This window comes from Arachis ipaensis, chromosome B7 (genome assembly GCF_059453495.1).
Source record: "Arachis ipaensis isolate K30076 ecotype BB chromosome B7, ASM5945349v1, whole genome shotgun sequence".
NCBI classification, from domain to species: domain Eukaryota; kingdom Viridiplantae; phylum Streptophyta; class Magnoliopsida; order Fabales; family Fabaceae; genus Arachis; species Arachis ipaensis.
In genome coordinates, this window is record NC_142442.1 from 13517231 (window position 1) to 13589319 (window position 72089).

Consider the following 72089-nt stretch of genomic DNA (forward strand, 5'->3'; position numbering starts at 1 on the left):
AATTTAATCATTCTTAACAGATTATTTTCTAAAAATAAGGAACTCAAATTAAATTATAAATTATTCGTAATAGAATTTATTTAAATTAAATTATATAATTTTTTTTATCTTTCAATTATCAAAATTATAATTTTAATTATACCAAATATCCAATAAAATTATATAAAAATTTTAATTAATTTAAACTCCAATTATCCAAAATTTAATTATCCAAAATCTTGGGATGTTATTACAGGAACCATTTCTGGCCTTGGTTAAAGAAGTGGCAGAAGCACGGCAAAATAGAGGCGGATGCACGGCAAAACAGAGGGTGACCAGCGAAGGATAATGAAACAAAAAAATATTTGTTATAAATTTATTTTAAATAAAAGAAGGAGGGTGACCAGCGAAGCAGCGACGACGATTTTGCCTTCTGCAATGAGACGGTGATCTTGAGTGTAAGAGATGGAGTGGTGGAGACAATGAGAGTGGACGAGAGCGGCGAATAGCAGAATAAAGAGTGAAAGTGAGGATTAGAATTAGGATTTTTACTTTTTACATTTGTTTTTATTTTTAAATTTTAACTATTTTTATTTATGTTTAACAATTAATTCTTTTAATTAAAAAATTAATTTTTATTCAACATTTAAGACTTGATTATTAATAAAAATTATATATTAATTTATAAAAAATATAAAATAATATATACCATTTTTAAAAATTAATCATTTAATCTTGAATTTTTTATAAAAATTAATTAATTAATAATACAAATAATATTTTAAAAAATTAAATTTTTAAAATAAAATAAAATTATCTTATAGATTTTAGCATTTTAAAATAATTTTTTTAGTGACAAAAATTCTTGTATTTTGTGACCAACAAATAACTTGTTACAAGGAATATTGAATTTTGTAATAAATTAATTTTTATTACAAAATAATTAGAGTTTTTGAAACAAATAGAGATTTTGTTACAAAATATTTTGAACTTTTGTAACAACTTCATCTTTTATTACAAAATATTATAAAATTTTGCAACAAAACACTGGTTTGTTACAAAAGCCAATATAATTTGTAACAAAAAAATCAAGTCGTTACAAAATAATAAGATATTTTGTAACAAATTATATTGTTGTTACAAAATATTATTATTATGTAACAATCACTAATTTTTGTTACAAATGTTTCATTTTCTTGTAGTGAACTTTATAGTTGCTACACTTGGATCACGTCTTTTTCACTTCATCCGATTCATCAACTGTTTCAAATTCCTCTTCAATCATTTTAAAATAGACTTTTTGCAACAATCTATCTGCAACTATAAGCAAAGACACATACACAACCATAAGCAAATAAATATCTATCTAAAAACAAAAAAACAAACATCTAATAATAATTATAAAAACAAAGAAACATCCACAATCATATAGAAAGAAACATCTACTTTTAAAAATAAAAAACACAATTATTACTCAACCTATAATAATCTAGCTGTCTAAATCTAGTAAATGTTTATAAAAGCAGCCCAATGCATATAGTGCCATTTCTTATCCAAATTTGGTAATAACTCTCTCCAAAATAAATATAAGGTTCTCATTCTCAACCTCATCCATGAGTTTGAAAATTTATGTAAAAAATTCAATTCAGCCCTATTTGTTTAATAAGATAAATTAATATTGAAGACAAAAATTTCCAAAAGAATTTAATAGCAGAAACATCCCAGAGATTATAAAAAAATATAGAAACCAAATAAGCATTAGCAATAGTTATGAAATTAAAGGTTAAATGTATTCAATAAATTCAGACTTTGTAAGTACTAGCAATAAAAATCAAGTAAGTACTATCAATAATAGAAAGTTTAAATGTATTCAGTAAATCCAGTCTTTGTAGATTATAACATTCTATTTTCATTGCTTCTAAAAGCAAAACAAAGTAACTAGTCTTAACACACCTTCAGAGTTCCCAAAAGCTGTCCCAACATTCTTTTATTTCTATTAACCAAGCTTAGATCTTCTTTCTTCGGCATAGCCTTGATACATGTTCTGTATTAGGAATCTCAGAAGCCTTACATGAAAAACAAATAATAAAGCGTTAGATTTATAACCTTAAACCAAACACTCATGGAAGAAGACAACACATTTGTAATTATCACCTTCAAAATTCTTTGATTTTCAACTCTCCAGCATCCACCTTCATTCACAATTCATAATAATTAGTCAAATTTAGAAGAGTGAATATCCTAAATTGAATCCTGATTATTAAAGCCTAATAAAGAAGGCATAGAGAATGCTAAGCAGAAAAGAAATAAGTTGTACCAAAAAAGAGTAACACAAGCGATATTACCTTGTCTACGGAGCCCTTGTAATCGGCAAGGAAGGAGGGGGCCGGTGCGAGCATGGATAGCTCGAGCGTGATAGAACTGCAAAAAGCAGAGGATGCGAGCGATGGGATGAGAGTCGCGAGTGACGAGGATGCGTCGGGCGAGCAGCGTGGGTGCGAGTGGTGCAGATTAGACGGCAGTGCAACGGAAGAGTGGCGATGATGTGAGAGTGCTGCATGGACGATTCATGATGGGATGCGAGGAGGGGGAAGCAACAGTATGATGGTGGTTGTCTTTTCTGCGCAAACAGCAAATGAGGTGGTGGAGAAGGATGCAAGAACGACCGACGATGGCGCACGAGGACGGTGCAGCGGCAACACGACGAAACCACGGTAGTGTGAGGCATTGGGGAGAGGGATTAAGATTTGTGATTTTGTGTGGTGAATGGTGAATGGAAGTAAAAATAAATTAGGATAAATTTTGATTCAAAAATACTATTAATATTAATTAATCAAATTTTAAATTTAAAAAATAATTTGAAATTAATAATTATTAATTGAAATTATTTAAAAAATTAACTAATTTATATTGTCTACCTATATTTTTTTTATAGAATATAATAATGAATAAAATAATCTTACTTAGTAACTAACAAAAATTTAACTAATAACAAATTAACAATTATTTTTAAATTGTATTTTATATTAGTTAATTATTATTAATTATTAATTATAGTAGTTTAAAATTGATTGATCAAAAATCATTTACCTTTACTTTTCTTACGCATATTATAAACATTCGAAAAATACCACATAGCTTTCACAAGTATACAACACAATTCATATTCATTTAAATTAACAGATAAACCCTCAAACCCACAAAGAAAAGAATAAAAGAAGACACAGATTTAAGCGATCGATTTGGAGTTTTGCAATATGAAAGCATACTTTATTATTTGTGTTAAAATTTTTATTGTAATGGTAGTCCAATTTGTTAATATAAAAATTAATTTAGATGGTGTTGTAATTATTCATTAATTATATTACGAAAATGTTTGGTAACAAAAAAAAATTAGCTAAAAACAGCTATAACTTGTCTTATCTAGTATTCATTAATTGTTGCGACAATTAATAAATGTTAAATAAGACAAATTCTGACTGATTTTTTTTGTTTCCCTAGCATTACTTATTATATTAATAGTTGATCTATTTTTTATGAAAAGAATACAAAATTTGAATTCTCAATTCTGATAAAAAACAACAAAAAACACATTTTAATTTTATCCAATTATGTGATTTAAGAATTGAAAATTTTAAATTAAATAAAAAAATTTATTAACAATAGCTGAAAGTACGTAAATTATTAATTTTATAAAATATCTAACAATTAATTACCAAGTCAAATAAAGAATGAATAAAATATTTGGTCGAATAGGATTGTCTAAATTACGCATTGCCACCCCTAAACGTAAGAATCAGAAATCAATATCGCACTTGGTGGGCGTAAAGAAGGTGAAAGCATTGGTGCCATTGACGAATGGAACCTTGAGATCACACTTCACTTTGGGCCTGTAAGTGCGAGTAATAACATCACCAAGCCTAAACCTCATCCTGAAGTAGAGCTTCACGTAGATATCAAAAGACCTACTGTTCTTGTCATCGCTGATCTGTGAGTAGCGGCTATAATCAAGAAAAGTGTTCTGTTCTCCGGAGAAAACACCGGTCATGGCGTTGGTTTGCTTCTTGTATTGCCTAAAGGAGTTCATGAAAGTGATGACGTCGGAAGTGGCGAATTGCGTGTCCATGAAGAAGGCTTCGGCTAAAACCTTGTCGTAGTAGATGCTGAGCTTCTTGTTTGGGTTGTGGGCGGTGAAGTTGAGCACCATGTTGTAGCGGAGTTGGGTGGTGTTGCTGTTGTAATCGAATTTCGTTATCTCTGCTTCGTTGACGTAGAACTTGAATATGCGAGGTTGAACCACCAGGTAGAATATCACTCCTGCTATCACCACCAGCACGATGAGCGCAAGAAGAATCTTCCAGAAGACGCTGAATAGGCAGCAGAAGCAGCTTCTTCTGCTTCGGTCAGGGCGGTAGCGCCGTGGCGGCTCAGCCGGTGGAATGGCTGGTCCGTAGTAGGCTCCGTTCAAGTTTGGTTGCTTATTATCAGCCATGCTTAATTAATTAAGAGATAGAAATAGATGTGATTATTGAATTGTTGTGATGATGATGAGGGAGATAGATGAGAAATGATGAGTTTATATATACAATAGAATTGTAGAAGAAGGCACTAACGCGGTTGTGGAATTGACCGGGTGCATCTTTGGATACATGTAGCATTGTTGAATTCATTGAGTTTCTCTCTCTTTTCTATATCTTCCGAAATCGCCACGAACCAACTGAAGAAAATTCCACGCGAGCTGAATGAATTCAATAAGTTTCTCTTCAAAATTATTAAAACAAATCGATTTTTTTGGACTGTTTCATACATGTTCATGTAAAAATAACGATAGTAGTTAGCTTTACCTGAATTTCTCCTGTGGGAATTATATGGAGACGCGCCAAATTTTGGTACAAAAGTTAGAAGTTGTTGTAATATATTATTTATATAACACTTATTGACGTTAAAAATATTTTTTTATAAATATTTTTTATTTTAAAATATAATTATTTGTTTAGTCATATTAAAAATAAAAATAATATTTTTATAATATATTAAAATTAAATTTTATAATTTATTATCTAATAATTAAAATAAAATATTTTTATAGGAAAATAATTATAAAATTTTTGTTGAAATATTCATCTTATTATACTATTTCTTTTTTAAGGAGGATGGGAGACTCGAATTGTTGTTTTGGTGCAGCTCGCAGTTTAACACATGTTGGCATGGTGCCCAATCGAAGAAGGAAGTAAGCAGAGGCGACTAGCGTCGATATGATCCTAATTATTATTTAAGCTTGAATGCACATTTAGACCTTCAAGTCTAGAGACTCGCTGCGTACCCAAATTCCAAATATTTATTTCGTTTTTTAGTTACTTGGTTGATTACATGTACTATCACTAAGCAAATTTAGTCTTTTATTTTTTGGAGCACAAAATAGGAGTAATTAGTTCTTACTGTAGTATTACAATGCTCATATACTTTGTACTTCATGATATTGTATTACAAGGATTCATTCAAAATATTTAAAGAATCTTTTTAAGAAAATTAGTAATATTAGGGTGACGTGTTGCTTAAGGTGAGTTATAACTCCACTTAATAAATTATTTGAGGTGTGTTATAAATCGACTGTTTTAATTATGATGAATTAATATTGGATTTTAATGGTAGGTTTATTCATAACTTACAACAATAATTTTATAGATTTGGTATACATACATGTCTTTTTAGCATATAAGCTATGAAGCACGGATTCTTCTATGGTGCCAGCGTATCGTGTCAGACACGAATCCGACACCAACACTCGACGGATACTTCAAACGAGCGTATCGGTGGCGTGTCTTCTTACGGTGCAAAATTTTGGTGAAACTGTCACGAATCCGAACGAGTCCGACCCAATTTTGTGATTTTATGGCCCAATTAACCGATTTTTTTAATTTTTAAATATTTTAAAATCAAAACAAATCAAAATTTAAATTTAAAAATAAAATAATTAATAGAAGCAGAGTTGATGACAACAGTCCAAATCTGAGTGAGGTTTCGTATTTATCTTTAGATGAACCAAACATAGAAGCTGTGGTATTTGTGGATGATGGACTTGGAGGAAAAGAAATTGATACATTTTCTGTTAGCGAGATGATAAGAGTAGATTAAAATTTTTTATTTTTTTTAATAATTGCATAATTTTTAGTCTTTTTTATGCAACTATATTTCCTCTTATATTTACAATATGATATTTTATTAATTTGATATATTATTTAAATTTTAATTCACAACGTATCCTAAACGTGTCGTATCCAATTTTTTATAAAAAGAACGTGTCGGCGTATCCGTGTCGTGTCGTATCCGTATCGCGTGTCGTATCGGTGCTTCCTAGCATATAAGTCTATACAAGTTGGCTCAAATTCAACAAAAATAACCCTCAATTTAGAGAGCGTGTAAACACGCGCTTCCTTAACATATTGAATAGCACAAAATGAGAAACAGATCTTTTCCAATGTTTATATCCCGCGTTCTTCCTACTTCTTCGTTTTCTCCTTCTTCTTTGCATTTCTCCTCCTTTTTCTTCGCGTTTCTTCTTCTTCTTCTTCTCATCATCATGCTTTTTATTGTTGTTGTTGTTGCATTTTTTCTCCTCCTCTTTCTATTGATTTTGCAACATTATGTATTTTTTTTATTTAATTTTTTCTCCCAAGAAAAATTATAAGAAAACGAAATAAGAAAATGAAGAAGAAAAAGCAGCAGAAGATAAGGAGGAGGAAGAGGAAGAGTTTTGAATTATGCAGAACTTATCAGAATAAAAATACACCAAAATTTTTTAACAATACACAAAAATTTTTTAGTTTTTACACCGAAATCTTGCTACAAATACAAATAAATATTTTCTTTAGTGCTGCATTTTTTTTTCTTATTTCTTTCTTTATTTTAGTTGAATGAATGTAGGTTCATCCTCTTCCAAGTAATATTGTAGCATTATGTGTTTCTTCATATTCTTTGTTTGATTTTTTTTTATTCTTATTAAGAGAGGAAAACAAGAAGAAACTTGGGAAAATAAAATAAGAAGAAAAAGGTGAATAAAAAAAAGAAGATGATGATGATGGTGAAAAACAAGAAGAAGCAGCAGTAAAAGATGGGGAGGAGAAAGAGGAAGAGTTTTGAATTATGCAGAATTTATCAGAATAGAAATGCACCAAAAAAATTTTATAGTACACCGAAAGATTTTCAAAATACACCGAAATATGTTCAAAAATACACCGAAAGGAGAATGGAACAGATTCATCACAATAATAATTTAGATTCAGAACTCTTACATCGAAATTTTGCTACAAATGCACAAAAATATTTCTTTTAATGCATTTTTTTCTTTTTTTTTTTTTCTTTTAGTTGAATGAATGTAATTAAGTTCATCCTTTTCAAGTAATTTTGCAGCATTATATGTTTCAAGTAAAATAAGAAGAAACTTGAGAAGGTAAAATAAGAAAGAAAAGATAAAGAAGAAGAAGAAGAAGAAGAAGATGATGATGATGATGATGATAATGATAATGAAAAAGAAGTAGCAGTAGGAGATGAGATGGAGGAGGAAGATGAAGAGTTTTGAATTATGCAGAATTTATCAGAATAAAAATACACGGAAAAATTTTCACAGTACACCGAAATATTTTCAAAAATACACGAAACGAAAATGGAACAGATTCCTCACAATAATAATTTAGATTCAGAACTCCTACACCGAAATTTTGCTACAAATGCACAAAAATATTTCTTTTAATGCATTTTTTCTTCTTTTTTTCCTTATTTCTTTCTTTCTTTTAGTTGAATGAATGTGGATTCATCATCTTTTAAGTAATTTTGTAGCATTATGTGTTTCTTCTTCTTTGTTTGATTTTTGTTAAGAGAATAAAATAAGAAAAAACTTGAGAATATAAAATAAGAAGAAAAAGATGAATAAAAAAAAAGATGATGATGATGGTGGTGAAGAAGAAGAAGAAGCAACAGTAGAAGATGAGGAGGAGGAAGAGAAAGAGTTTTGAATTATGCAGAACATATCAGAATAAAAATACACCAAAAAACTTCTACAATACACTGAAAGGTTTCCAAAATACACCGAAAGTTTTCTAAAATACACTGAAACGAGAATGAAACTGATTCATCACAATAATAATTCAAATTCATAACTCCAACACCGAATTTCTTTTATTGATTGCGACACACAAACTCAGTTTAAAAATAACACACAAAAATGACTGAATTATCAACAAAACACATCCAAATCAATTTTGGATCAATCAACGTCATCAATATGACAAAAATTTTACGATAACGATAATAATAACGACGACAACGATAGCGACAATACGTATAAGTAGAAGATGACGATGACTATAACGATGATGATCATAATGATGAAGATGATGGAAGAGAAGGAGGAAAACAAATGAGAATGAAGATGATAGAGGAGAAGGAGGAAAAAGAAGGAGAAGAAAAAATTCCAATGAAAAGACGAGGAGGAGGAGGAGGAGGAGGAGGAGGAGGAGGAGGAGGAGGAGGAGGAGGAGGAGGAGGAGGAGGAGATGATGGTGTTGGTGACGGCGATAACGAAGTGTCAGGGGTGGCAAAGAAAAAGAAGAAGAAGCGCGTGAGGTAAATTAGATTAGAGAAACTTGTATAAATTTATATGTCAAAATAATTTGTATGTGGAGAATATTTGTAATCTTATTAAATAATCATTTTTGTCATCTTAATAACTAAAATTCATAACATCAATGTTATTTTTGATCTCTATATAAGTGATAAGTCATGGTACATTAGTACTTTATCTCTCGGCAAAGAGTAAGTTCAAAGTTTTGAATTATATATAATATGAGTTTAGCTTAAAGCACATGTAATTAAATTAGGTTGGTGTATTAATTAGTTTATTAATTCGCTTAAATAAGTATTAAGAATGGTTGAATACGGTTATATTAGTGAAAAAAAATCAAAATTTATTTTATTACTTAAAATATTTATTATTTAATTAATACTTTTTATTATTAAACATTTTTAAACTGTGAAGTGGTACCATAAAAAGATAAAAAAAAAAAAAAGCTTATTAGAACACATGTTAAATCATTATTAATGGTTAAAAGTTGTCAAAATTTTATTTTAATAAATATACAATAAATATATTTTTTAAAAATATTTTTGTTATGTAATATATTTTTGTTAGGTTATTAATAAGGATCTAGCTAACAATAAGTCAATAAGCATTTTTGAAATGCACTCTATATTAATTAATTGTCATTAATTAGTGATTATTTAAATTTTATTTTTTAAAAATATAAAATTAATGATTATTAATTGCAGTTGTTTAAAATTGGTTGTTTAGGAGTTGTTTATTTATACTTTTTCTTAATAGAAATTATTCTGTCCAATCTGCTTTCTTTATTTTATAAACCACACATATATATAATTGATATTCTTACCCAACAGTAAAATTTCTTAAAATATCAAGACTAATTATAAACTAAACAACAAAAATTTACCTAAATTATATACAAATTTTTTATACTAATTATAAAAAATTTACCTAAATTATATATCAAGACTTTAGAGTAGATTTTGAGCATTCTTGGCTTAGAAAGAGTAATTAGGCAATCTTGAGTCATGAATACTCAAAATCTACTCTAAAGCCCAACCAAGCATTTTGTCAAACACTTGGAAGGCATAAAAGGAAAGCATAGTAAATTGCAAGGAATGTAAATCTACACTACTCAATTGCAAGGAATTAAACAACAATAAAGCAAATCAATAATAAAAGAACATGAATCATAAATTGCATTAAAGGAAAATAGAAGAAGAAAGAGTGCATCAACAACAAAGTAAGCAATTACAAGAATGAAATACAAAATTAGAGAGAGGAAGAGTAGAGGAACAAGAAATTGTAAAGGAAAAGTAAATCAAAACATGAATTAAACCTAGACCTAAGAAATTCTAATCCTAATTCTAGAGAGAAGATGAAGCTTCTCTCTCTAGAAACTAAACTACATGATGCTAAAACTTCAAACAATTGCTCCCCCCTTTGCCCAAGCTTGAATTCTGCATGAAATAACATTAGAAATGAATTGGGTTGGGCCCAAAGTGCTTCAGAAATCGTTGGGGGCGATTCCACTTTAGTGGGCCACGAGCAGCATCGGCGCGCACACGTACATGGCGCGTGCGCGCCCCTATATGCGAAGCAACATATGACAAATTTTATATTATTTCGAAGCCCCGGATGTTAGCTTTCCAACGCAAATGGAACCGCCTCATTTGAACCTCTATAGCTCAAGTTATGGTCGATTGAGTGCGAAGAGGTCAGGCTTGACAGCTTTACGGTTCCTTCATTTTTTCATGAGTTCTCCCACTTTGCATGCTTTTTCTTCATTCCTTCCATCCAATACTTCCCTTATGAACCTGAAATCACTCAACAAACACATCAAGGCATCGAATGGAATTAAAGTGAATTAAAATCACCAATTTTAGGGCCTAAAAAGCATGTTTTTACACTTAAGCACAAATCAAGGGAGAATTGCAAAACCATGCTATTTCATTGAATAAATGTGGGAAAAAGTGATAAAATTCCCTAAAATAAGCACAAGATAAACCACAAAATTGGAGTTTATCATGTTGCATGCCACTTAAAAGGCCAAAGTTGAAGTCCTTGGAGTTGGCTATTGCTGGGCGTTTAGGGCGCCACTTTCTGGCGTGTGGAATGCCACTTTTTGTACCTGGGAGTGGAGCTAGCGTGTGACATACCAATGGTTCTTGGGAGGTGCACTTTGGCGAAGAAACAGGGTCGCAGGCATGTGGCACGCTAAGGTTGGGCTCTGTTTTTATGTGCTAGAAGATGAGGATCGTTTGTGGTTTAAACTGAACGTCTACTATAGATTATTATATATTATTGGAAAGCTTTGAATGTTAGCTTTCTAATGCCACTGAAACCACTTCATTTGGATCCCTATAGTTCAAGTTATTCTTGTTGGAGTATAATGAGGTCAGGGTTGCAAATTCTCTTTGAACTTCCCTGGGCTTGTTTTCAACTCTTGCTTCCCTGGAAGGTTGTTTCCTCTTGCATGCCACCTTCCTTGCTTCTCCTAAAGGCTTATTTGATTGTCCATCTCTTTCTTTGTTCTTGCCTAAAATCTTTGAACAATTTTCTAAATATATCCCAAGAAACATTGATTAAAGCACAAAAATCTCAATTAAAATAAGAAAATCACTAACTTTGTTAAAAAAATCCAAGAAACATTGATTAAAAACATGAAAATCTTAATAAAAATAAGAGATCACTAATTTTATTCAAAGAAATAATAACTAAAAATAACTAAAGATGCTCATGCATCAATTTGACTAAGCTTTCTGTTATTAATAATATATATAGGGTATGTGATTATTTTCTTTAAGTAATCATTCTTTAATTCATGGTGAAAACTCAAATGCAGTGTCTTTATGTGAAGTTTATATTTAAAAACTGTTAGATAATTTGATTAAATCATCATCCAACGATTTTTAAATATCTTTACATGAATACAACTATTTGGACTCTTTATCTTAGGTTGTGTTTGTTTGTTAAGACATGAACACAAATACATAGACATGGTGGTATATGTCAACCGTTTGTTTGGTGAGACACGAATTTTTATGGACACGGTGGTACATAAATACACATAAAATACATGTATTTTGTGTTCTTCCTTAAAACTAAGACTCTGAGACACAATGGATATGACACAAAATTTGACCTGTTTACTCTTTCACTCTTTGTTCTCCCTCCTCCTTTTTTCCTTTTCCCTCTTCTCTCTTCTACCGATGATCTTCTCTCTTGCTTCCTCCACTGCCGTTGCTACCATCCCCGCGCCCTCTTCTCTTCGTCTTCCCTATTTCACTCTCCAGATTCTCTTTTCTCTTCATCTAGATTTGCACTCCCACATCTGCAGATCAAATTAACCAATATCCAAAAACACACAGAGAGAGAGAGAGAGAGAGAGATGCACCGAAGGTGATCACAGAGCCATCAACGAGCCATTGAGATATCAGGCGTTGAGCATTGCTTAACGTTCCCAATTAATGCCGCCTCAACTCCGCTTCGCCTCTCCACCTCCATTAGGATGCTCCCCTTTCTTTTCACCTTTCTTTTTTCTCTTTTGTTTATGTTTGGTTCAATTAATTTCTTTTAAATAAAAATTATTGAGTTAATTATTGATAAAAATTTTTTGTTGAGTTTCTGGTAGTAATTTAGGTTAATGTTAAAATTTTCGTAATAATAAATGGTAGAAAATAATGGTGATTATAATACTGATAAAGTATATTAAAAAAATAAAATTGATATTTATTTTATATATGTATATTTTATATGTTATCATTAAATACATTAAAAAATTTATATACTTTTGTGTTTATATATATATATATATATATATATATATAAAAGACACTAACCAAACAACCTTAATTCATATATGGACAACTTGTAAACATGAAAAGCAAGAAAGAAAAAAGATCGGGGAGGGTAGGGGAATTTTTCTCCTAGCCAGGTAATAAGAATAAACTATTTTAATACAATCGCAATAATGAAGTTAGCTTAATTGAATTAAATGGTACTTAGCTTATTACTCATATACTATTATATATCTTTGTTTAACCTAATTTTGTCGGTGATCTTTTGTCAATAAATCATATGCAGGTAACACTAATTCAATTTGTAGTTTATCCTAACTTCAAAATTGAAATCTTATGGTTCTTAATCTTTAAGTTTTTTATTTTTTATTTTTTAAAAAAGTACTATAAACTAAGGTATTTAAACAAAACAAAATGTATTAAATTTAATTTTAAAAGCTTAATTAAATTTGTTTGGCTTCAGCTAATTAAGACATACATACACTCAATTTCTTACCTTAGAAAGTGTGATATATCATTTAAAAAAAATGGCATAGATTACTTGTTACCTGTGCTAAAATCTTATAATTTTTTATGCTAGTGAGATAAGAATAATAAAAAGTAAATTATAAATTTCTTAGTTATAAAAAATTAGTTATTATATTATAAATTTTTTAAAATAAACTATTAAATAAATATACATAGATAATTTATTTGATTTTATTTATTTATTTATTTATTATTATTATTATTATTATTATTATTATTATTATTCATAAAATGCGATGATGTTGCTTCATTTGTCTCCACATCCTTGATCCAACCTTGTGGTCTTGTGGATCACGTTATTATCGTGCAGCCTTTAATCCTCCATCTTTTATGTTAGTTTTTTGTGTTCTCATCTCATCTCATCTCATCATGCATACTCATTTAGAAAAAAAGAAAAAAAAAACACACACACACACACACTGTTTCTATGTACCAAGGGGGCATATAGTTGGTGGAACTAAACTGTGTATGTGAATAAGACATTTGGAAAATCGAATCACATTAACGTCAAAGAAAATGTGCAATGTGATATAGAAGTTACAAGATAGGTTTGATAGAAATTACCATCCTAATTCAACTTTCGGATTCAGAAATTTTAAGGCAATAGGTTCAAGATCTGCTTACAAACATTCGAACACAAGTACCAAATTAGTTTACCAAAACCTCCAAAAAGGACCCAACTCAATTTTTTGGCCGCTCAAGTTTTTCACTATTAATTCATTTATTATGTGCAGTGAAAATATTACTGTATAAAAAACTCATTCATATATTTGATCAAAGAAGATATTCTCAAAGATGTTATGCATGCGTCTATTCATCTCATATCAGCATGGTCAATGTCAAACAAAAATTCAATTAATTATCCACACATGACACAAACTTATAAATTTGGACAAAAACAAGTCTATAATAGGGTGTTTTTTTTTAAATAAATAAAATAATATTTTAATTACTAAAATAAATAATTTATAACATTTATACTGAAATGCGTCGCTTCTCTTATCTCGTTTACAATATAAATGAGATAAGATAACACGAGATAAGGTCAAATAGAAATATAATTTATATATCATTTACAGTATAAACGAAATACATATTATCATATTTCGTTAAAATTGTAAACGAAATAGGTGAATAATTATAATGTTTATACCGTAAACAAGATACGTGAAGACAAATTTTCAACAACTATAAAAGAAGGTAGAATCATTTGTATTCTCCACGAATATTTTAGTACTTCTTTTCTATCTATTTTTTCTGAAAATAAACCAAAATATCTAATAATAGTAGATACTTAGTTGTAAGTATATATCTGAATTGCCGTATAAAAAATAATAGGGATAATAGTGTGTTTAAATACGTGTTATCTCCTTTACACTGTAAACGAGATAGAGAAACAAGCATTTTTGTAAAAACGTTACAACTTATTTATTTCAGTAATTAAAACATTTTTTTATTTAAAAAATCCCTATAATAGTGTTTGCCTAGAAATAAAACTAATAACCAATCATCAGTAAATATAAATAAAATATTTAAAAATATTCCAGTTATGGACCAAAATTGGCGGTAGCATAAACACAATGTGCAGCCACCCTAGGGAATATATCCTTCAAAATTGTAATAAAAGCAACCGACATTAAAAAATTTTAAAAAATATCAAGTTTGCCTTTAACATGATGAATTATATTTTGCTATTCTAATGGAAAATAATACTGTTATATAATACTAAAGCTGCAAAGCCACCCACTGATTTAAGATGATTGCAACTCCTAATTTTTGTTCTCTCCAAAAAACAAACCTGCGATGGAAAACAAGCATTTCAAGGCTTCAAAATCTAAATTAAATATCTAAATAAATAAAAGATAGAGATTCAAGATTGTACAAAGCTAAACCAACACATACATTCCTTAAAAGTTTTGAAAGGAAAAATAAATAACCTATTTAGTCCAGAATTTAATGCTGATAAAAACTACACAAACCAGGCAGTATTTACTACTTAGTAATATTACTAAACCAACAAATTATGCCATGGATGTTTAAATTCTAGCTTCTGTTTTGTGTACCTGTTCTCTGAAGTGAAGATATCATTTTCAGATGGTAAAGCGCCACCGGATTAATAAAATAAAAATGATTACCATCTTAAAATTTATTGATCCAATGGTAAAACCCCGTTATATTACCTTGTCAACTGGAATCTAAAGTGAGATCCTCACTCACTAAAGAGGATCCAAACTGCTGTGACACTATTGTCATATCAGATATTTATTCAATTAACCAACAATTAATCAACACAACTTAACAAAAAGATGAATAAATAAAACAGCATTAAAACTTAAAACAAACTACTAATAACAATCTAAAGATTGTACCAGATCCATATAGAATTAAATTAGTCCTCCTCCATTGGAACCTCTGGAATGTCAAAACGATCTTCTTCAATGGGCTTGATAATCACAGATACTGGCGAAGGTACTGGGTATGTCAAGGAAACGGCCGGAGGTACAAAAGGTCAAACAATCATAATTAGGTGGTTCCATAATATTTAGAGCTAGACATGTTACGTTTAAAACACAATCCCTTATTTCTCAAGATTGAAAATTGCTTTAAAATTGTCCATGCATTAGCCAGAGCATTTAGAATCTCTTTAACAAAAGGATATAGATTGACATGAGATCTTCGTCCTTTTCACCTCGGTTTCGGCTGTGGTCCAGCTCTTTAATAATTTCAGGTGTAACCTGTAGCAAGGGAAAGTAAATTATGACCAGAAACTTAAAACACAAGCAAAGCAGCCCAGACAGGGATACGGAACTCACTAATCTATGATTTTGCTTTTCAAGTAGAATCCTTAAGTTATCCTTGTCTTCCTTTAGCAGCTCATTTTTGTACCTGAAAGAGACATCAATCGAGAACACTCGATTAGAAAGCCTGCTGGAAAATTGATGATAATTCCTACCTGGGACAAGGTAGATTATTAAGGCATAGACAACAAATTGATGAACATCAAGACTCTAAGAACATTTAATAACACACAAATCTTTTTTAAAACATTAACCAAGTGGGAAGAAACATTTATATCAAATGATTAAGGGAAATGGCAAATCACTGACCTCTGCACAAATGCAAGAAGTGTCTGGTGCCATATAACAGGCATTAGTCTAGTGTCGTCGAGAAATCTCATAAAGTGAGCCACTACTGCATCAACCACCCGATACGGCAAAGCATATTTCTTCTCCAGTAAAATCTTTATGAAATAGCTGCAACGATTACCAGAATTAATTGCCATGACATATTAAGGAAGAAAAGCTATTTTGATCAGATGCTTTATAGTGCTATATCATCTAAGACATGAACAAAGCACATTAATTAAATCAGAATGCATTAAGGCTGTCCAACATCTTTTGAATCCAATGTTTTGGGAGAAGACCATTGGTTTACCAGGCCCTATTATTGGGAATCCAATTAATCCAACTCAATCCATAGAGGTCCCAAAGGGGGTGGTCCTGGCTCTCCCAACAAGAACTTCTCTCATTTCCAATAGTCGAACCTCCTAGTTATAACCCCAAGCTTTAATGTTACATGGAACATTTTCTAATGAACTATATTATTTATTAATTAATTATTAAAGATTAACTTTATTTCATTTTTTTTATAACAATTCACAGTTGATGTTATTGTCGTTATGTATGCATCTTTATGAACATTATATGGGCATAGGGGGAAAGAGTGAAAGGAAAACCTTTGGAAATATATGCATACACATCTAAACAAATTATCCTCTATTTGAGATAGAACTAGGCATCTAGTATCTATAAGGCATATGGTCTTCAGAGGACTTTCACTCAAACGTGTTGAGAGACTGGAAAGCTACAATCCACCGATGTAATGTTTTTCATGGTATTTTTTTATTTGGGAGGATCTCTTTTCCTCCATTTCTTTCTATTTGCTCTTCTATATCTTAATGAAATTTTTTGTTATCAAAATAAATAAATGGTTACAAGATTAAATACCTCGTGGTGCCACAATATTCCATCCTTGCCAGCCTCAATAGCGCAGCACTGTAAATAGATTGAGAGTTTTCAGTGAGTCTTGCATTGCAAACAAATCAATTTATATTTATTCTACATTAACATTTATGCACCAGGTATCCACCATTAACAGTAAATTTTCAAACTTTGACTAGCAGCAAATGCAAGGCTATCCTGCCACTATAATATTGTATAACAAGATCGATTTTCTTTTGTTGTTATTGCTCAAAGCTGACATCAAACTGTCTTACAATAATAATATTTATTTCAATCCACGTGATGGTTTAAATTTGGGCAATGTCCACAATGCATCTTGCTAAACAAGGTGCATCATGCTTTGAAGAGCACATATATACAAACCAATTATTTGAACATTATAAACTTCTCCCGAAAGCTACTGATTTTTGAACAATGGCCAACACCCATAAAAAGCACCACCACTCTTTTATTAGATGCCTCTAAAAATCTAGACATCCATCAAGTGATCAACAACATTGAATATCAAAGAGAACATAACTAATTACACTATCCTTTCACCAATAATGATATGTTTCTCCAACTAAAGTCCAAGAAACCAACTCAAAAAAACCACTATACAACACATTTTAGTGAACTGTAAGATACCAAGCACTAATGATGCTGCCAAATATTATAATTTCACAAGGCATAATTGACAAAGTTCACATACCTAGAATGGAATGAAGGAATAGAAACCTTTGACATGGCACTTCCGATAATGATCGCTTCCCTATTCTCGCATCTGCAAGACTGACGGTGAAAAATATTGTCAGATTTTCACAAGAAAAATGAATTAACATGTTGAGTTATAGATTGTATTGTAAACTAGTTTGTGTAAACTAGCATTATAAATCTTATTTGGCTTCAATAGCTAAATTCCAAATTATGATCACTAACAAACGTACATGTTTTTGTTCATTACATAGAACTTAAACCCAAACTAATCCAGAATATAAATTGCTCTTTCAAACTTCTTGAAATTTAGAAATCAAATAGTCTTCAATATGCCAAAAGCTTAAAGAATACTACTATAGATTCAAATCAATTTTGCATTGCATATCAAATACTATCTGATAAAATATAAACAAATGATTTACAAACACAAAAGGTCAAAGCAATGTAAAGTATAAATAATTACATACCTCACAGAGTGGAAACAAAATTCCCTTAAAGAATGCACCAGGTTTATATAATGCCTTTTTGAGAGTTTCGTATACACTAAAATGCAGCTTTTTACTTTTCCTTATGTCCTCTCTCACTCTTGGAAGCAAGACAAGCTTGTAGAACCGTTCTGCCTTTTTCGTATTTAAATTAGAAGCAAAAATCCTAGTTACTTGATACAAAGCATGTGGTGACCAATTCTCAGGTTCGGTCAAATACAATATCTCTTCCCATTGTGCCATGGAAGGGACGGGTTTGATTGCCTTGGGTAATTTACCTGTGGTATATTTACTAAGTATTGTCCCTACTCTGCAGAGAGAAAATAGAAAATCAGTTGGGCATAATATCAAGCACATAGCAAGGTGCTAACAATCTCAACAAAAAGGAAGTTGTCCATCTGAACTCTATATGAACATAGAAAATTGAATTGGATTCGCAATTACCCCTTGTATAAGTCAATTACGAACTGGTCCAATTTAGGCACCGATTGATGTTCTAGACAAAGAACAATATCATAAATAACAAGAAAGAATAAAAAGTCAAACCTCAAAAGAAAAGGAAACAGCAAAAGTCGAAAAGGAAAAGTGGATGAATTTTAATGATACCCAAAGAAACAGAACCAGCCTTTTCTTTTATTCTTTCAACAATGAGATCCGCAAGTGTTTTCTGCCGATCCTGCCGGTTCGACAAGAAAGCCTCTATTATTCTCTCGTCCTCCTCATTAATATTCTCCTGATTTTCAATATTATGAACAAGGAATAATCAAACACACTAATATAAATAAGCATATAATAATTTGCACTTTAAGATGCAGGGGATTCAAAGGTGCTACAAATGAGAAATTTGCATCAATGAGAGTGTTCACTCACTTCATATCCATCAAACTGGCTTTGAGTCTCATCAAATCCAGGAAATTCATCGATATTGCCATCCTCGTCTTCTATGTCGATGGGCAGCTCTTTAATTTCATGGAAGGAACTGTTGACATTCTCCTCTTCCTCCTTCTGCTGAATCAAAGCTTCCTTCATGATCCTGGAGGTGATGTTCGAATCAATCAACTTGGCTTCCTTCTGGTGCTGTTTGGGAGCTTTGGTGCGCTTTTTCCGCTTCACAGACTCAGTGCCATCAGGAGCAAACTGCTCCGGATTGAGAATCCTTTCCTTCCTCTTCCCCATTGATGAAGCGTCTTCTTACTGAAAACCGTCTCTATTGGTGTTTCTTTCTGCAAGAATCAATGGAAAAAAAAAAGGGTTATAAAACTTGACTCAAGTGATTAAGAATGTTGAGGCATATCAGCATATGGTCATTAGTTCAACCGGTAGACGATATCATAATTAAAAATGCATTAAAACCCAAACTAATTGTCGCTAACACAATTTTTTTTTCCGATGAAAAAGCAATGTGCATGCATAAGGCAACAAAAATAAATTTGTAACAAACAGCAATGATATGGAAAACCGTAATTGCATTTACATAATCATTATATGCTCTTTTTTTTAACCAATAATAATAATATTGACTTTTCAAATTAGGAATTTGCTAGGTAGACAAAGGCTTTTGTGAACCATGTGAATAATCGGCTCTAAAATTAGTTCAATAAAGTAAAAATACACTACACTCTTAAATTACCCATCTAAATTTTAATATTAGAATAACTATCCGCACACCTAATCAATTGAACATCTGATATATTTTCATTGTGACGCTATACTTTTCCTTCAAATTAAAACCAAGGTTTCTTACCAAATAAAAAAAGGTTTACCTGCTCCGCTGCTGGCAATGAAGGGCGACGGATTGGTGGTCGCGGCAGCAACTCTCACAGACGGCAGGAGCGCTGCAGCAGTGTGGTCAGGGGAGCTTTGTGGTTTTTTAACAAGAAAAGTTTTACGTGTTTGTAGGGGAAGATAGAGAGGGATAATGTTAGGGGTTTGGAGGGTTTTAAAGTGTTTTCAATTTTCAATACCAGACCGTGTAAAAGAGAAAAGAAGAGCAGCTCAGCCGCTGAGACCAAAAGTCTTTTTTCATTAGCAGCTCAGCCGTTGATATCCTTTTTATTTTTGAGCGTGATAAATTTTTAATAACAAAAATATTAAAAAAATAAAAAAATATTTTTTTAAAAAATTATAATTTATATTTTATATTTTTTTAAAAGATTTTTTTATCTTAAAAAATATATTTTTTATATAATAAATTAATAAAAAATTATTTTTATCTTATTTTATTTAAATATAATTGATAAATAAAAATATTTTTTTATATAAAATATCTAAATATAAAATTATTTTTATTTTTATAAAAACTTTTTTAAAAAAATTATTAAAAAATTATCTTTTTTAAAAATAGCGCCAAACAAATCCTAAATACATTTACTAGAATTTTTTGGTTTTTTTTCCTACGCTTGTTTTTATATACGTTTTTAACTTTTTATTAAAAAGTAATTTACAAAAAATAATCAAATAATTTATTTTTGAGAAAAAAATAAATAAATTTTTTATTTTTGAATTCAAAAATACATACGTGTTTTACTAATTAAAAATACAAAAACATCTCTAACATTCTAAAATATAAGATATTTAAGTCTTTTCATTTAAAATTTTTTTAATTTTCTCCTAACTAATAAAAGTGAGTTGTCAATTTTTCATGAATTCTTTTTTCCTCCTAAATAAAAGTACTATTCTCTCTTCTAAATTTATTTTAGAAAAATATCTTTAATATAATTATATTAATTAGCATTTAATGAATAATACATTATTATACTAATTTAATATATTATTTTTAAATTTTTTAATATGAAGTTTCTTTCTTTTTTTTATTTTTAAATTATTTTTATTTCTATTTTTATTTACTCTCAATATAACTAAAAAAAAAAATAATTAAGTTAAAAAAACTGTAAATAATAAATATTATTTTTAATATGACAATTATTTTAATCAATTATATAAAATTATTGTAAATAAATAATAAAATAAGTAATAATATCTATTTAAAGTTTTTTTTCTTTTAACAATATTATTTATTAAAAGTTTACACATCCAATAATATTTTTAGTTGTGTTTAAATTTTGATAATAAGTTTAACTTACTTATTTTATATAATAAATACATTAGAAATTATATCATTTTTATAGAATACAAAATTTTTACTCTATATTATTTGACAATCATTTATTTATTTAGTATTATATATTTTTTCTCTTTTTTAACTATTTAGATAATATATATATTAAGTAAGTATCTTCATTGAATTAATCATAAAGGTTAATAAAACATAATGACATAATTTTCACCTAATTGTAACAAGTATCTCCATTAAAAATATTGCATAATTATTGTCATGTACAATTAGTGTGTATATATATATATATACTAAATAATAATGATGTCTTACAATTATTTATCATTTAGAATTCATAATTCAGATATAGTTTCTCCTTCTGTTTTTTATTTTCCATACCTAATGGCTACTAGCTATGATTCTATCAATAATATTACCTATGATAGATTATGTGATGAAAAAATTTAGAAAATAAAGGCAAAAATTATAAAGTTAGGAAAAGTTCCATCCAAATTTGACAAGAGAAAGACGTCTTACATAAAAATGGTTCTAATGGATGATAAGGTTAGTTGATTATTTTTCATGATTCTTTCAAATGATGCTAGGTACAGTTTATAAATATTTTTAATAGCTTTATAAGTGCTAATAGCTTTTATATTTAATTTGTTTTACAGTGTGATAAAATTCATTGTTCAATCAAGAGTTATTTGGTAAAGATGTTTGAGAATAAATTGATCGAGGAGATGGTCTATGTCTTCTCAAATTTTGTGATTGAGGAATCAAGTGGAATTTATCTTTCAACTACACACGTGTGTAGAATAACTTTTAAGAAAGAATTATGTAATACGGTTGATGATCCTAAAATTTCTGACAATCATTTCAATTTTTTTGCTCATGCTGATATATTGAAACAAATAAATGAACAGTCTAACTTATTTAGTACGTAGTTAATTTGTATTAACCTATACAAAATTATTTTTTTTTATTTAAATTGTTGCTAAGAAATTATATAATAGCATCACTTTATTGATGGCATAAATTTTAATATTTAATTTATGCAAATGTTTAAAATTTTATTGTGATTTTTTTAAAGGTATATCCTTTTATTAATATATTGTTAGTTTTATTATTTAGTATATAAATAAACTGATAAAATCTCTTTAATTTATAAGTAATTTATTAAATTATTTATTTGTTTGTCTTTAATTTGATACTTTTAATTTATTTTTTTTCAATTATATCTTATTGGACTCTTGATCGAAAAAAAAGTTTATATCATTGTCAAAATCAGGGAGAAGTGGTCATTATATTGTGGTTTATATTCATGATTTGCAGTATGTAAAATTTTAATATTTCACAACAAGATTTTATTTTGTAACAATTATCTATTCATATGCAAAATCTTTTATCTTTTTTATGATATATTACTACTTATTTTTCTTAATTCCCGCTTTTATTTAGAAGTGAAGAAAAAATAAGGTACACACTGGATTAATTTGTAATCCAATTACTCAATTATCTATGTGATTACCAAGCAATCAAATACATATTTATTCTCCAATTTGTAAAATTTAACAAATGCATTGGTAAGCATATTGATTTAATATTTTATTTAATATATTTGTTATGTTATATCTGTAATCACAGTATATCTATTTTTACGTATATATCTTTTGAAAAAATATTCTTAGTATTAGCACATAGTGTATTAAATAAATATTTTAAAATTAACTGTAACATACAATAAAAATAAAAATTAAACTAAATAGATATTATAAATACAAACACAAGGACAACCCATTTAACCCAACTCCAAACACAATTATAACAAAGAACTTCTTAACCCACTCATTTAATTACCACACCTACTTTCATAAATCTACCTAATAATTCTCTTTTTCCTTTGACTAGGATCATGAAATTCATCATAATTGGGGTCTAACTGCTACATGTTATAACCAAATCCACCAACAACCCTAAACCCAAATAGGTGAACAAATCTAGCGGCCACTCAACAACATAAAGAACAAACCCCTCGCGCTGTCACATGCTCGCTATTAGAATAGATTAATAAAAACGATTAATAACTACATTAAGGTTGATAGACTTAACACCAGATTAAGAAAAAAATGAACAACGTATGACATGTTGTTTTTTTATTAATCAAATGATTATAATTCAAATTAATTTTAATAAAACAACTTAAAATTATAATTTTAATTTTATCACGTACATGACACAGGTTATTATACTTGTATATACAAAAAAATTAGTCCTGCAAAAAAATTTAAATGTCTCATGTTTTAAAAAATAAAAGACATTTTTATATTTTCAATTAATTGAAAACTTATTTGTCTTCGAGATAAAAGGCGAGGATCTATTTATCATTTACTCTATCTATTTTTACTTTTTATTAACTCTTTTAACGGAGAGAAAATAAAAAGTCTAAAGTACTCGCATTCTTATTATATTACAGCTTTTAATTTTGTTATTGGGAGTAAGATGGTGTTTTCTGCTATTATTGCCGGTGTTTGTATTATCTGTAGGTGTGGACGGTGACGGAAGATAAAATTGAGGGTCTAATTTATTAAAATATTATTAGAGTTGTTAGTAGTTAGGAGTTAAGTCAGTAATAACTAGTAATTAGTAAATGGATATTTATGAAGTTAGTTAAAAATATCTTTATAAATAAATAACATGACTCTTGTATCATATAAAAAACAACTTCAATACAACAACTTCATATAATATTATCTTCTTATTCTACTCTTCTTTAAAAAATTTAACACAATTTCTGATAAATCTGAGAGTCAGTTTTCCACCATAACAGAATGTCCGATTTGAGGCTTTTGGAGACCATCGCACAACCAGCTTGGTAGAAAAAAGATCGAATAGTGATTAAACTTAAGCCAAATCTGAGCCTCAGATTTAAGGCTTCTACCAATTAGATGGACAGTAGTGAATAAAATGGTAATCAAACGGTAAGGAAGTGGTTCGCAAATCTAACTCTCAGATTGGTGGTCATACTCGATGTGTCGAATATACACCCGGAAGAAGGGTTGAGGGCCACATACCACGCTCCTCTCTTTCTTCTCTCTTTGTTCATCTCTAAAACTTATTTCACATATGTTTTGTCGATTTTTAGCAAATCGATGGTGGTTCGATATCTAGTGGTCTGGGAGCGAAACCTACTCCTCTGTGCGAGTACCAGTTTTCTAGAAGTGCATCAAAAGCGTCTTCGATTAGACCAAATTTAAAAATTAAAATAAAGTAAATCTGTAAATTAATAATTAGGACTTAGAAATTGAAAGTTTTGAGAACTAAATAAATAATAAATAGAAATATTTGCAATGAAATTAAAAGAAGACAATAGAATGCCTTTGATTGAATCGAAAGGACTTCAAAATAAAAGATTCAAATGCAGAAAGATAAATTGAACAAACAAAAGTGAAGGATATTTAGTAAATAAAATTAATTGAAATGATAAGTTTACAGAAAGAATAAATTAAAAGAAAAGAGAAGGTGGAAGGAACCTTACAGAAAATATAACTCGAATGCAAACTCAGGGATTCGCTGGGATGTGAGAGTGCTAGAGTGTTTTTTCTGAGTGAAAGTTCCAACCCTTCTTCACTAAAATTTCCTAATATTTATAGGCTAATTTTATATAACTAACGATTAATTGGTAATTAATTAAAATTAAATACAACATTTCAAATTTGAGGTGCAGTCTCCCTTGATAACTGTTCCCGCCGTATGGTTGTAGATATTTCCCATGATCTCCTCATGCAATAAAAGCTATTAACTTTTCACTTTCACAACTATTCGACCGGCTCTTTCAAAGGGGAGTGGATCCTCTCCAGTGAGAAAAAAACTGGATAGTGTCCAGTGTCTAATCTAACCTTTCATTGTTTTCTCTCTCATATTTAATTTTGGTCCCACTTATAGAATTAAAGGTGAAAGATCACACTTTATTCTCTCAAGTGGATTTTTCACTGCAGAGGATCCATTTCCCTTTCAAAGGCCTTACTCGATTTTTTCGAATCGGATCTTCTCCTCGATTTGACTCACTCGATCAACAAAGCAATCGAAAACCAAATCGGCACCAATCACTTCCAACTTTATACTTACGCGCGTGTCTACTCGAGAAACCATACTTGACTCGTTTCAATTCCACTTACTTTTATCGAAAATATTTTTCGATCAACAAATTGCCCCCTTAGATTAAGGTGGTTGCCTTCGATATTATCATCGAACAATAAAAACTTAATCCAAAAGACGTCAGTTTTTCAGATTAGTAATAATTGTTATTTAAAACCCATTACCATTAATTCACTCGACACGTCTCTCGAGACTTACGCTTCCTCTCTCTACCACTTCATCTTCTCCACGAAGTTACCTCCATTCACACCTCTTCTACAGTAATGGTTACAGTGATACTTTAAATTAATCACTCTTTCCTTAATTCAAATTTCTTGAATCTTCATCATTCTCTAAGTTTCCTCCACACCAGCAAACTTTTCACAAAAATCTTTAACCTTTATTCTCCTTTTACTCTGTCTGAAAATGGCTAGTTCTTCTTCTCAAATTGCCACCTAAGACAAGGGGAAAGGCCCCTTTACAGCACCACCACCTCCACCGGCCCTTCGCATTCTCAATCAAGTCAATGATGAAGTCATTGACGATCCTCATTTACCAACTAATGACACCAGAATCCTAATTCCATTCACCATTGGTGCCGAGACACATTGCTTTCTTGGGCCAATCGAGTCTCTGGAGAGGGCAAATAAAAAACTTTCTTTCTTCTCAAGTGCTGATGGGGAAGATTTACTGATAAACCAATCTTTTAACATCTCCCATTTCATCAATCAAAAATCCTTCAGGAACAATCCAAAGATTAATCCTCGGGGATACGATTTCACAGCTTGGTATCGGCGTCTCGAACCTACCAAAAGTGCTGATTGGAAAGTTTTGGGAATCTACGAACTACTAAAGCTTTCCCATTTCTCACTTACCACACACCCTTGGATGATTGAGGCTGTGATCTGCTTCTGGAATAGAACAACCAACACTTCCACCTCCCATGTGGAATGATCGAAGTGTCCCTTCTGGACGTGGCTGCTATTACAGGGCTCCCAATCAACTCTCCAGATTGTACTCCTGACATGCAGTCAAAGCGTCAATACAATGTGGTTTTAACTAGTTCTTACAGTGACTTTATCGCCCATAACATGGGTGCAAAAGGTACAAAAATCACTGAAAATGAACATGTTGCCTTCCTATTTTACTGGTTAAATGCTGTCCTATTCTATTCTCGAAGTGTCCAAATATCAAAATTTTACCTCCCTTTAGCTACTCTTCTCCACGAAGAAAAAGCCCTCAATTTAGCCAAGCTTCTTCTAGGATACATTTTCGAAGAACTTGGTCAATTTGTCTGTGACCTTCGAGACAACAAGATCATCAGTACAAGGGGCCCTTTATGACTTCTTCAACTATGGCTTAATGCCGTCTTTGAAAATTTTATGACAAAATCTGAAAGTGGTAGTACTGATAAACAATATATTGATGGTTTTCGATTAGCTGAATTCAAGCCCAATTTTCCAGACACTGAATCAAATGAAGATAGATTCTGGGCTGTTTTTTCTCTTTTCCATACTTGTAAAGACTTCGACAATGACCAACTCAATTTTACTCCTTTCTTGCGTCGCAATCGTGGTCCTACTTGGCTGGAATGTTTGCTTTTTCCTGATACCAATGAAGCAAATGAAATTGCAAATCAAAATTGGGCGAACATGTTGGCTGTCCAGGTAATACCAATAGGATTACCTCTACATAAGAAAGAAAGGTTCAAAATTACCATGTATGCTCCACACTTAACAACCAGACAATTGGAATTTTCTCAAGACATCCCAACACCACAACCCCAAAATGATGACCCTTTCTGCCACATTACTTTGACCACTCAAGAGGATTTTAATTCTTGCCTCTTAAAGAATCAACAGCGTAGGGACCGTTTCAATTTTGTGATGTATGATCGCAGCTTTTATATCACCAAATCCTGTTTTAAATGGTGGGCTACTTACTACTCTAGGTACACCCGTACCTTAGAAGAAATTCAACAAACTGCCATTCGAACAGCTGTCACCGAAAGTTCCCCAAAAAAACTCACAAGAGAAAAGCTGAAGTTACTCGACCACCACCAACCAAGAGTAAAAGAACTCCTACTAGAACTTCTCGTAAAGTAATTCTTCTATTCACAATTCTATTTCCTAATTCGAAATGTCCTTCGAATATTACCATAATATTTTAAAACATAATTGTTTCTGGACTGAACTTTTAATAGTTATTATTACAATCATCAAGCAAAAGTGCTGACGAAAGTGAACCAACCAACAAGGATTCCCTTGCTGCTTCCTCCCCATCGGAAGATGCAGCCGACTCTGATCCTGGCACTCAGTTAATACCAAGATACAGAATTTCTCAGGTAACACAATCATTACTGTATATATTTTACTTAGTTTAAAAATAAATCTTAAACTCACAATTGTGTACCTTTTATACCAGCCCATTAATGTTGCCTAGGCGGCTTCTTTCACTGGAGCTCTCGATTAACTAATTTCTCAACAACAGATTGACCCAGAGCACTCCACATCACATGATTCAATCCAATTCACTGGGTCCCTACAAACAATTCCTGCTACTCATCCGCCTCTTCCTCACACAACACAAGTGATTGATCTGACGGCGAATCCTTTGCAGCACTCTCCAGAAGAAAACCACAGACTTGAATCAATTTCACCAAATAATCAAGCTGTGTCTTCTACAGAAAACATAGTAGTCGCAGACTCCAATTCTGCTTTTAAAGCTGCTGACACCACCAATTCAACTTCCTCTAAGTCCAAAGTTTTAGAAACTCCTCCCGAGTTACAACCCAAATCTTCACTCCAAACCCCTCCGGACCAAAACCAGGAACATCGAATGTTCCTACTACTCCAACTAGTGCTACCTTGGATGACATGATTTCTGTTTTGAATAAAATTATCCAAGTAAACAAAGTACCAGTTCCTGTACCAGTAATCTCAAGGCCTGCCACAATAAGGCCTCCAATCGAATTAGAACCCGACACTCGGGAACAACTCCGATCACTCATCAAACTTTTGGATCATCCACCTACCACATGGGTTAATGATCCAATCCTCAACAAACTCCTATAGGACTGCTTGAATTCTTCTCTTGAACTTCCAACCAACACACCATATTCTGCTTCAATCCAAGAATTTAAACAACTTCTCAATGATAGCGTTGCATCTCAGTTTCAACTTCAGGAAACTGAAAATGAAGAAGCTATAGCCAAATCTAAAATAGAAAACTGTCTTACAACTGCCCAACCAATCCAATCCTCTCGTGAGGAGTTTGATGTGAGAAATTCCCATGCTATTTCTGTTCAAGCTTTTCATGATCAAGAAGAAGCAAGAATCGAAGCAGAATTGGCTCAACTTCATCAAGAACAACTTGCCACCATACGCCAAAGTCGAGCCACCCTAGCCAAACCTCTGGCTGCAGCCCAACAAGAGCAACATCTCCTTATCCAAAAACTTGTCTTAATCGACACCGAGCGGGGAGAATATGAAAAACAACTCGAGAAAATTCAAGCTGACAAGTTCAAGCAAATTGAAATACTTACGATTCTGAAAAACAAAAGGACAAAGCTGCGCTCCAATTTGGTAAAACTATTGGCTTCTTGAACTCCTTTTTACTTCTTATTTTACTTTCGTAATGATTTCTTCCTTTTTTTGAACTTATGCCTATTGAATTTCTATATTCGCCAGCAATAGAAGTATTTCAGATATTTCCCATTAATCGAATTAACCACTTTTCCTAACTCGATGTCTTTAATCTGATAAGCATTTCCAAAAATACCCCTATCACTTGAAAGGGACCTTCCCAATTATGGGACCATTTACCAAGAAATTTTGATTTCTTTTCCATTGGTAAAATAACTTTCAAAACTAACTCACCTGTCTTGAAATATTTCTCCTTAATTCGACGATTATAACTTCGAGCAACACTTTCTTTTTGTCGAATTATATTATCAACTGCTAACATTCGCTCCGAGTCTAACTCATTTAACTCATCGAACATTGCACTACAATAATCATCGACTGGCAAATCATTCTGTTTTGATACTCTTAAAGTATTCAAATTAATTTCTAATGGTAACACTGCATCATGGTCATACACCAATTTATAAGGTGAAGTCCTTGTCGAACCTCTTGGTGAATTCCGATAGGCCCATAATACTTGACTTAAAGTCTCATGCCATGTTCGAGGCTTGTTCCTGATATGCTTTTTAATCAAGCCTATCAATATCTTATTTGCTGCCTCTACTTGCCTATTAGCCTGTGCATAATAAGGAGTTGAAGTAACCATACTAATGTTCCTTGAAGCCGCAAAGTTTTTAATTCGCTGACCAGTAAACATAGTTCCTTGGTCAGTACTTAACGTCTGAGGAATTCCAAATCGATGAATAATATTTTCTTCGACAAAATCAATTATCTCTGTTTGACCAACTTCTACCAAAGGAACTGCTTCAACCCATTTTGTGAAATAATCAATAGCCACTAAAATAAATTTGTGCTGCTTCGATGAAGGGGGTGAATCAATCCAATTAGATCTAAAGCCCAACCTCTAAATGGCCATGGCTTTATTATCGAATGCAGTTCAGCCACTGGAATCTGTTGTATCGAACCATGTTTCTGACATTCTTGACATGCCTTTGCATAATCGATACAATCTTTTATCATAGATGTCCAAAACACATGATTGCGATATAACACCCATCTCATTTTCTTTCCTGCCTGATGAGCACCACATATTCCATTATGAACTTCACCTAAAGCAATGTTTTGATCTTCTCGACTCAAACATCTCAACAAACTTCCATCGATCCCTTTTTTGTATAACTCATCAGCCAATAAAACGAAGTTCATTGCTTGTAACTTTAGTTTTCTATCAACTGCAATATTGAGATCTTTCAAATACCGAGCAATAGGCTTTCTCCAATCAGAATCCTCCCATTCATCTATGCATAACACCTCTCTCTCATTTGCTGGTACTAAAATTTGATGGATACTAGATAATTTCTTAATAGTTTCCGGACCAACCCGATACTTCGAGGCAATTTGAGCTAACTCATTAGCAATCTCATTATGAATTCGAGGAATATGCACCAAAGAAACTTTTCGAAAAGACATTAATAACTCCCAAGCAGTTACTAAATATTTTTGTAATGTCTCATTATTACACTTAAATTCCTTTGCAACTGCTTTAAAACTAACTGTGAATCCCCTTTGTCGATTAAAATCTCTAGACCCAAAATCAAAGCCTCATATTTGGCTACATTATTGGAACAAGGATACTTTAGTTCGAACAGAAATTCTGATGGAATGCCCTCTGGTGAGATAATGAGAATTCCAACCCCCGCACCATCTTTATGTTTAGATCCATCGAAATACAATTTCCAATAATTAACTTTTACATCGACTACATTTGTCCCCTGGTCATTCAGATCTTTCGAATTGTCCACAAGAAAATCTGCAATGACCTGTCCTTTTACAGCCTTAGCCGGGACATATTGTAAATCAAATTCAGTTAATGCCAACATCCATTTTCCCAAACGTCCTCTTAACATAGGAAAACTTAGCATATATTTAATAAGATCGGTTTGTGTTATCACTTTCACCGACTTAGCCACCATGTAACATTTTAACTTCATACAAGCATGATATAATGACAAGCATAATTTTTTGATTGGGGAATACCTTATTTCGATATCAGTTAAAACTCGACTAAAGTAATAAACTGCCCGTTCATGTCCATTTTCATCATCTTGGGCCAACATACACCCTATAGTATTTTCAGATGCTGCAATATATAATTTCAAAGGTTCAGATGAATACACATTCGCCATAATTGGAGCCTTTGATAAATATGACTTAATCGAATCAAACGCCGATTGATGTTCTGTGGTCCATTCGAATTTTGAACCATTTTTTAATTTCACCAAAGGCGCGAATACCCTAGTTCGATCAGAAAGATTCGAGATGAATCTTCGAAGGTAATTCACTTTTCCCAAAAACAATTGCACTTCTTTCTTCGATTTAGGTGCAGATAATGCCAATATCGCATCTGCTTTATTTTTATCAATAGCTATCCCCTTTTTTTGAACAACAAAGCCTAAGAAGTTTCCAGCCGATATCCCAAAAGCACATTTCAAAGGATTCATTTTTAATCCTTTCTTCCTCATAGTAAGGAATGCTTTTCTTAAATGATCTATATGCTGACTCACAGAAATCGATTTTACCATTACATCATCGATATATACCTCCATAAACTTCCCAATAAACTCATAAAAAATGGCATTCATGGCACGTTGGTATGTTGCCCCAGCATTCTTCAAACTAAAAGGCATAACCACCCACTCATACGTACCTAACGCCCCAGGACAACGAAAGGCAGTTTTAGCCACATCATCTTCCGTGATAAAGATTTGGTTATATCCAAAATAACCGTCCAAAAAACTAAGAATTTCATTTTCTGCTACAGAATCGATTAACATGTCTGCAATTGGCATAAAATATTCATCTTTTTGGGGTGGCATTATTTAAATCTTGAAAATCGATACACACCCTTAACTTCCCATTTTTCTTCATCACAGGGACAATATTCGATACCCACTCCACATAACGTGCAATTCGAATAAATTTTGCTTTGATCAAACGTTCTATTTCTTTTATTTTCACATTGATTTCAGGAGCAAAATGTCTTGGGGTTTGCTTCACAGGTCAAGAGTTGGGCTTTAATGCTAATCGATGTTCTATTAATGAACGATCGAGACCAGGCATCTCATGGTAATCCCACGCAAAGTAATTTTTAAACTCATGTAACAAATTGAAAATGTCAGTTCGAAAATGATCAATAAGATCTTTATATATATATATATATATATATATATATATATATATATATATATATATATGTAATTCGAACATCATCATGAGTCCCCAAATTAATTTTTTCTAAAGGATCTTGAGATTCAAACCCTTTATAATGATCATCCTCTTTAATTGAATATTTTTCAAATCCCAAAGGCTCCAAATCATAAATACAATCGAAAGTAAAATCAATAGAATCATGAGAAATAGAAGAAACTTGACTTTCGACTAAATTCATTATTATTTTTATTTTCTACACAATGAGCCTCTACTATTAAATTGGCAGTCTGGCTCACATCATTAATTTCATTACAAGAAGTAGAGAAATCATAACTAAATTCGACTGGAAGCGTCGAATCAAACATACTACCATTAACAATTTTACTAACCCTATTCGATTCAACTTCATCAGAAGAATCATCTTTATTTTCTAAAAACTGAAAATTATTTAAATAATTATGTAATGTTACCAGGTAATCAGGAACTCCATCACCCTGACTCATGGTGCAGTCTTCAAAGTCTTCAAGAGAGACAGTCCCAACCAGTCGGTTTGAAACCCACGTCTGGATAACGCAACTTCACCGAAGGGCCTTCTGAAGTCAAATAACAACCTGGCTCATCCTCTATGCGAATGAAAGAGAAAGTCCCTTCATCTTTCTGATCATAATCCTCATCCGGATTACTCTCGCATTCTCCAAGGTACTCAGTCGGAATGATCGAAATCATTCCAACCATATCATCATCTCCTTCATCGAAATATTCCTCATCAACATCAATGTTCATATGTTTGTCAATTCCAGAGGATTGAGCCACTGCCTTACCCTTTTCCATCTTTGCAGGTGATAGAATTTCCTTAGGGTAAGTCTCTCCATCAGAAGGAAAAGACTATCCGAGAATGCACAGAAGGCGTTGCCCTCTTGCTCGTCTCTTTTCCTGTCTCCAATTGAGGTTTCTTATTCCGATTGAAACTTCTTCCTCCACCTCTGCCTCTTGGATAACCTCTGGCTCGACCCTGATAGAAAGCATACTGATTCCGAGAAGGTGCCCGATGCCCCCACTGAGGGTTACGTCGATACAGATGATCACGCCTTTGGAATTCTTGACAGTTTCTAATCCACTAAACACCTACAGCTTGGGATCGACTTAAAGGTGCAGTGACATCATGCTGAGGAATTTTTGAACTAGAACCCTCCACACGTCGAATTGGTTGTCTCTGACGTGCTTGCTCTTCCCTATGAGCCAATTCTTTTTTCATCCTTTTCTTTTCAAAGATTGCTGCCGCTTCAGCATCAAACACAGCATTACATCGCGGACACAGAGATACGTCCCGGTCTTTTATCTTCTGCTGAACCAAGAAATTCAGCAAGCCATCTCCTGTTTTGGGGTATACAGACCTTACCTGTGACTCAAAATCATCAAGAGCCACATTGAAATCATAAGCCATGCCAACCATATTCACCCCCAAGTAGGGTTCGACACAACAGGCATCAACCTCGAAAGGATCTACATCAACATTCATCTCCTTTTTGCCATCATCAAATTTTAAACGTCCTTCCATGATTGCCTCTTGAATCAAATCCCTGAAGCACACACAACTGTTAGTCGAATGACTAGTTGCTTGATGAAATTTACAATAAGGCTTTCCTTTCAAATCTTTTACGGAAAGTAAAGTTCTATCCTCAGGCAAAACTAATTGTTTATCCTTAAGCAACACATCGAAAATCTGATCAAATTTTGAGATATCAAAACTATACTTCTTTCCACTTTTAAGTTTTGAATCATTTGACTTTTCATTACCAGGAAGCTTTTTCAATAAAGAGCAAACATATGGAGGACTTTTCTTAAGTTTAGCCAAATCGACTTCTGTTTCGAAATCGAATTCCTCCTCTGAGGATTCCATAGTTACATATGCCACCTTTTCTTTACGAGTAAATGGTTTACTCTTCGACCTCTGCTCACTCCTATATTTTTCTTTTTCTTTTTTCATAAGTTCGGTCTGTCGAACCTTTTCATCCAAATGGGCCAAATCGGGAATATGCACATTAAGCAATTTTCTACGCATATAAAATCTCAACCCCATAGTTGCTATTTTCACTATTTCATTCTCAGGTAATGACACATAGCATCTACTTCTAGCGTTTTTGAAACGTATTAAATAATCATCAATGGTTTCACCATCTTCACGTTTCAAAGCCACCAGATCAGTAACTGCCATATTCATCTCACCTCGATAGAATTGTGCATGAAAAGCAGTTTCCAACTGATTCCATGTTGTAACCGAATTTGGTCTAAGATTCGAGAACCAGGTAAATGCATTCTTCGTCAACGACGAAGGAAAAAACTTCATTTTTAAATTTTCATCATTAGCTAAATTCCCGATCTCGACCAAATAACGAGCAACATGTTCAGTAGTTGATTCTCCAACTTCTCCAGCAAATTTTGTGGTTATTTTCAGATTTTTCACTCCTCTTAGCACTTCTGCCATTTGAACTACTTGAGGAAAAGCAGACACAAAATGAGGTTGATTCATAAAACTAACATTCAGCCCAACCCGATTTAAAACCTCTTCTACAATTCTAGTGACCTGATAACGATCACCACGCAATCTGGCTACAACATCATCAACATTTTGATCTCGACGAACCACACGAGGATTTTTTCGATTTGGAATATCATTTTTATTTTGAAAAGTATTTTCTATCCCCTCGTTGTTTCCTCGGGCATTGTGCCTCTCACCATCATCATAATCGACGATTCGAGCAATCCTCTCGACTTGTCTAGCAAGACGCTCGAATCTCGATTCATGATCAGCCATTATGGGATTCAGAATTGTAGTCATTTGCTAAGTCAATAAATTGACCAACTCATGGTGACTTTTCTCCACTTATTGTCGATATACTGCCATTGAATTCACAGCATTCAAAGTGGAGCCCACATGATAATCACGAGAATACTCGGATTGTTGTGGGTTTTGAACATTGTTTGCTCCATTTACATTCCCAAAACGGATAGGCGGCATAAAACCACCTACCGGTGGGGTATAACCGGGAGGAAGACCGTAAGGGGGCCAACCAGCGGTTAATGGAGGTTGATATGGTGGTATAGGACCACGTGGACGAATATTACGTCCAACATTTCCAGTTTGAATAGTCATAACGACTATACTTTCAGTCCCGATTGCGCCTTCTGAACGTGAAGACATATCGGCCTGTTGCATGGATACTGGTACGCTATCATTGGTGGATGAACCACCATTCACATTCGACAATTCATCAGCCATGTGAATGATCTTTCTACTTCGTAATCGCATACACTAGACAAATACTGGAAAAATAGTTATTTTGACACACTTCGATTTAAAAATGTCCCACCGGGCGTGCCAATTTGTTTTATCGATTTTTAGCAAATCGATGGTGGTTCGATATCTAGTGGTCTGGGAACGAAACCTACTTCTCTGTGTGAGTACCAGTTTTCTAGAAGTGCATCAAAAGCGTCTTTGATTAGACCAAATTTAAAAATTAAAATAAAGTAAATCTGTAAATTAATAATTAGGACTTAGAAATTGAAAGTTTTGAGAACTAAATAAATAATAAATGAAAAGATTTGCAATGAAATTAAAAGAAGACAATAAAATGCCTTTGATTGAATCGAAAGGACTTCAAAATAAAAGATTCAAATGTAGAAGGATAAATTGAACAAACAAAAGTGAAGGACATTTAGAAAATAAAATTAATTGAAATGATAAGTTTACAGAAAGAATAAATTAAAAGAAAAGAGAAGGTCGAAGGAACCCTACAGAAAATATAACTTAAATGCAAATTCAGGGATTCGCTGGGATGTGAGAGTGTTAGAGTATTTTTTTTGAGTGAAAGTTCCAACTCTTCTTCACTAAAATTTCCTAATATTTATAGGCTAATTTTACATAACTGACGATTAATTGGTAATTAATTAAAATTAAATACAACATTTCAAATTTGAGGTGTAGTCTCCCTTGGTAACCGTTCCCGCCGTATCATTGTAGATATTTCCCATGATCTCCTTGTGCAATAAAAGCTATTAACTTCCCACTTTCACAACTATTCGACCGGCTCTTTCAAAGGCTTTATTCGATTTTTTTCGAATCGGATCTTCTCCTCGGTTTGACTCACTCGATCAACAAAGCAATCGAAAACCAAATCGGCACCAATCACTTTCAACTTTATACTTACGCGCATGTCTACTCGAAAAACCATACTTGATTCATTTCGATTCCACTTATTTTTATCGAAAATATTTTTCGATCAACAACATATTACGACCAACCCAACTTTCTCATACCTCTTCCTGAACTCTAATACTTCACTAACCTAAAAAATCACAATGCCTAAAACAAAAAAAAAATATTAGTAATTGATAAGTTCAGTTTAATTACTAACACAAAATTTAAAGCTTCTTCTCTCCTCCATTGATTAATCTCACAAAATTAAATTAATATCACCTTCCATGTAAGCCAACAAGCCAAATAACATATGATCTCACTTGTACTAGTAATTAAGCTAGGCAGTGTTTGTAGCCATTGTTTCCATTTTTGTGTTCTAAATCCTAAGAGTGTACATTAAAAAAATCAAAATATAGTTAATTGGTTAAAAAATTATAATTACATTTTAGTTATCAATTTAACAAAATAATTTTAAAAATTATATATAAATTTTTTAAAATTAGTTAATCAAAACTAAATTTAAAAAAATTAATTTTTAACCGACAAAATCACATTTTAAGATTTTTAATTTCAATTTTTAGATTAAAAAAATTAATTTTTTAGAAAACCAATTTTTTGTCTATAAACCAGTTTTTGTCCAAAAACCAATTTTAAAAACCATTTTTTTATTTTTCCAAAAACCAATTTTTATTTTTATAACCGGTTAAAAATTAGTTTTTAAATTTTATAACCGATTAATAATCAATTTTATCGTATAAACTAATTTAATTAATTAATTAAAATTAAATTTTTGATTAACCAAAAAACAAGTTTGATTTTTGAATTAACCAAATCATGTACAGCCCTCCTAATCACATGTGCTCAGTGCTGTTGCTCTAAATTTAAGTGACACAGATCAAAACTATGTTCACATTTAAAGTTTCAAGTTTCAACAATACCCACATTCTGTAAAAATTGTTCAGAAAAAAACAAACCAATCAAGAAATATTCTGTCACTTCATATGGCAATTAGAAATTGCTACTCTAGTCTAGAGGCAAAGGGTATCATGGACCAGAATTCCACTATCTGATGGAGGGACCATACGCTGGAGCAAAAGACTATGATTATAATCCAAAGTTGTCACACTAGCAATTTTAATTAATAATACAGTGAGTAGAACATTAATTAGATTATGATATATATAAGATAATGGTATGCCATCATGTTTATTCTCAGTGCATAATCACATCAAAGCCCAAACGTCAAGTTTTAATTGTTAACTCTTCTGGAAATGATGAAAATGGAGAATCCGTTCGTGGGCACAATCCATTTAAACATTGCATAATCTTAATTTTCCCTTACTGTAGAAAGGTGCTTTATAAGTTTATATAATAAATAAAATAATGGGGTACTAAAGGGGAAGTGGTGGGGCTAAATTTGATGTTCTTACTTCTTACATCCAAAATGGTAATCAATAATTCTCCTAAGATTCCTTTATAAATAGGGATCTTAATCACACCAATTGAAGTGTGAAGACTGAAGAGCATTGATTCAGGCATGGCAAGCTCCACTTTACTTGCTATTCTTAAACTTCTTATGATTCTCATATGTGCAGGTTGGGTTGCTCTTTGGATTCTAAAGCCTACCCAAATATGGACAAGAAAATGGAAAGTTGCAGAAGAAAGTGCCAATAATACAATTTTTGGGTACTATGGTACACATTGAATTCATAAACAATTATATGAATTTGAATCTCCAGTGTTTAATTTGAATAAAATGATAGGTGACACTAGAAGATTCTTTGCAGGTCTTAACTTTGCTGTGTATACATTTCCAATAATTGCTGTTGGTATAATTGGACTTCTTTTCTTGGATTTGAAAGCTGCAAATCAAAGAAGCAGGTAATATCAAGTTCCATATTGCACTTTAGTGGGTGTTTTCACTTTCAATGATCATTTTCTCATGCAGAAGTTCAAGGACCTCATCAATTATCATCTCAAGTCCACTGGTAGTTAACAGCTTTCTAGGAATCTTATCCAGTATTGAAATACTGGTAATTTTGCTGTTTATACTCTTTCTAGCATGGACTTATTACGCTCGCATTTCTAACGACTTCAAGAAGTTGTTACCAGACAAATCCCTCAAGTTGAACCTGTAAATGCTCTTCTTATTACTCTTTTCTTTTGTGCTCTGATAGAAAGCTGTTGATTTAATTCACCAGATGCATAACTTCATTTCAGATGGCAACTCAAGTATCTCAGAATAGCAACCCGGTTCGGGTTGCTGGCCGAAGCCTGCCTTGCTTTGCTTCTTCTTCCTGTCTTAAGGGGATTGGCTCTCTTTCGCATACTCGGCATCCAATTCGAAGCTTCAGTCAGATATCACACCTGGCTTGGAACTGCAATGATATTTTTCGCTGCAATACACGGCGCAAGCACTTGCTTTGTCTGGGGTGTCAGCCACCATATACAGAAAGAAGTGAAGCCCAAACTCTAAATTCTAAAACATGTTTCTTCAAATTTTTCAATTTTCTTTTAATTGTAGTAATGATTAGTACTCTCCTTTTAATTTTCTGTTCATGATCTTCAAACAGATTTGGAAGTGGCAAAGCACAGGACGAATATACCTTGCAGGAGCGATTACACTTGTCACCGGGCTAGTTATCTATGTCACTTCACTTCCACAAATCAGGAGGATGAAGTTTGAAATCTTCTACTACACACATCATCTCTACACAATCTTTCTAGTGTTCTTCTTGTTCCATGGTGGAGATAGGCACTTCTATACAGTCTTCGGAGGACTATTTCTTTTCAGCCTCGACAAACTGCTCCGTGTCATACAATCGAGTCCAAGAACCTGCATGGTTTCGGCTAGAACTTTCCCATCCAAAGCTGTGGAAATAATTCTGCCTAAAGATCCGTGTATTTAATCTGATATTGAACTTTAGAATTGAAAAAATATGTGAACAAAGAATATGAAATTTAAATGTTTCTTTCAATGATTTGCAGGGCTGAAGTATATGCCTACAAGTGTTATATTTATGAAGATACCAGCAATATCACATCTTCAGTGGCATTCTTTCAGCATAATATCAAGTTCCAGGGCTGAAAACCAAACCATGTCTGTAATAATCAAATCTGAAGGGTGGTGGACCAATTCTCTTTATGATCTGATACAGGCTGAGATTGAAAAAGGTGCTGATAAGAGGAAGGGTATACCTGTTGCAATTGAAGGACCTTATGGACCTGCTTCATTAGACTTCTTAAAGTAAGCAAACACATGATCTCCACTGTCACTTTTACTTTTTAGCGCCAATTTAATCGTGTTTTTAACTTTGTGCCTAACTTTTATCTAATTTAATTTTTATAGTGAATTTTAAATATATAAAATTTATTAATTAGGGTAAAATACTAAATTAGTCCTCTATATTTGAGCGTAATCCTATTTTGGTCCTTAAAGTTTAAAGTATCGTATTTGAATTCAAAAAAGTTTCATTTAGCTTTAATGTAGTCTCTCATCGTGAGGTCAAAGTTAAATAATTATCAGAATGGCCTACATAACAGCAGTACAAGAATAAGGTCGATAATCTGGAGAACAAATACAAGCTCCAGAGGTACAAAATTGACCGTGAATACATCAATACATTTATTTATCATTCTTTTTAGTTCTATAGAAAATATTTCATTTAAATTGTAAGAAGAATGATAAATAAATGTATTGATCTATCCGCGGTTAATTTTAACCCTTGGAGCTTGTACTTGTTTCCAAATTATCTACCTTGTTCTTGTATTGCTGTCATGTAGAACATTCCATTAATTATTTAACTTTGACCTCATGGTGGTAGTATATTGAAACTAAATGAAATATTTTTGAATTTAAATAAGACACTTTAAATTTTAAAAATAAAAATAGAATTATGTCCAAATGTAAGGACCAATTTAGTATTTTACTCTACTCTTAACTGAACTGTCTAGTCACATTCTAACGTGGAAAAATAGAAAAAAAAAATAGAATATAATTCAAAAATTGAAAGGAAAAAAAATATATCTGCAGATATGACAGTCTACTTCTGGTTGCTGGAGGAAGTGGAATAACCCCATTTCTGAGCATTTTGGAAGAACTCAATTCATCTAGCAGCAAAAGTAGATATCCTTCAAGAATTCATCTTGTGTATGTCATCAAGAAGGCACAGGACTTTTGTCTATTACATCCAATCTCACATCTTTTGGTCAACCATTCAACTGAAAACTGCCATTTGAATCTAAAGTTGTTTGTGACTCAAGAAACACAAGCAGGGGTTGGAATCAAAGAGCTACTGAATGAATTCTCAAAAGTAAGAACCCTGCAACTGGACACGGTGTGTGCAAATTACGCTGTACACGGGCCTGAGAGTCCGTCTTGCATGGCCGCCATCGTAGGAATGAGCTCCATCATTTTTCTTATTTTTCTTATCTGTTTCAACCATGTTATAATTCCATCTGGGAAGCATTCGAATTCGTCGAAGCAAAAGGCTCCCTCTTGGATTGTGGACCTGCTTCTTATAGCTGCTTTTGTCCTAGCTTTAGCATGCAACGGCTTGGTGGCGATTCTTCTTAGATGGAGAAGGCTGAAGAAAGGGATTCAACCAATCTCTGAGAAAGACATGAAGCCCCTTGATCTAAGCTCAGCTGAAATTAGGAATGCTCTTGAAGAACATGAAGTCCACTTCGGTGGAAGGCCTAACTTTGAAGGTAGTGTGTTGTTAGAATATCAATTGTTTCTTTGGATTTGTTATATGCATTCAATGATCTCCATCATCCAATTGGGCAGATATATTTGGCATGTTCCAAGAAGAAACTTGTGGATCGAATATTGGAGTGTTGGTGTGTGGACCGGAGAGCATGAAGGAATCGGTTGCGGCCGCATGCCGGAAGGAGTCCAATTGTTTCAAGTTTGGTGGTGGAAAAAGAACAGAGCCATGCTTCGCTTTCCACTCCCTCAACTTCACGCTTTAGTAATCAAAACTACGCAAGTAAAACTGTAAAAGTAGTCGCATACACACTCTCTTATCTTTCAAGCCATGCATTTCTCAATTAGTTTTCTGAGTAAACCAAAACAAACACTATCCGATTTTAGCAAGAATGTAAGCTTTATGTTGTTCGTGTTCCTTTGATAGATATATAATGTACATCTTAATGTATCAAAATGTCTAAAAAATATTGCAATGAAAAATATCCTCCTTCTTTATCCTTCAGTGTGGGGTTTTAAATTTGGCAAAGTCTATGGTATGGATGTGAGTAAACATCTATATGTATGATTCTCATGGGTGCATCTCACATAGTGCCGCATGTACATGTTAAGATAGATTGTAAGTTGAGTTTTGAAAATTGTGTCCTGACAAAAAGAGAGTGGCAGAACTGCTTTTCAGATTAAGATAGATTGTAAGTTGAATTTTAAAAATTGTGTCCTGACAAAAAGAGAGTGGCAGAACTGCTTTTCAGATAGAGTGAGATTATAAGATAATTACATATTTTTAATAAAAGTTATTTTGTTTAATTTTTTTTTTATAGACTTGATGGGCTTTTGTTTTTCTTGTTCTTCAAATGGGCTGAAAGATGATGGTAGTTGACGAACAAGATAGTGTTGCCATTACCTAAGTCTCAAAAGGTAAAGAATAGTTCTTTTTTTTTTTAAACAAGTGAACTATGTTAGTGAAACCGAAAATTCTACCAGAATAATTTGAAATTTAATTTAACAATTTCTCATTCGTTTTTTTTCTTTCTTTCTTTTTTCATTTTTTTTAAAAAAAAGAATTTTTCACTGCGGCTATCTAACACTAGGGGTGTACATGACCCGGTCCGACTCGAAGGTTTGGTCCGGCCCCGAATATTTTATGGGCTAATTTGGTGTGATTTCATCGGGTCTAGGGCCGGGTAAGGATCTAAAAAATAGATCCGGTCATTATTTCGGCTCGAGTCCGGGCCATAGCTCGGGTCACCCGAACTCGGCCCGATGGCCCGGTTATCATACATAATTAATTTGTGTTATTAGTGATGGATGATGGCTATTCTTATGTGGAATTTAAATATTATAAACCTTAATATTTTGTGTTATTAGTCATTATAAGATTATAAGTTAATGTTTTATGTTTAAAACATAAGACTTTAGACTAATGCATAATATTGTGTTATTTGTATTGATTTAAATATGAATAAAGTACCAATCCGGTCCCTGTCCATTTTCCAAAATGACAAGACGAACCTTAACCAAAAATACGTTCCATTACGGTCCCTGACCATATACTCCGTCTGTCAACCCGGTCCTTTTGTCAGTTTTCCGGCGAAAACTCGACGAAAATTGCTGACGTGTCAGGTTAAAAAATGGATAGGGACCTAATTGTCTCTAAATTTAAATTGGTTAGGGGTTTATTTGTTCTTATTATTCTTTAAATAATATTTTTAATTATATTTTTATTCATTATATTAATATTCTTTTTTTAATAAAGAAGTACAAACTAATTAATAAATTATTCAAATTTAAAAATATCATTTATTATGAAACAAATAAATAATTTTTAAATATATAAATAATAAACATTAAAATTCAGTTAATACATTAATAATAATAACCCTATGATATACTATTAGTATTATAACTAATGAACACATTATTTGATATATAGTAAAGTTTTTTTTACTAGTAACAAATTTAATTTTTTATCTCTTTAAACTAAATTAATAATTCTATTATGTTTTATTTCATTTAGTATTAGTAGCCTACTCATAGTGTATTTTAGTATAAAGATATCAAATAGAATTATTAATTTAGTTTAAAGAGATAAAAAATTAAATTTGTTATTAGTCAAAAAAAGTTTACTATATATTAAATAATGTGTTCATTAGTTTTCACTTTATTGTAAAAATTAGCTAGATCATAATGCTAATAGTATATCATATGGTTATTATTATTAATGTATTAACTGAATTTTAATGTTTATTATTTATATATTTAAAAATTATATTTAAAAATTATTTATTTGGTTTCATAATAAATGATATTTTTTAATTTGAATAATTTATTAATTAGTTTGTATTTATTTATTAAAAAAAGAACATTAATATAATGAATAAAAAATAATTAAAAAATAATGTTTAAAAAATAATATAGACAAATAAACCCCTAACCAATTTAAATTTAGAGATAACTAGGTCCCTGTCCATTTTTTAACCTGACACATCAGCAATTTTCGTCGAGTTTTCGCCGGAAAACTGACAGAAGGACCGGGTTGGCAGACGGAGTACAGGGTCAGGGACCGTAATGAAACGTGTTTTTGGTTAAGGGTCGTCTTGTCATTTTGGGAAATGGACAGGGACCGAGTTGGTACTTTACTCTTTAAATATTTGGTGTTATTAGACAATATTAGTATTGATTATGGTTATGCTTTAATTTTAGAGAAGGGTTGGTTCTTGTTATATTTTTTTAAGTGAATTTTACTATGTGAATTGTGAAATAATGGTTGGAGATTAGGTGATTTTTACATGCTAAAGACCCGGTTTTTACCCGGTTTTCACCTGGCCCGAAAGTGCGTAGGTTTCATCAGGTCTAAGATCAGGTTAGGGTCTAAAAATTAAGTCCCGTCTATATTTCAAGCTGGGTCTGGATTAAGCCAAACCTGGTGTGGCTCGGCCCATGTACACCCATATCTAACGCACACACACAGATCGAAGAGCTGAGTTTTCCTTCACCACCATGAGAGGTGGATATGTGAGGGAGGAACCTTTCGGTCACATGAGCCAAGGGAGTTATTAAGGGAGGAAGGAAAGCAGCTTCATCATGGAATGAAGAAGGTAAGGAAAACCGGAGGTGAAGATTTTTCAGGGAGAACAGGACTAACCCCCAGGATCGAGGATTGGATGGTGGCGGAAGAAGTAACCCAAGGAAATGGATGCCAAGAGGGAGGAACTCCAAGGACAACACGACCAAAGAAACAAAGGTGGGGGACAAACTCCTTTGCTGAAATTGTCAAAACAGGAAAAAGCACTGAACAAAGGGAGATGGAAGCCATGGCCACAGAAGAAGCTGTGCCAATCAATGAAGAAGGAGAAGAGGAATACTAAAAAATTCTTGTTAAGAAGCTCCCAAACGGAATTTACAATTTGGTGGTCGGAGAGGGAGTCCAAAGATAACTGAGAAAGAACTGGTGTGAAACTTTAATCGTGAAGCTAATGGGGAGAAAGATTTCTTTGTTGGCTCTTAAAAGGAGATTGGAGATAATGTGGGGCAAGAACGGTAGCATTGACGTCATTGATTTAGGAAATGATTTTTTTCTGGTCAAGTTCTACAACTCAGAAGATCTGGACTTTGCGCTGATGGAGGGGCCATGGAAAATCTTGGACCATTACCTGACCATCAGGTTATGGAAACCAGATTTCAACCCAGAAGATGCTACCATAGATAAAATAGCTGCGTGGATAAGATTTCCTGGTTTGGCCATAGAGTACTACAACAGAACCATTCTCGAAAGGATTGGAAATATCATCGAAAGAACGATAAAAGTAGACACTAACACAGCAGAGATTTTTCGAGACAAATTCTCCAGAATCTGTGTGGAGGTTGATCTAGAGAAACCGCTAGTATCACAATATCAGATCAACGGTAAAACCCACCTAGTTGAGTATGAGGGGATCCACCTGGTTTGTTTCTATTGTGGAAAGGTAGGACATGAGAAGCAAAACTGCCCAGAAAGACAAAAGGAGAATCAAAGTTGCACCCACCAAGGATAGAAAATAGAGGAAGGCCAAAGGTCAGGGTCAGAGGTGGAAGATAGAGGCAAGGATGGAAAGAAAGAAAAAGAGAAGGGCAAATCAGTAATTACTGAAGAGGCAGAAGCTTTTGGTCCTTGGATCATCGTGCAGAGATCGACACGTGGAAAGAAACCCAACAAGAGTGGAGAAGGTACAAGTAATGGAGGTTCTGCAAAGGAAAAGGAGGAAGAAAATACCGTTAGGGGAAATCAGTCTCGTTTCGCTGCACTAGAGAACGTGGTTCCAAAGTATGAAAGGATTGACGTACAGGAGAAAGAAGACAGCACTATAGAAAAAGACAAAGGTAAAAACCAGTCACAAGAACCCAAGACAACCAACAAGACCCAAAAAGAAAATACACAAAAACTAACACCTGTCCAAAAAAGCCCCTTGAAAAAAAACAGCCCAAAAACCGCAGAACAAAAACTTGACCAAGCTCAGATCAAAATCATAGACAAACCCATCGACATAACCCCATCACACCAAACAGCAAGCAACCCAGATCATAGTGGTACCCCTACACAGACACAACATAATCATACACCAGACACAAATATGACAACCCCATCCCAACCAACCCACCATCAAGAAAATTGGTCCATACAAAGCCCAATCAGTCCAACTCTGTCTACAGAGGTCCCCTCCTCTATGATGGAGGATCACTTGCTGCAAAACCCCCTGACCAAAGCAATATGTTGTTTGAATCTCTAAATTCAAGCGCCATAATTGATGCTATGGTGCAGTGGTGCACGAAATTGTGATCTCAGGCAACGGCGCCAAAAACTCTGTGCGCACGTCTTAATAAATCGTTTTTCATTCACAACTTCGATACAACTAACCAGCAAGTGCACTGGGTCGTCCAAGTAATAAAACCTTACGTGATTAAGGGTTGATCCCACGGAGATTGTTGGTATGAAGCAAGCTATGGTCACCTTGTAAATATCAGTCAGGCGGATATAAAATAGTTATGGAGTTTTCGAAAATACTAATAAATAAACAGAAACTAAAGATAGAAATACTTATGTATATCATTGGTGAGAATTTCAGATAAAGGTATAGAGATGCTTCCGTCCCTCTGAACTTCTGCTTTCCCGCTGTCTTCATCCAATCAGTCTTACTCCTTTCCATGGCTGGCTTTATGTAAGGACATCACCGTTGTCAATGGCTACTTTTAATCCTCTCTGGAAAATGGTCCGATGCGCTGTCACTGCATGGCTAATCGTCTGGAAGCATCACCGTGGTCAATGGTTGCATCCAATCCTCTTGTGAAAATGGTCCAAATGCTCTGTCACAGCACGGCTAATCATCTGAGGTTCTCGATCATATTGGAATAGGATTCACCCTCCTTTTGCGTCTGTCACTACGCCCAGCACTCACGAGTTTGAAGTTCGTCACAGTCATTCAATCCAGAATCCTACTCGGAATACCACAGACAAGGTTTAGACTTTCCGAATTCTCATGAATGCCGCCATCAATTTAGCTTATACCACGAAGATTCTGATTAAGAGATCCAAGAGATAATCATTCAATCGAAGGTAGAACGGAAGTGGTTGTCAGGCACGCATTCGTGGGGGAATGATGATGATTGCCACGCTCATCACATTCATGTTGAAGTGCGAATGAATATCTTAGAAGCGGAATAAGTTGAATTGAATAGAAAAATAGTAGTACTTTGCATTAATTCATGAGGAACAACAGAGCTCCACACCTTAATCTATGGCGTGTAGAAACTCTACCGTTTGAAAATACATAAGTGAAAGGTACAGGCATGGCCGAATGGCCAGCCCCCATGATCTAAGAACCAGACGTCCAAAGATGTCAAATACAATAGTAAAAAGTCCTATTTATACTAAACTAGTTACTAGGGTTTACAGAAGTAAGTAATTGATGCATAAATCCACTTCCGGGACCCACTTGGTGTGTGCTTGGGCTGAGCTTGAATGTTACACATGCAGAGGCTCTTTCTGGAGTTGAACGCCAGGTTGTAACGTATTTCTGACGTTCAACTCTGGTTTGTGACGTGTTTCTGGCGTTTAACTCCAGACAGCAGCGTAGAACTGGCATTCAACGCCCTTTTAAGTCATCTAAACTCAGTCAAAGTATGAACTATTATACATTTCTGGAAAGCTCTGGATGTCTACTTTCTAACGCAATTGGAAGCGCGCCATTTTGAGTTCTGTAGCTCTAGAAAATCCATTTTGAGTGCAGGGAGGTCAGAATCCAACAGCATCAGCAGTCCTTCTTCTACCTCTGAATCTGATTTTTGCTCAAGTCCCTCAATTTCAGCCAGAAAATACCTAAAATCACAGAAAAATACACAAACTCATAGTAAAGTCTAGAAATGTGAATTTAACATAAAAACTAATGAAAACATCCCTAAAAGTAACTAGATTCTACTAAAAACATACTAAAAACAATGCCAAAAAGCGTATAAATTATCCGCTCATCACAACACCAAACTTAAATTGTTGCTTGTCCCCAAGCAACTGAAAATCAAATAGGATAAAAAGAAGAGAATATACTATAAATTTCAAACTATCAATGAAACATAGCTCCAATCAGATGAGCGGGACTTGTAGCTTTTTGCCTCTTGAATAGTTTTGGCATCTCACTTTATCCATTGAAGTTCAGAATGATTGGCATCTATAGGAACTCAGAGTTCAGATAGTGTTATTGATTCTCCTAGTTCAGTATGTTGATTCTTGAACATAGCTACTTTATGAGTCTTGGTCGTGGCCCTAAGCACTTTGTTTTCCAGTATTACCACCGGATACATAAATGCCACAGACACATAATTGGGTGAACCTTTTCAGATTGTGACTCAGCTTTGCTAAAGTCCCCAATTAGAGGTGTCCAGGGTTCTTAAGCACACTCTTCTTTTGCTTTGGACCTTGACTTTAACCACTCAGTCTCAAGTTTTCACTTGACACCTTCACGCCACAAGCACATGGTTAGGGACAGCTTGGTTTAGCCGCTTAGGCCAGGATTTTATTCCTTTAGGCCCTCCTATCCACTGATGCTCAAAGCCTTGGGATCCTTTTTATTACCCTTGCCTTTTGGTTTTAAGGGTTACTGGCTTTTTGCTCTTGCCTTTTGGTTTTAAGAGCTTTTGGCTTTTTCTTCTTGTTTTTTCTTTTTCTTTCTATTTTTTTTCGTTATTTTTTTTTTCTGCAAGCTTTGTTCTTTGCTGCTTTTTCTTGCTTCAAGAATCATTTTTATGATTTTTCAGATTATCAAATAACATGTCTCCTTGTCATCATTCTTTCAAGAGCCAACATATTTAACATTCATAAACAACAACTTCAAAAGACATATGCACTGTTCAAGCATTCATTCAGAAAACAAGAAGCATTGTCACCACATCAATATAATTAAACTAAGTTCAAGGATAAATTCGAAACTCATGTACTTCTTGTTCTTTTGAATTAAAACAGTTTTCATTTAAGAGAGGTGATGGATTCATAGGACATTCATAACTTTAAGACATAGTTACTAATTACTAATGATCATGTAATAAGACACAAACATGGATAAGCACTTAACATAGAAAACGAAAAACAGAGAATGTAAGAACAAGGAATGAGTCCACCTTAATGATGGTGGCGTTTCCTTCTTGAGGAACCAATGATGTCCTTGAGCTCTTCTATGTCTCTTCCTTGTCTTTGTTGCTCCTCCCTCATTGCTTTTTGATCTTCTCTAATTTCATGAAGGATGATGGAGTGCTCTTGATGTTCCACCCTTAATTGTCCCATGTTGGAACTTAATTCTCCTAGGGAGGTGTTGATTTGCTCCCAAAAGTTTTGTGGAGGAAAATGCATTTGAGGCATCTCCGGGATCTCATGGTGATGAGCTTCATGCGTCTCTTGAGATCCATGAATGGGCTCTCTTGCTTGCTCCATCCTTTTCTTAGTAATGGGATTTTCTTCCTCAATGGGAGTGTCTCCTTTTATGAAAGCTCCAGCTGAGTAACATAGATGGCCAATAAGATGAGGAAAAGCTAGCCTTGCCATGGGGGAGGACTTTTCGGCTATTTTGTAGAGTTCAAGGGAGATGACTTCATGAACTTCTACTTCCTCTCCAGTCATGATGCTATGAATCATGATGGCCCGATCCACAGTAACTTCAGATCGGTTGCTAGTGGGGATGATGGAGCGTTGGATGAACTCCAACCATCCTCTAGCCACAGGCTTGAGGTCCAGTCTTCTTAGTTGAACCGGCTTACTTTTGGAGTCAATCTTCCATTGAGCTCCTTCCACACATATGTCCATGAGGACTTGGTCCAACCTTTGATTAAAGTTGACCCTTCTAGTGTAGGGGCGTGCATCTCCTTGCATCATAGACAAGTTGAACGCTAACCTCACATTTTTCGGACTAAAATCTAAGTATTTCCCCCGAACCATTGTAATATAATTCTTTGGATTCGGGTTCTTACTTTGATCATGGTTCCTAGTGATCCATGCATTGGCATAGAACTCTTGAACCATTAGAATGCCGACTTGTTGGATGGGGTTTGTTAGAACTTCCCAACCTCTTCTATGGATCTCATGTCGGATTTCCAGATACTCATTTCTCTTGAGCTTGAAAGGGACATCGGGGATCACCTTCTTCTTGGCCACAACATCATAGAAGTGGTCTTGATGAGCTTTGGAGATGAATCTTTCCATCTCCCATGACTCGGAGGTGGAAGCTTTTGTCTTCCCTTTCTCTTTTCTAGAGGATTCTCCGGTCTTAGGTGCCATCAATGGTAATGGAAAAACAAAAAGCTTATGCTTTTACCACACCAAACTTAGAATATTGCTCGCCCTCGAGCAAAAGAAGAAAGAATAGTAGAAGAAGAAGAAGAAAATATGGAGGGGAGAAGGGAGAGGTGTATTCGGCCAAGAAGGGGAAGAGAGGGTTGTGTTGTGTGAAAATGAGGAAGAATGGAGGGCTATATATAGGGAAGGGAGGGGGTAAGGTTCGGCCATAATGGTGGGTTTTGGGTGGGAAAGTGATTTTGAATTTTGAAGGTAGGTGGGATTTATGGATGTGAGTGGTTACTGGAAAACAGAAGGGATGATTATGAATGGAGAGAGAGGGTGATATAGGATTATGAGGAGGTAAGGTGAGTGGAGGTATGTGGGGATCCTGTGGGGTCCACAGATGCTGAGTTGATCCTGTGGGGTCCACAGATCTTGAGGTGTCAAGGAATTGCATCCCTGCACCAATTAGGCATGTAAAATGCCTTTGCATGCAATTCTAGCATTTAAACGCCGAATTGATGCTTGTTCTGGGCGTTCAGCGCCCAGATGCTTGTTTCTGGCGTTCAGCGCCAGCTCTTCTTCACTGTGCATTTCTGGCGTCTGAACGCCAGGATGCTGCTTGTTGCTGGCGTTCAACGCCAGAAACATGCTCTGTTCTGGCGTTGAACGCCAGACAGATGCTCCTTACTGGCGTTTAAACGCCAGTGAGATCCTCCTCCAGGGTGTGATTTTTCTTCTGTTGTTTTTTATTCCGTTTTCAATTTTTATATTTATTTTGTGACTCCACATGTTCATGAACCTAATAAAACATGAAATAACAATAAAAATAAAATTAGAATTAGATAAATAAAAATTGGATTGCCTCCCAACAAGCGCTTCTTTAATGTCAATAGCTTGACAGTGGGCTCTCATGGAGCCTCACAGATGTTCAGAGCATTGTTGAGACTCCCCAACACCAAACTTAGAGTTTGACTGTGGGGGCTCTGGTTGACTCTGTTTTGAGAGAAGCTTACTGTGCCTCTTTTCCATGTTTACAGAAGGATGTCCTTGAGTTTTAAACTCAAGGGAGTTCTCATTCAATTGAAGGACTAATTCACCTCTGTCAACATCAATCACAGCTTTTGCTATGGCTAGGAAGGGTCTTCCAAGGATGATGGATTCATCATCATTCTTCCCAGTATCCAGGACTATGAAATCAGCAGGGATGTAAAGGCCTTCAACCTTTACTAACATGTCCTCTACTTGTCCATAAGCCTGTTTTCTTGAATTGTCTGCCATCTCTAATGAGATTTTAGCAGATTGCACCCCATAGATTCCCAGTTTCTCTATTACAGAGAGGGGCATGAGGTTTATCCCTGACCCAAGGTCACATAGAGCCTTCTCAAAGGTCATGGTGCCTATGGTACAAGGTATTAAGAACTTTCCAGGATCCTGTTTCTTCTGAGGCAATGTCAGTTGATCCAGATCACTCAGTTCATTAGTGAACAAGGGAGGTTCATCTTCCCAAGTCTCAATACCAAATAATTTGGCATTCAGCTTCATGATTGCACCAAGGTACTTGGTAACTTGCTCTTCAGTAACATCCTCATTCTCTTCAGAAGAGGAATACTCATCAGAGCTCATGAAGGGCATAAGGAGGTTCAATGGAATCTCTATGGTCTCTAGATGAATCTCAGATTCCTTTGGTTCCTCAAAGAGAAACTCCTTATTGATCACTGGATGTCCCAGGAGGTCTTCCTCCTTGGGATTCACGTCCTCTCCCTCCCTTACAGGTTCGGCCATGGTGATCAATTCAATGGCCTTGCACTCTCCTTTTGGGTTTTCTTCTGTATTGCTTGGGAGAGTACTAGGAGGGATTTCAGTGACTCTTTTACTCAGCTGGCCCACTTGTGCTTCCAAATTTCTAATGGAGGACCTTGTTTCATTCATGAAACTCACAGTGGCCTTAGATAGATCAGAGACTAAGTTTGCTAAATTAGAAGTATTTTGTTCAGAGTTCTCTGTCTGTTGCTGAGTGGATGATGGAAAAGGTTTACTACTGTTAAACCTATTTCTTCTACCATTATTAAAGCCTTGTTGAGGCTTTTGTTGATCCTTCCATGAGAGATTTGGGTGATTTCTCCATGAGGGGTTGTAGGTGTTTCCATATGGTTCACCCATGTAATTCACCTCTACTATTGCAGGGTTCTCAGGATCATAAGCTTCTTCTTCAGAAGATGCCTCTTGAGTACTGTTGGATGCAGCTTGTATTCCATTCAGACTCTGAGAAATCATATTGACTTGCTGAGTTAATATTTTATTATGAGCCAATATGGCATTCAGAGTATCAATTTCAAGAACTCCCTTCTTCTGAGGCGTCCCATTACTCACAGGATTCCTCTCAGAGGTGTACATGAACTGGTTATTAGCAACCATGTCAATGAGTTCTTGAGCTTCTGCAGGCATTTTCTTTAGGTGAATAGATCCACCTGCAGAAGTATCCAATGACATCTTAGCTAATTCAGACAGACCATCATAGAATATATCCAGGATGGTCCATTCTGAAAGCATGTCAGAAGGATACTTTTTGGTCAGTTGCTTGTATCTCTCCCAAGCTTCATAGAGGGATTCACCTTCTTTCTGTCTGAAGGTTTGAACATCCACTCTAAGCTTACTAAGCTTTTGAGGAGGAAAGAACTTGGCTAAGAAAGCCGTGACCAGCTTATCCCAAGAGTTCAGGCTATCTTTGGGTTGAGAATCCAACCACACTCTAGCTCTGTCTCTTACAGCAAAGGGGAAAAGCATGAGCCTGTAGACTTCAGGATCTACTCCATTAGTCTTAACAGTATCACAGATCTGCAAAAATTCAGTTAAGAACTGAAAAGGATCTTCAGATGGAAGTCCATGAAACTTGCAGTTCTGCTGCATCAGAGAAACTAATTGAGGTTTCAGCTCAAAATTGTTTGCTCCAATGGTAGGGATGGAGATGCTTCTTCCATGTAAATTGGAATTAGGTGCAGTAAAGTCACCAAGCATCCTCCTTGCATTATTATTATTTTCGGCTGCCATCTCCTCTTCCTGTTCGAAAATTTCTGAAAGGTGCTTGCTGGATTGTTGTAATTTAGCTTCTCTTAGTTTCCTCTTCAGAGTCCTTTCAGGTTCTGGATATGCTTCAACAAGAATATTCTTGTCCTTGCTCCTGCTCATATGAAAAAGAGGGAACAGAAAAATAATAATAATAGGGATCCTTTTTACCCAAGTATAGAGGTTCCCTTATGTGAGTAGAAGAAAAGAAGAAGAGAAAGTCTGAACTCAGAGAGAGGGAGAGAGTTCGGATTTTTGGTGAGTGAGGAAGAGATGTTAGTAAATAAATAAATAAATAGAAGGAGATGAGAGAGAGAGAGAATTTTCGAAAATTATTTTTGAAAAAGAGTTAGTGATTTTCGAAAATTATTTTTGAAAAATGTTAGTAATTTTCGAAAATTAAAATCAAAAATTAAAATAATTAGTTAATTAAAAAGAATTTTTGAAAAAGAGGGAGATATTTTCGAAAATTAGAGAGAGAGAGTTAGTTAGGTAGTTTTGAAAAAGATAAGAAACAAACAAAAAGTTAGTTAGTTAGTTGAAACAAATTTTGAAAATCAAATTTTGAAAAGATAAGAAGATAAGAAGTTAGAAAATATATCTTAAAATCAAATTTTTAGAAAAGATAAGATAAGAAGATATTTTTGAAAAGATATGATTGAAATTAGTTTTTGAAAAAGATTTGATTTTTAAAATCACAATTAATGATTTGATTCACAAGAAATCACAAGATATGATTCTAGAACTTAAAGTTTGAATCTTTCTTAACAAGTAAGTAACAAACTTGAAATTTTTGAATCAAAACATTAATTGATGATGTTATTTTCAAAAATTATGTGATAAAGATAAGAAAAAAAATATTTTTGAAAAATATTTTTAAAATTTTCGAAAATAATTAAGAAAAATGAAAAAGATTTGATTTTTGAAAAAGATAAGATTTTTAAATTGAAAATTTGATTTGACTCATGAGAAACAACTAAATTTTAAAAAGTTTTGAAAAAGTCAACTCAAATTTTTGAAATTTTAAGAGAGAAAAAAGGGAAAGATATATTTTTTTTATTTTTGAATTTTTAATGATGAGAGGGAAAAACATGAAAATGATGCAATGCATAAAAATTTTGTATCAAAACAATGAATGCATGCAAGAATGCTATGAATGTCAAGATGAACACCAAGAACACTTTGAAGATCATGATGAACATCAAGAACTTATTTTTAAAAATTTTATATGCAAAGAAAACATGCAAGACACCAAACTTAGAAATCTTTCATGTTCAGACACTATGAATACAAAAATGCACATGAAAAATAAGAAAAGACACAAAACAAGAAAACATCAAGATCAAACAAGAAGACTTACCAAGAACAACTTGAAGATCATGAAGAACACCATGAATGCATGATTTTTTTTTTTCGAAAAATGCAAGATGAACATGCAATTGACACCAAACTTAAAAATTGACTCAAGACTCAAACAAGAAACATGAAATATTTTTTTTTAATTTTTATGATTTTATTAATTTTTTTTGTATTTTTATTTTATATTTTTCGAAAATAAGTGTGAAAAAGAAAAATAAGGATTCCAAAATTTTTAATATGAATTTCAGGAATCTTGCACTCTTATTCTAAAGCTCCAATTTGAGGGTTAGACATGGCGTAATAGCCAGTCAAGCTTTAGCATGTAAATCTTTTGGATATGGAACAGCAGCAGGTGGATTAGCAACAACTAGCTTGATCTTGATAATGTTGGGTTTGAAGCCCCAATCCAAATGAATTTAGACATGGCTTTACAGCCAGTCAGGCTTCAACATGTTTCATGAAACACTAGAATTCATTCTTAAAAAATTTTAGAATAATTTTCGAAAACAGATGAGAAAAAAAAAATTTTTTTGAAAGATTTTTGAAAATTTTTTTTTGAAAATAAAACAAAAAGAAAATTACCTAATCTGAGCAACAAGATGAACCGTCAGTTGTCCAAACTCAAACAATCCCCGGCAACAGCGCCAAAAACTTGGTGCATGAAATTGTGATCTCAGGCAACGGCGCCAAAAACTCTGTACGCACGTCTTAATAAATCATTTTTCATTCACAACTTCGATACAACTAACCAGCAAGTGCACTGGGTCGTCCAAGTAATAAAACCTTACGTGAGTAAGGGTCGATCCCACGGAGATTGTTGGTATGAAGCAAGCTATGGTCACCTTGTAAATCTCAGTCAGGCGGATATAAAATAGTTATGGAGTTTTCGAAAATACTAATAAATAAACAGAAACTAAAGATAGAAATACTTATGTATATCATTGGTGAGAATTTCAGATAAAGGTATAGAGATGCTTCCGTCCCTCTGAACTTCTGCTTTCCCGCTGTCTTCATCCAATCAGTCTTACTCATTTCCATGGCTGGCTTTATGTAAGGACATCACCGTTGTCAATGGCTACTTTTAATCCTCTCTGGAAAATGGTCCGATGCGCTGTCACTGCATGGCTAATCGTCTGGAGGCATCACCGTGGTCAATGGCTGCATCCTATCCTCTTGTGAAAATGGTCCAAATGCTCTGTCACAGCACGGCTAATCATCTGAGGTTCTCGATCATACTGGAATAGGATTCACCCTCCTTTTGCGTCTGTCATTACGCCCAGCACTCGCGAGTTTGAAGTTCGTCACAGTCATTCAATCCCAGAATCCTACTTGGAATACCACAGACAAGGTTTAGACTTTCCGGATTCTCATGAATGCCGCCATCAATCTAGCTTATACCACGAAGATTCTGATTAAGAGATCCAAGAGATAATCATTCAATCGAAGGTAGAACGGAAGTGGTTGTCAGGCACGCGTTCGTGGGGGAATGATGATGATTGTCACGTTCATCATATTCATGTTGAAGTGCGAATGAATATCTTAGAAGCGGAATAAGTTGAATTGAATAGAAAAATAGTAGTACTTTGCATTAATTCATGAGGAACAGCAGAGCTCCACACCTTAATCTATGGAGTGTAGAAACTCTACCGTTTGAAAATACATAAGTGAAAGGTACAGGCATGGCCGAATGGCCAGCCCCCATGATCTAAGAACCAGACGTCCAAAGATGTCAAATACAATAGTAAAAAGTCCTATTTATACTAAACTAGTTACTAGGGTTTACAGAAGTAAGTAATTGATGCATAAATCCACTTCCGGGACCCACTTGGTGTGTGCTTGGGCTGAGCTTGAATGTTACACGTGCAGAGGCTCTTTCTGGAGTTGAACGCCAGGTTGTAACGTATTTCTGGCGTTCAACTCTGGTTTGTGACGTGTTTCTGGCGTTTAACTCCAGACAACAGCGTAGAACTGGCATTCAACGCCCTTTTACGTCATCTAAACTCGGTCAAAGTATGAACTATTATATATTTCTGGAAAGCCCTAGATGTCTACTTTCCAACGCAATTGAAAGCGCGCCATTTTGAGTTCTGTAACTTCAGAAAATCCACTTTGAGTGCAGGGAGGTCAGAATCCAACAGCATGAGCAGTCCTTCTTCTAACTCTGAATCTGATTTTTGCTCAAGTCCCTCAATTTCAGCCAGAAAATACCTGAAATCACAGAAAAATACACAAACTCATAGTAAAGTCCAGAAATGTGAATTTAACATAAAAACTAATGAAAACATCCCTAAAAGTAACTAGATTCTACTAAAAACATACTAAAAACAATGCCAAAAAGCGTATAAATTATCCGCTCATCATGCAGTATAAAAATGAAGTTGAAATGGAAAATTAGATGAATGAGGAAGAGCCTCCACAACAAGTGGAGGGCATGAATGTCTAATTGGGGAGGCTTTCCTAACCCCCCCCCCACTTTAGTTGGGTAGATCTTTTGGATATTTTCCTATCTCTCCTAATCTTTTGGCTATTATGATCATCCTTGCTTGAAATATAAGGAGTGTTGCGAATAAGGCAACAATTCGCATACTCAAGGAACTAAAGAGACAGTATAAACCTAATTCGGCCCTCTTGTTTGAGACTAAATGCAGCGAAAATAAGGCTCAGGAAGTGATAAGAGAAATCGACTTCAAGTTCTCTTTCTTAGAAGAGGCAGTAGGATTTTGGGAGGGATTTGAATCCTTTGGAACCACCCTTCTCTAAATATCATGTTCTTGGAGACTCATCAACAATACATACACATGGACATCAAATACCAGGATAATATGCCCTGGAAGCTCACTGCAGTATATGCGAGACCACAAGAAGGAATAAAGAAAAATCTTTGGAAAAAGTTGAAATGCATTGCTGACAACACTGAAGATGCCTGGATGTTTTTGGGGGATTTTAATGATATAGCAGAGGAGAGCGAAAAGAAAGGGGGAGCAAGAGTCGATTAGCATGCTTGCCGCCACTTTAGTAACTGGATCAGTAGCTGCAAATCAGTAGATTTGGGATCTGTTGGCTCAAAATTCACTTAGAAAGGAGGCCAAAGAAGTGGTTTGGAAAGAGTTTTCAAAAGGCTTGATAGAGGATTAGCGAACGCAGAGTGAAAAAGGGAGTTCTCAGATGCTAGAATTGATATCCTGCCAAGGGTGAACTTAGATCACCATCATCTCCTTGCTAATTTGAGACTTGCCCGTGTAGATATTGGAGAAAAGCCATTCCGTTTTGAGGTAATGTGGAAAACACATTCCAATTTTAATGAATTCTTGAATACTACCTGAGAAAAACATGTTCCTATCCTACATGCCCTGAATACCCTGCCCATTAAACTAAAAAAATGGAATGTGGAGGTGTTTGGAAATATCTTTAGAAGGAAAAGAAGACTCTTAAACAGAATTAATGGCATACAAAGATCTTACTCTTGCGAAAAAAATCCTTTTTTGGAAGACCTCGAAAAGGAATTATCTCAGGAGTTAGAATAGATCTTTGATCAGGAGGAGCTCCTATCGTTGCAAAAGTCCAGGCAAAGGGGGATTATAGATGGTGATCGTAATACCCGATACTATCATACCAAAACAGCCATAAGGAGGAGAAAGAACAAAATTCTCAAACTACGTAATAGGGATGGAGTATGGTGTGAGGAGCAGGAAGAATTAAGGGACATGGCGATCAATTATTACAAGGAGCTGTACTGGGAAGATAAGCTAGAGAGTCATGACCTCAACTCAGAGACTACATATCCCCCAATAAATGAAGAAATGAGGAACAGTTTTCGGATCCCCCCCCCCACTCCGAAGGATATAAAAGAAGCTCTTTTCAGTATAGGCTCCTTGAAAGCGCCGAGGAAAGATGGGTACCCTGCCTTCTTCTTTAAGGAGAACTGGAGTATGATTCAGGAGTCTTTGTGTGAGTATATTGGTAAAGTGTGGAGGAATCCTAAGCAAATAGCAGAAATCAACCAAACACTTATTGTTCTGATACCTAAATCAAAATATCTTGAATTTATTTCCCACTTTAGACCCATTGCGTTATGCAATGTTGTCTACAAATGCATCTCTAAGATACTTGTATCCAAGCTCAAGCCCACTTTACACAACCGAATTGCCCCCAACCAATCTAGTTTTGTAGCAGGAAGAGTCATTCATGATAATATTATAATTGCAAAGGAGATGATGCTGAGCATGAAAAAAATAAAGGGGAGGAAACAATTTATGGCAGTGAAAATTGATTTTGAAAAAGCACATGACAGTCTGAAATGGAGTTTCATTGACAAATGCCTAGAAGAATTTGGAATAGACAGTACTTTCAGACAACTTATCATGGCTTGTGTGAAATCAGTTTCTTTCAAAATTCTTTGGAATGGAACCAAAACAGAGCAACTGACCCAACTAGGGGAATAAGACAGGGGGACCCTTTGTCCCCCTACCTTTTTGTTATTGCTATGGACAAGCTTTCGCAAATTATAGAAGAAGAGGTTGAGAAGGATAGCTGGATACCTATGAAGGCTGGAAGAGAACGACCAAACATCTCTCACCTTCTTTTTGCTGATGACTTGTTGTTATTCGCAGAAGCATCGGAGAACCAAATTGAAGGGATTCTACAATTACTCAGAAGGTTTGAAGAAGCCTCGGGTTTCAAAGTTAGCCCGAAAAAAACTTCTATTATTTTCTCAAGAAGGGTGGATCAAGGCACAAAGATGAATATAATCAGCAGATGTGGATACAAAGAAGCGCCAAACCTTGGTAAATACCTAGGGGCAATGATTACTAATAATAAGAAGCGCAATGACAATTTTAAAGGAACAATTGATAGAGTTAAAGCTAAGTTGGGGGGATGGAAGACAAATTGCCTTTCTCTTGCAGGTAGAATCACCCTCTCCCAAGCAGTGATAAGCCCAATACTGAATTTTGACATTATGCACACACAAATCCCTAGAGGCATCTGAAAAGAGGTGGAAAGACTACAACAAAATTTTATTTGGGGTGACAAGCCAAAAACGAAGAAATTTCATGCAGCGAGTTGGGACCTGATATGCACTCCGAAGAAAAATGGAGGGCTAGGATTCAGACATCTGAGCAAAATGAATGAAGCATTCTTATTAAAAATTCTTTGGAGAATGGTTAACGAAAAAGAGTCGCTCTGGGAACAAGTTTTGTACAATAAGTATGGCAGAGGGCAGGATTTACAAAAAAGTCTAATATGCAAGTCCACAGATTCAACTTTATGGAAAAGTCTAACAAAAATGTGGGATGTGACAAATCTAGACATGGTAGTAATAGAGGCTACAAATCAGACAGGAGAATGGAATATGAATTGGCTCCATAGACACCTACCTGAAGAAACCATTAATCATATTCAAGCTATACATCCACCAAATGAAGATCTAGGAGAGGATAAGGCATTATGAAACCTTACACAGTACGGACAATTCACTATAGCAAGTGCTTATAACGCTCTAACAAATAGTTGGAGTGTCCAAAATCGTCTATGGGATATTGTTTGGAAATGAAAAGGTCCACAGAAAATAAAAGTGTTCGTGTGGCTTACCTTTCACAAGTTGATGACCTCCGAAAGGTGAAGCAGGATTCTAGGGACGAGTGCTGAGTGCCACAGATGCAAAGGAGTGCCAGAATCCCAGATCCATGTGCTAAGAGATTGCCCAGTTGCTTCTCGTACCTGGATGCACTTAATAAGTCCACATCATATACAAAATTTTTTTAGAGCTCCCTTCGAGTTGTGGTTGAGATGGAACCTCACATCCAAACTGGGCCGCGACCCTGAAGACTCATGGATAACCCTCTTCATGGTGACTTGTTGGCAAATATGGCGCTGGCAGAATAAAGAGATTTTTTATCCCCAGTTCAAGAGACCGAATGAAGCGAAAAACATAATACTTAATCTAGTAAATGAGATTGAAACAACGTTCCCGAAGGAAGCAATTTTCACACAGGAGAGGAAAAGAATTGAAGTGCAAGTGGCGTGGAAACCTCCAATGAAAAATTGGGTTAAAGTGAATACGGATGGGGCCTCGAGAGGGAACCCAGGACAAGCAGGATGTGGGGGTATGGTGAGAAATGAATTGGGGAGATGGGTGGCTGGTTTTATAGCAAATCTAGGTAACTGTACTACTTTCCAGGCAGAGATTTGAGGAATATATATTATGCGTTAACTACCACATGGGAGTTGGGATTAAGAAAAGTTATAGTTGAGACAGACTCCAAAACTGTATATGAGATCATGATCCGAGAAGATAGAAATAAACACCCAAATTCAGTGATTAGAAAGATAAATAATTGGGTGAAAAGGCAATGGAAAATGAAATTCAAGCACATTTTAAGAGAAGGAAACATAGTAGTTGATTGGCTTGCAAAGAAGAGTTTGAAAACTGATCCAGGATATCACTTCATAGAGACACCACCTACAGAGATAAGAAACCTTTTGTCTGACGATTGCAGAGGGGTTGCTATACCCCGCTCAGTGTCCACTTTGTAGTTTTTGAGCTTCTGTTTTTTTTTTGGGCTAAAAAGCCCCGCTTTTGAATAAAAAAATTCATAATTTTTTTTAATTTAGGTATAAAAATATTTTATTAGAGAAAATAATTACCAGTTCAGTTGTTTATACTGCAGTGCTTTATTTATTTATTTTAAATTAAATTTTAAATTATTCTAACATATTAGTGAAAATAATTTTTTTGTCTTGGGCTAAGCCCAAAAAACCCTACCCGAATCCTAATCCCAACCCCCTGACCCAAAACCCTTTCCCATCGTTTCTATCACAAAAAACTCACGCCAAGAGTTGTGCTTCCATGACTGCCACAAGCTGAACATGATAGCTCCTTCTTCCAATTGATCATCGATTCTGGATCAAAATATGATGCGGCTGAACTGGCTCGAGAAGGTCTCTCCGCTGGTATCACCTCCGCAAGAAGTTCTATCGCAGAGGATGAAGAATGACGCCTCCATTCACTGCCATGCTTCGCCGGCAATCTCCTTTAATTCTCTTCCATCCAAAACTTCATATCCATCCTATTTTCCATTTCGATCTTTGCCTGGACCATCACGTGCTATTGCAGTTCAAGCACGGTATCCATTGCCACCTCCAAAGCTCCCTTCCGCATGCCGCATGCCGTCTCTGAACCTCCGTTCCACGTATTGCTCCTCCTTCCAAGGCATTTGCCTTTTTTTCCCTTTTTTTTGGTCAGCTTTTTTTTTTGTCAGCCTTCTTTTTTTTTCCTTCAACTTCCATTTCGTTCTCCTTTGACTGTTATAAGAAACAGAAAAATCCCATGAACCCTAAATAAGTCCAAACAATTAAGAAACCCAAACAATTTCAGCCCACTTCCCAAAAATCCCATAATCGCACACTCACATTAACTTTCTTAATGTAAACAGCCGATACACTCTGATAACCATCTGCTACAACCTGCGCTGCCAGGCTTTTAAGTGCGCAGTCCACAGAAGAACGAAGCCAGGAGTCGCAACATGCTCCATGCCACAGCGGATCCATACGTATGGATGTTTGTTCTAGTCCATACCAGAGAATTTGCCTTTAAATTTATCATTTACATGTCTCTTTTCGTATTTATTCACGGTCAGAATATCCATATCAAGTAAAACTCGGTGACTAATTCCTCAGTGGACTTATAAATACTTTTAGATAAAAAAAAAAAAGAGAAATAGATCTTTAAGATGCGTTTGGTTTGTATTTTTATTTTTTATTTTAATTTTTAGTATTTTCTGTTTTTTGGATTTTATAAAAGAAAAAGTGAAAATAGGAAGTGAAAACAAAAAATATGATTTTATTGTTTTCACCATTTTCACCTTTTTTTTTACAAAATAATAAAAAAAAAACAAAAAACACTGAAAATAAAAACGCAAACCAAACACATCATAACTTTTAAATTCGAAAATACTGAAAATGATTTTTTGTTTATTAACAAAAAGCCCTGTATATCCTGCTCCTCGATATCCCAATTTTAAATCCCATCCATAAAAGTTATCAAAGATTGTATTGTTTAAAAGCCTTCCCAAATATTTTCTTAGGAGTTATTTTTGGTTCTGGTTCACCATTTCTTTTGAAAATTGCAGCTCATACTATACAAAATTCTTATTTCTAATGTCAATTTTTCAAAATGGTGGAGATTATAAAAAATAGTAAAGTGAGAAAAAAATTTTACATTGAAATGTAAGAAAAAATTAGAGGACTTGTTACCGATGATTTTGTGATTCGCAACAATAAATTTCTGTTATAAATGAAGGTATATCAATAAAGATTTGAGTATGATAGATAATTAAAAAATATATATTAATAAAAAAGAAATAAATTAAAAAATAATCTAAAAATATATTTATCTCAAAATTATAAAAACAAAATAAAAATATACACATACACACTGACACAAGATGTACATAAATATATAGTTAGTTAGTTTGTTAAGACACTAATAATAAGATATAAACATATTTGTCATTAAGAATTCATTGGAGAATAAAGTTGATGATAGGGGTAATGAGATGAGAAAGTGAAATTTTTGAAGGGATAAAATCGTAATAAAAATCTATATCTTATATCTAATATTTGTATCTCAGCTTTTTTATAAAACACTATGTACATATATTTTGTGTATCATTGTATGTTAGTGTATTTTCTCAAAAAATTTATGTCTCATTAAACAAATAGTAAATATATATCATCATGTCTATTTTTTGATGGGCATATAGACAAAAACTTAACACAACATTAAATAACGACAAGTAACATAAATCTTTTAATATATGGCATTATCTAACTGATAAAAACGATTTCATTTATTATTGTATCTTTTAGAAATCAATTTGAGGCGTTTGATCTTTTGATAACTAATTTAACCGTTAATTCTAATTAACTTTTACAATTATGTACATGAATGAACGTATAAAATTAAAACATTTCACAGGTTCCTTGAATGTTGAATGGTATTATAATTATTTTAAAAGACAATATTTTGTACTGACAAGTACAACAGAATAGAATATGTGAAATTATTTTTTGGTAAACTTTGTTAGAATATGTGAATTTTGGAGAATTGCTAGTGATAATGTCCAATTTTCTTTTAGCTTCATATAGCATGGGCCCTTCCCTCATCACTTTCCTTGTGGATCAATGGGGATTCTTAGGGTTTCACCATTTTGGGCCTTTGATCAGTATTGTATAACTGCCTTAACTAAATGGGCCCATCTATATTGATTTCACTGACCAAAAATAACAAGAAAAACTTGTTTTCTCCAACTAGTCAACTACTGTTTATTTATTATTTTATTTATTCAGCAGAGAATTCACAGGGACCTATGGTTAAATACTTAAATTCGTGTTACTCCCCTCTCTAATTATCAAATTGCAAATTGATAAGGTGTACCACCATATCTTTCACTTACAATGATTAAATAAACAATAATTACATGCATTCAGAAGGATAATTTTGTATTTTTGTTTCTCTGGTTATACATTTAATATGTTATCAAAATCAACTTATTATTTTTCTTTTCAATCTATTTTATTTTGAAATAGATGGTGGAAATTTTTTTCCCTTTTAACTACAATACAGGTACGGTAGAATAAACTCGTAACTTTTCAATGACGACATATATTTAGTATAAAAATTATAATGATAAAATATCATAATCAAAATATCAAATAAATTATATTTTTTGTCATTAATTTTTGTATTTTTTTTCTAAAAATACTTTTAATATTTAATTTTATTCTATTTCGTTCCTAATATTTTTTATTCATTTAATTTTAACTCTAACGTTTTTTATTTGTCTTAAAACAACTTTTAAAAGTTTTTAATTTTGTCCCTAAAATTTTATATAGAATAAATATTTAAGAATATTTTGATACAAATAAAAAACATTAAAAATAAAATTAAATAAAACTAAACGTTAAGAATATTTAAAAAAAATCGTAAATATTAAGAATAAAAAATATCTTTTATCTTTAAATATATAACAGAAAAAGAAGAAGAAATAAAATGCAAGGCAAAAGAGTACAGAAAGATCTTTTGAAAATTCGTTGGGCCATGAGATTAGGTAGTTAAAACAGGTTGGTTGATCTTCATCATTAACCCTTTTACTTAGAGCAATGTGGAAGCTAAGGACTAGCTAGGGGTCCCCATGAATCATTGAAACGAAGCTTTGGGTTCAAAAAGCTTGTGGCCATGGTAGTAGTGCATGGAAAAACTGAAAACAAGTTATATTATGAAGAAAAATAAAAGAAAATTAGTTTTGCTTGGTCAAGTATTTTAGTTTATTTTTAAATAACTGTTAAAAGTTCGAATTTTATCTTATATATATAATAAGTTAATAATTTATTAGTTAATGACAAATTTTTAAGTAAAGTTTCGATTCGATAAATTAGTCATTAGTTTAATAAAGCAGAGGATTTCATAAGAAATTAAATTAAAATAAATAAATAAATAAAAGGTCGGAAGATATGATTCGCTCACAATCTACCAAATTAAATTGCTTGCTTAGTAGGGAAACTTTAGGATATTTATTTTTGCATAGGGATTGCGTAAAGCTGAATAGAGCCTGCCCTGAATTTGAGTAATTATTTGTTTGATTTAAAAAGAAGAGGCATGACATGTTAAAGGGTCCAAATGGTCCTTCTTTAATTTGTCCTCTAAAGATTAGGCAAGTTTTCAATAAGAGCATGAACATTTGCATCAACATATCGGGCATCATATTATAGTACTAATTATTATTATTATTATTATTATTATTATTATTATTATTATTTCAAAGTCCATATACGTGGCAATATATTAATTTTTTACTACCTAATTGGCCCTCCTTTTGTCACAGGACATTAATTATTTTCGTTAGTGTGGCCATGATTTTGTTCACAATGTTTAGATTAAATCAAACTAATTAGTGATAGTATATTAGTAATAGATGTTAGTAAGTATTATAACACTAAATTAAAGCACTTAGGTACCTAATTATCCGGTTTAGTTAGGTTGATCTGTTTTTTTTGTTGTGACTGAAATAAATTAAACAAAGAAAAACAAAATAAACAAAACAAGGAACTGCCTAAATAGAGGGACAGTCCCGTTCAAGACTACTCTTAAACTCCTTCCAAGGTGAAAGAAGCTCCACATGCGAAAGTTGTAACTTCATCGCCATCTTTGCCATAGTATCTGCCACCGTGTTTGTATCTCTCATAATCAAACGAAAGTCAACTCGCCAATTCCAATGCATGATATCTCTTATTTTGAGCACCAGTGGATTAATAAACCCAAAACCATCTTGAGTAACAAGATTAAATGCTTCCACACAATCCGTCTCACAAATAACATCTCGTTGACCCACATCCCAAGCTAAGAGATATCCTCTCCAAATAGCAAACAATTCTCCTTGAAGAATACTATTACTCTCAATCATTCCCAAACACCCCCTTTGCCAGCTCCCATTACAATCTCTAATAACACAAGCAAAACCAACACTATCACCCGAACCAAAATAACTAGCATCACAATTAATCTTAAAAGTACCAATAGATGGGGATTCCAAAAACCATTTAGAGTAGAGGGAATGGACATACGTTGTAATTCAAAAATATTCCTAAGCTCCTTTTCTGAAGTTAATGCCAGACAAATCACTTTTTTCGGAGGCCAAGTTTCATGGGGATTAAAGAGGTCATTATTCCTTGCTCGCCATATCCACCAAAGTCCCGAAAAGAACTTGAACGGATGCTCTCTGCTATGATACAAGAACCAGTTCTTCAAATCCAAAGGATGACAAAAAATATCCAACCTATGCCAGACAAGCTGAGCTTTTGGACAATCTCGAATACAATGTAAAACCGATTCCTAGCTAGAAAGACATCTTGGACACCTATCCGATGATGACATCCCTCTTCTAAAGCGAAAACTTGCAATATGAAGAGCCTCCTTAAGACACAACCAAGCCAAAAACTTATGCTTTTCCGGAACAAGCTGACGCCAAAGCCAAAGCCAATTCTCCCGCTCCTCCCAACTAAACAGCTGCTTACACAACCACAAGTAACCATTGCGTGAGTCATAGATTTTGGCAGCAGACCCACTCCAATACCAACCCACTTCCGGACCTGCTTGTTCATCTGGATTGTAAGAGAGAATATTATCTTTCAAATTTTGAGATAAAGGAGAATAAAGAGTATCCAAATGCCACCTACCAACCGACCAAATATCCTGTATCCGGAGATTCGAATCAGAAATGTGAACATAATCCATCTCATTAGATAACCGTCCTTTTCTCCTCCAACTAGAAAACCAAAAATTCTGGTTCAAATCTCCAATACACCAAGCAAACCCATCCTTCAACACTTCCCAAGCCTTGCAAAGACACCTCCAAATGGGAGAGTCCTTGTTCTTAGGATAACTAAAACAGTCATATAGAGATGATCGGTATTTGGCATCCAACAATTGGACCCATAGCTTGTTTGGCTGCTGGAAAAAAGTCTAAACTAGCTTCCCAAGAAGAGCAATATTTACACAATAAGGATCTCTAATCCCCAAACCTCCATATTTTTTTGGAGTAACCAGTACCTTCCAACTAACAAGATTCAATCATCTTCCATCAACTTGTCCTTTCCAAAGAAAATTCCTCATCATAGACTCCAATTTACTAATGATTCCTTTGGGAAAAATAGAGACCTGCATCTGGTACGTGGGAATAGCAGCAGCAACAGAATTAACCAAGCAGAGCCTACCAGCCCGATTGAGTAAACTTCCTTTTCAGCTTGCTAGCCTACTCCGAATCTTATCCAGGACATCATTAAAAGCTGAACGAGTCACCCTAGAATGGCTAAGGGTAACTCCAAGATACTTGCCCAAGTCCTGAATAAATCTGATAGAGGATACCCCAGTAAAAATCTCTTTCCTTGTTGCAGAGACATTCTTGGAGCAAAGCGCTTTAGACTTCTCGACATTAATCTTCATCCCAGATGCTTTGCAAAAAGTCTCTAAAACCAACATCACATTTTGCACTTGTCTCTTTGTAGCTTTACAGAACAGAAGCAAGTCATCCGCAAACATTAAGTGGGATATTCTTGGTCTCCCTCTAGAAATAGCAACCGGCTCCCACAAGCCCAAATCAACCTGATGACTAATAAAGCATGCCAATCGCTCCATACACAACACAAAAAGATAGGGTGACATAGGGTCTCCTTGTCTAAGACCTCGGCTAGGAGTAAAGCCATTCAGACGACTCCCATTCCAAAGAATAGATAAGGAAGAAGCAGTGACACAATTCATAATCAAATTAAGTGTAGGAATAGGAAAACCAAAGCTTTTAAGGGTATGAGCTAAAAACCTCCAGTCAACTCTGTCATAAGCTTTCTCCAGATCAATCTTAAAGGCCAGTGTGCCTTTCTTTGATTTAGTCTTCTTCATAAAGTGGAGGACTTCTTGAGCAATAATGATGTTGTCAGGAGTTTCTCGTCCCGGAATAAATCCTCCTTGAAGCGGGCCAACAATCTCCGCAAGATGAGGACGAAGCCTATTAACAAGGACCTTCGTGATGATCTTGTAAACTACATTGCAGAGACTAATCGGCCTGAAATCTTTCATAGATACCGGTGATTCAACCTTTGGAATGAGAACCAGTAAAGTCTCCAACATTCTCGGATCAAGAGGAACACCAGAGAATGTCTGCTTAACCATCTTCCAAACATCAAGACCAATGATCTCCCAATATTCTTTGAAGAAGAAAGCTTGAAACCCATCAGGACCCGGAGCTTTAAAAGAGTTCATGTGAAAAACAGCTGCTTTGACTTCCTCCATAGTAACTGGTGCCGTAAGGTTATTGCAAGCTTCCTCATTCAGAGAAGGAAGAGGCACATCACCAAGGCAACCCAAATCAACATCATCCAAATGACAGAATAAGCTTTTATAGAAAGACTCTGCTTCTTGACTCAGAACCTCTGGATCAGTTTCCCATACTCCATCCTTGAGAAAAAGGCCATGAATCTTATTATGCTTCCTTCGCGCAAGAGTTTGAATATGAAAGAATCTTGTATTCCTATCCCCGAACCTTACCCACTGCTCTCTGGACTTTTGGAACCATAGGAGCTCTTCTTGCACTAGAGTATTATTATAATCATCAAGCAACTGTTACTCTTTCTGACGCAAATAAATACTATCCACCACTTCCAAACGCTTTTGTAAATAATTAATCTGCTGCTCTAATTCACATTTCTTAACAAAAATGTTACCAAATACCTTCGAGTTAAACTCTAGTGAATTCTTCTGTACTTCCGAAAGCTTGCCATGAATTCCTCTATTACCAAACCACCATGACTGGTTCACAATATCCCTATACCCAGGATGAGTATCCCAAGTAGCAACAAATCGGAAAGGTCGATTCTCTTTAGGCTGAGGACGACCTTTACAACGCACCAGAATAGGGCAATGATCAGACTGAAGCCTATTTAAAACTTCTGCACAAGCCTCTAGAAAGATAGATAACCAATTACTATTTATACAGACTCGATCAAGCTTTTTTGCCACGTCAACATAATTTTTCACCCTCCTGTACCAAGAAAACCGCCTCCTAATAGTCTTCAGATCAAACAAACCACTATCCCCTAATGAAGTAGCAAACATGTTGGCTCTTTGATGAGAGAATTGACAGCCCTTAGATTCATGAGAAAATTTGACTTCATTAAAATCACCAAGAACAATCCAAGGTCCTTGAAAAACCATGGATTGTGCAACAAGATAATCCCAAAGGAGAACCCTTTTATTAAATTGAGGACTGCCATAAATACCACTACACCTCCAAATTAAATTATCAAAGTGAACCTCAACAGTAACACCCTGATCAAAAGCATCAATGAACTTACAACAAACACCCTTCATAGAGGATAGAAACCAAATACCTCCCTTATGCCCCTCTGTTTCTACTATACCAACAGAGTGATACCCCAACCTTTCCCAAAATAATTTTAAATGCTGAAAAGGGGAGTGAGTTTCAACCACAATAAAGAAAACATGTCTAAATTTCCTAACAAGTTCCTTACAATGCACCCGGGCTAACTTATTAGAAGCACCCCTAATATTCCAAACAATCATATTTAAACTATCCATAAATAATAGGGACAGAATAAATAAGAACATAAACTCTAAACAGAATCACCAACCTCAATAGGTGGTTTGTCCTGCGGTACTGGCACACTCTGATCCTCAATAATTGCCACCTTTGGACCTCCTGACACTGCACCTGCCATGCTTCCATCTACTAAGGTTTTCTTCGTTGTGCCACCATTTTTATCAACTGGCGAGTTCTGCAAGGAGGAAGGCCGAGGACGCTTCCTTAGAGAGATTCCACGACGTGCAGGAGTTCTGCGCGATGGAGATGGCGCAATTTCATGTTTTTCTCGCTTTCCCATCCTAATGCCAATTGATTTGCCTCCATCACCATGAAAATTAGGCCTTGGAACCCTTCTCGAACCAAACTTGTGCTGCTTTCCATCTTGGTCCTTCAAACCTGATGACTGGCCCATTGTGAATTTTCCCTTACGCAGCACTTGTTGCCAGCCCTCTCCATCATCCATGCATGCCTCATTAACATGACCATCAGGCACGTGAGGAGCCAATGATTCCGTAACTACATCCTTTCCTTTAACAACTCCTAATTTCTCACCCAAATTACGAGGATTCTCACCCAAATCACGAGCTTCTGATTCAGCCTCTTGTTGAATCTCATGATTGTTGTGTGGCACTAATGTCGGGGCTTCATTATTTTTTTCATCACCAAAGGAATTTCCGTTTCCTTCCAAGGACTCCTTCTCCATGCACAACGATTTATCATGCCCATACCGTGCACAAGTAGTACAAATCAACTGTAAACTCTCGTACTCCACTTCATAAGTCACACCCTCTACTATAATATGTTTGATTATAGGCAACTCAAGATTAATTTGAACACAAGCTCGGGCATATTTTCCTCTTTCTGCAAGCTTAGTAGCCAAATCTACTTTCACCGGAATCCCTATTGCAGAAGCAATTCGCAGCATTGCTTGTTCCTGGTAGCACCAAATTGGAAGTCCCGAGACTCGAATCCATACCAGCGTTGATCCAAATAATTTTTCGCATGGCCTAAAATCCACATCCCATAGCTTTACTGCAACATAGTGACCGTCTATCAACCACGGGCCACCAAGAATGACTTTCTCACTATCCGCACCAATATCAAATTTAACAAAAAAAATATCCAAACCCCACATCTAACAAATCAAACCCTCCTTTGATGCGCCATACTATCCGAAGCTTATGCATGAGAGCCGTGTAGCCATAATGCTTATCCAGCACCTTGATCACGATGGCTTCCTTATGAGGTTCAGCTAGACAGCTCTTTGCCTCCTTGGTAAAACTGACACTTGGTGGACGAGAATCACCTTGCTTACCTGTCACTGTCGCGATACCATCCCCAGATAAAGACCCTACTAATGCAAAGGCCTTAGACTTTTTTGCACGAATGACTTTATCTCTAAAAGAGACCTTGGATGGCTTTTCTAACCCCTCTCGAGAAGAACCCTCCTTAACACCGGATACACATCCACCCACGCTCTCCCCCTTATCTCTTCCGATGGCATGGCCATCTTCCTCACCGTGTTTCACCTCAACCGCTCACCCCCGCTCTCTCCTTCTCTCATTCTCCTTGAGTACGTACTCTTTCTCTGTTAGGATTTTTTTGAATGCTAGGGTTAAGTTGATCTGTTTGAATTAAAGTAAGGGGATATAATAACAAAAAAATACACCTACTGGATAGATATGACATATGAGTGAAGGTTTAATACACACATGGCACAGTATATATGTATATCGAGATAGATTATAAGGTCTAAGACAGTTCAAATATAATTATTTTTCCGGCAACTAATTAGACCGGAAAACTGATATATTATAAGGACTTCAAGGATGTTATATAGTCAAAAGAAATTATTATTTTAAATTAGTATTTGATTAATAATAACAGACCTATTATTATACAAGTCTTTTTGACTTACAAATCATATAAGTTGGGCCAAACTCAACAAAAAAGACGTTTACCCATACGAGCGTGTTAACACGCACACTACTCAATGGTTTTCATAGCGCGCTCACTCACCATTATGAAAGACGCTTCTCCTTCTCCCTCGATCAAAACCACAACCGTCGTTTTTCTTTGCGTTCCTCCTCCTCATCTTCCTTTTTCTTCTCCTTTTTCTTTGAGTTTCTTCTCCTTTTTCTTCGCGTATTTCATTTTCATCGTCGTTTTTTTTATTACTGTTGTTGTTGCATTTTTTCCCTCATTCTCTTTCTATTAATTTTACAACATTATATATTTTTTCTTTTTTATTTAATTTTTTCCTCCCAAAAAGAATTATGAGAATATGAAATAAGAAGATGAAGAAGAAGAAGTAGCAAAAGATGAGGAGAAGGAAGATGAAGAGTTTTAAATTATACAGAACTTATCAGCACACATACACCAAAAATTCTTAAACAATACACCCAAATATCTTTATGTTACACCCAAATATATTCGTGTTATACCCAAATTTGCTGCAAATACAGAAAAATATTTCCTCTAATGCTGCATTTTTTTGTTCTTCTTTTTTTCCTTATTTCATTCTTTCTTTTAGTTGAACAAATGTAAGTTTATCATCTTCTAAGTAATTTTGTACCATTATGTGTTTCTTCTTCTTCTTTGTTTGATTTTTTTTTGTTTTTATTCTTGTTAAAAGAGTAAAACAAAAAAAAACTTGAGAA

At 34.2% G+C, this 72089-nt stretch overlaps 2 protein-coding genes, 1 non-coding gene and 2 pseudogenes across 4 annotated transcripts; 3 read left to right on the forward strand and 2 right to left on the reverse strand.

Annotated features, from left to right (window-relative positions):
• Nucleotides 1-3652: 3652 nt before the first annotated feature.
• On the reverse strand, nt 3653-4522 carry LOC107608201 (NDR1/HIN1-like protein 10 pseudogene; annotated as a pseudogene). The gene has a single exon (XR_015892262.1). The product of XR_015892262.1 is annotated as an NDR1/HIN1-like protein 10 pseudogene (transcript).
• A 9881-nt stretch (nt 4523-14403) lies between these two features.
• On the reverse strand, nt 14404-20012 carry LOC107609838 (bystin). The gene is made up of 12 exons (XM_016311882.3): nt 19870-20012; nt 18977-19329; nt 18713-18839; nt 18551-18602; nt 18089-18416; nt 17617-17696; nt 16911-16958; nt 16011-16157; nt 15717-15789; nt 15563-15638; nt 15273-15372; nt 14404-14701 (listed from the first exon to the last, which is right to left on the reverse strand). The coding sequence occupies exons 2-11, from the start codon at nt 19280-19282 to the stop codon at nt 15293-15295; spliced, it is 1317 nt and encodes a 438-aa protein (XP_016167368.1). The 5' UTR covers nt 19283-19329; nt 19870-20012; the 3' UTR covers nt 14404-14701; nt 15273-15292.
• A 17765-nt stretch (nt 20013-37777) lies between these two features.
• On the forward strand, nt 37778-41563 carry FRO8 (ferric reduction oxidase 8). Its single transcript, XM_016311193.3, has 8 exons — nt 37778-38044; nt 38138-38231; nt 38299-38484; nt 38571-38808; nt 38924-39251; nt 39339-39597; nt 40384-41060; nt 41140-41563. The coding sequence occupies exons 1-8, from the start codon at nt 37888-37890 to the stop codon at nt 41322-41324; spliced, it is 2124 nt and encodes a 707-aa protein (XP_016166679.1). The 5' UTR covers nt 37778-37887; the 3' UTR covers nt 41325-41563.
• A 2495-nt stretch (nt 41564-44058) lies between these two features.
• LOC148550375 (uncharacterized) lies at nt 44059-45092 on the forward strand (annotated as a pseudogene).
• A 7307-nt stretch (nt 45093-52399) lies between these two features.
• Nucleotides 52400-52507, forward strand: LOC148550376 (small nucleolar RNA R71). The gene has a single exon (XR_015893732.1). It is a non-coding gene; the product is annotated as a small nucleolar RNA R71 (small nucleolar RNA).
• Nucleotides 52508-72089: the final 19582 nt, after the last annotated feature.

Coding starts and splice junctions, on each gene's coding strand:
- LOC107609838 (XM_016311882.3), bottom strand. CDS start 19,282: ATGGGGAAGAGGAAGGAAAGGATTCTCAATCCGGAGCAGTTTGCTCCT. Junction 18,417..18,550: donor GTAATTGACTTATACAAGGG/GTAATTGCGAAT, acceptor TTCTCTCTGCAG/AGTAGGGACAATACTTAGTA. Junction 16,959..17,616: donor ATTCCTTCATTCCATTCTAG/GTATGTGAACTT, acceptor ATCTATTTACAG/TGCTGCGCTATTGAGGCTGG.
- FRO8 (XM_016311193.3), top strand. CDS start 37,888: ATGGCAAGCTCCACTTTACTTGCTATTCTTAAACTTCTTATGATTCTC. Junction 38,485..38,570: donor AAATCCCTCAAGTTGAACCT/GTAAATGCTCTT, acceptor ACTTCATTTCAG/ATGGCAACTCAAGTATCTCA. Junction 39,252..39,338: donor AATTCTGCCTAAAGATCCGT/GTATTTAATCTG, acceptor AATGATTTGCAG/GGCTGAAGTATATGCCTACA.